Here is a 72,089-nt window from a genome sequence, read left to right on the forward strand (position 1 = left end):
CTTTTAAAATGAATTGCGTCTAATTTTTATTTATGGAAAATGCTTTACAATTTTACAAACTACCCTAAATTTAGCCTATTTTAACCAAAATAGTAATAAAGTCAAATAAACTACTTTGAGATTGAACTGACGAAGTATCATTGGACGAGATCATTACTATGTAACAACTATAGCCTGTATCGGAATCAAATATATATATATTTGTATTATAAATAAATGTAGTGCTTAAAATAGCAAAGCCATTATTTAGCTAATCACGTGGATTATGTCAATATAAGGTTTGTTTATCTTTAGTCCCTCTTCGATCGGAATAAAATAAAATATATACAATATAATATTGGACTAATGGATTATATTATCTGATACGTGAACTTAGTTTTTTTTTATTAGTCCTGAAAAAATAAAGTCTACACTACATTAAATTAACAAGTAAATATTAATATTATAACCTCGTTAGTACTGATTATCAAATAATATCTCACTAGAGAGTATAGTAAGCAGCGCTTACCTAAGTTGATTACCGTTTGCTTGACAGACCGGCAGCTAACTTGATACCTACAAATTCAATTAATGTACGTACATCTCGTCGATAGAACCAGACGATTTGTATTGGGGTATCAAAGAGTATATATTACTTTATTAGAAAAACAATCACTTAGTATGTGTCAGATGACGTTAAACAGATTTATTTTGACAAAATACCTTCCAATGAAGTCGAATACATTTCTAAAATAAAAATAATAAAGCGATCTTTTAGGTCGTGCCGGATTGCTGCCCAATCGGATTATGAGGTTAGACAATAGAGAGTGTACCTGTGTTTGCGTTACACACACTTGTGCACTATAATTTGTCCTGCGCAGTTGTATAATCTCCCTTGAGATTTACCGCCGTGACCAAAATCGGTCCGGAGGACATCATCATTGATTACTATTGAACGTAAGATAGTGATTACTAAATGTATTAAATAATAATTTAAATTGATATAAGAATGGAAAATGTTTTTAAAATAAAAACGTGTATAAAAGTTATTTCAGCAATAAAAAATATTATAATAAATATTTCACAGGTAAAACTAACAAATTATTGTACTATTGATAATTGTTAATTATAATTGTCTTAAGGCTGTTAGTATGACATCATTAATATAAATACAAACCTAGGTCTAAATGGTTTTTTGCGATGGTAATTACTTTTGTAACATTTTTTGTGAATTTACATTCACCGATGTCACGTTGTGTTTAAAAATTTCTTTGTGAACAATTTGGAAAGCCCACTAAGTGTCCTCTATTATTTTTAGGAGCTTTTTATTACCAATAACAAAACTATATCGAAAGAGTATTTAGCATGGGATTAAAAAAGGGCTGGAAGTAAAACTCCGCTGGATTTGGTAGGTGATCAATTTCTAACTAATAACTAAATAAAATACCGAAAATAATGGTATCTAGTAGATTATACATCAAAACCTACCTCATGAATCACTTTATCCGTTAGAAATGTTTTCTGTATTTTTTGAGTTTAGTCAGACAGACTGACAGAGTAAGTTTTTTAATACGTAGTGACATGTTTCAAATAAGTGCTTTAATCAATATAAATATATATAAAAACGAAATACACGTGATCTAAACTATCCGTCCGATTGATTTAAAATTTGTCACAGTTACTCCTTCCCCGACGTAGACACCCACTAAGAATGTAATGTTACGCAAATTTTATCCATAATACATTTTTCTTCTTATCTACCCGCCCCAAAGCCGGGACGAATAGCTAGTATGGTATAACGATTCATTCGTCTATTGGCTACATATAAGGTCGCAGACTCCGAGGTCCTAAGTTTAAATCCCAGGTCGGGCCAATAAAAAGTTATTGGGTTTTTCTGTCAGATATAATCAGATATAATTCTCAGTAGCAAACCAGTCTAAAAGTTGGAAGTGTGTACACTCTCGTGCCTCGGAAAGCACGTAAAGCCGTTGGTCCTGCGCCTGAACTCTTTCCGGTCGTGTCGGATTGCCGTCCTATCGGATTATGAGAGGAGAGAGTGCACCTGTGTTTGCGCACACACTTGTGCACTATAATATCTCCTGCGTAGTTGGCTAATCTCTCTTGAGATTGGCCGCCGTGGCCGATATCGGTCTGGAGGACATTATTATGGTATAATCCCAAACTCTACTAAAGTGTTGCTGTATTAGTATCAGCATTTTTTGTTCATAGTATTTTAGTCGAATTGTACATTGAATGATTTCGCCGAAGGAAATAAAATAAAAACACATTATTAATTTATACACTATTTTATTATTTTTTACTAATCAGCGAAAGTGGTCCGCAATTAACTAAATTGACATATAATTGAAATAAGATTATTAATACATTCAGAACAATCCTTATGTAGCTACAATGTAAAACATATTATTTATAATAATTTATAAATAAAATACATTCCTCCTTTTTTATAAACATATTTCCAATATTTCTTTGTTGTTTCAAGTGACTAGTACTTCGTTATGAAGATCTTTATTCTATAACATGTCATTGTTCAACTTGACGGCATACTATACCAAATACGGCATATAACTACCAAATATATAGTTTATTTATTAAAAACAAATACTTTTTTCAATTTTTACTATATATATTAAGCATATTATATTACAAATATTTATTCTGCTTTGGCTAACGATCCTTCGATAGACTTACTCTTGTGGGCACGAGCTGATTGATGCTGTGCCCTCTGACATGCACGGGTTTTCTTAATCAACGTCCATTTCACTTTTATTATTCAGATAGCATTATATTAGTAGTAAAAATAGAATAAACGTAAAATGAAAGTAGACAAACAAAACTCGTGAAATCGCGTCGGAGCGTCGTCGAACAATATAAAAAAACATTGCGGTTAATCACCGATTAAAATACACAAAATAAATAACTACTACTTCATTGAATAGATGAACATTTTTATTGTGGTTAAAAGGCAGGAATCCACGTGTCCTGGCAAAATAAGCGCATTAAGCCGCTGCATTAATTTACCGATACCAAACACGCGGGGTATAAATCCCTTTAGAGTAGCTATATTAAATAAACGAAGACATCATAATGTTATAGATACATCACCTAAGTACTTTCTTATAGTTATTTGAAATTAATAAGATAAGTACACAAGTTATCATATACAATTTAAACTAAGATGTACTTTTTTATAATAAATTATAACATAGTTAAAATGATTTTGTAATTGCTGTTAATAAATTTCGATTGTTCGTTAAGAACAAACAAAAGATATTCTGCCATTGTTTAAATGATTGAACGTCTACCAAATGATTTATATTAGACCTGAAGCACAAAAATATTAACTAGCCTCTTATTTTTACATGCTTATATATTGAACTCAGTCTATACTTATATATATATATACTATACAATACTATTTATGTATATTTTGTTACAGATTAATAATTTAAAATATTTTCATACCGTTTTTGAGTAACGATATTATTTTAATAGTCTAATTATTTTCAAGCTATTTAAGCGTTTTCTATATTACAGTAACAAAATAGTTTGTCATTAATATCACTAAGTTTTTTATACTATAAGATAAATATAATACTTTTCAAATACTGTATGATATAACGTAGTATTTATATTATACTATAAAAGGGTATCAATTAGTAAGAGTGAAAAAAAAAAATAAAAATTATTATAGACGTACACAAAACAAAGTTATTATACAATTAAAATTTTTAAAAATGACCAATTATAAACTTAAAATCGGTTAAGGACAATCTTAGAATATAGTTTTGTTTATACCATCGAAAATTTTAAAATAAAACAGTTATTCGTTTGTTAATAACCGATTATTACTTAAATTGATGTATTCGTTTGGACAACATTTAAAACACTTGCCTTATGTTTCAAAACGTCAGTTCGTTGCCCTCACCCAATTATATAGTAAATGTCAACATGATATGCGTAATATACTACATTAATTGATCGCAGTCGGGTAAAAAGAAAATATTATGTACAGAGAGTAATGTAAGTTCGGTAAAGTATTATAGTGTAATTAATATTTTGCATCTAGTTATAGTTGAAAATAAATATTAATAAAGAGGTTTTATTAATTATTTGAAATGTTTATTTCAAATCAAATAACTTGTATTTTTTATTACCTTTCTTAATTATTTCAGATACATATTGTGAGATTATTCTAATAATATAATAATCAATAACTTCTCTTACTCGCATACAACTCTCTAATTAAAGTTATTATAAAGAATAAATTAAGTCTTTTAAATAAGAGTTTTTTTAACATATAAGATTTTTATCAATAACCTAAGGATTAAACTCCAAATAATAACGTATGTATTATTTAAAGTATAACTACGTTAATTAAAGTAATAAATAAAAACATCGAAGTGTAACAAAAGGTATCCATCAATCCGCCTTTATTGTAGTCCTGTAACCTGAAATCTAAAATAATTTCTTAATTAGACCGTTTTGTATTGTTAAGCAAAATAAAATATTCGACGAACGCAAAACATTCTTCTAACTTGTACTTTTTCGCTTGTTTTTAAACAAAACAGGAAAACTTTTTGTGGATATCGTAAATCGTAAATAATTATATACAATTTTTTTTTCAAGTTTTTCTTTGTTTATGAGCATTTTTACAGGACTACCTAAATATTGTTTTCATATTTTACTAAATAACGGACTTGTAAATTTGAAACAGCAATTAGGTGATTCGATTTTTATGAAAGAATTTATAAAACTCAAACTAACTTTATCTACTTAAAAAATTAAAATAAGGTCAAAATATAACAAGAACTGATATGCGATATTGACATAAGTAATTATAAAATTTAAAAGACAGACTGATCATTATAGCGTATCACTGTGAGTCGGTTTTCAACATTTCGCAAGCGAAATACAAGGTTAATATTGTAAAATGGCACTTATTTAATAATTATATTGCTTTTACTATGTCGATGTTATGTAAGTCGAGATGGCCCAGTGGTAAGAACGCGTGAATCTTAACCGATGAACATGAGTTCAAACCCGGGCAAGCACCTCTGAATTTTCATGTGCTTAATTTCTGTTTATAATTCATCTCGTGCTTTTCGGTGAAGAAAAACATCGTGAGGAAACCTGAATGTGTCTAATTTCATCGAAATTCTGCCACCAACCCGCATTGGAGCAGTGTGGAGGAATAAGCTCCAAACCTTCTCCTCAAAAAGGGAGAGGAGGTCTTAGCCCAGCAGTGGGACATTTACAGGCTGTTACTGTTCTGTTAATGTTTTACTATGCTACACATTTCAAATTTGTTGTAGATTTTACAAAATAAAAACATTCATTAATAAAATAAACATATTTTGTTATTCAATATAAAATACATTAGCTTTTAAAAAATCACGTTATTTAAAAGTTCCTTCTTAACTCGATTTAACTTTGTCCTGATATCAAAACAAATTTATTAGTAATAAAATATGTTTATACCCTTTTAAATAAATATTAGCTACAAATATAAGTTGTCAGAATTTTCACTCACATGGGTCTTGTCAATTATTGTCTCTGCTTACTTATATATTAACGATAATTGCACGTAAAGAATGTAAGGCGTTAGAACTAGACACAGAACAATGATAACAATTATAAAAAAATTGATAAATATTACCGTATCAACATTTTTAAACATTTTGAAAGTTTTATTTGAATATCTGACCTAACTAAGAAAATGCTGAACGTTTTCAAGATTCCATTTTAGAGTATCTTACTAACGCTTAAACGCTCCCTTATTATAATAAGACACTCACCTTGTGCGCCAAATGGGGTACTTTCTGAAGTCTTCCCTGCTACGATATTTAGCTTTTGGATAACTGTTAACAAACGATAAAGTTTTATACGGGTTATTGAAAAAATCTAAGAGAAAAGAACAACTAGATTTTAACAGAAGATTGTTAATTTGTGACAACAATTAATCTCGTGCTCGGAGGCAAGGGAAAACATCCTAAGGAAATATGTATGTGTCGGATTATATACTAGCACATATGAGTGTGCAACTATATCAAGCAACCTGGCGGAATAAGCTCCAAGCCTTCTTCTTGATAGAAGAGTACACATTTGCTCTTCATTGGGATATTAGCAGGTTTTTACTGATTGAAAAATCATAAGCACATATAGCTATATTATAAACACATACAAATAGTAAATTATTCTCTCTTTTATGTTTTTATATAATATAATGACTTTTTATCCTCTGATTGCATTTATAATTAGCTTTCTATGCGTTTTATTTTATAAATACGAGGTTATCGTAGGGCTATTTTCGAATTTCGTCACGGTAGCATACGAAAGCGATCCCGTGGTGCTCCTCGTTACGACGGAACGAGGAGACGACGGACGGGTACCTCTGGTTTTTTTAGTGGGTATTCGCACTCGGCGCTTTGGACACCGATGAGCTCCACATACCCTCCCCCCACTGTTCTCGTGAGGTAAACGCCTAAAGCGTTTTTCCAGCGCTAAAAAAGGGCTATTTTCGAAGCTGTGTTGTTATAATTTTATTTCACAAGTAACTTCTCAGTTTTAGCAATGCTTAGTCTATATAAGTTAAGTAGTGACCACTACACATCAGGTGGCTCTCTTACTGGTCTGTCTACCTAATACAATAATATATATACTATGAATTCGAATTTAACTACAGTCGGATTATCAACTCGATTGATGGTGATATATTATTAAGTAAAAGTTAGTTGATAAAACTTACGTCTCCTGTTTGTCAATTGCAATGTCACTAATTAAATTATGATAACGCTCATAAATGAACTTGCACAAAGAAAGCAAATCAAAAACTTTGACAATAAAATTTGTTTAATACTAACCGTTTCGGTTTTCCATTGCCGGTGGTTGCATAGCTGTCAAGATAATAAAATATAATTCAATGTATAATATTAAATTCGGTAAATAAAGCCAAAAAATTATATAATATAATGAACCTTATTTGATCTAGACATAAGGATTAAAACTAATTCATTATATTTGTCAGATTTATTTATCATTAAAAAAAACAGTATTCTATGTTTCATGTAAAACTTATCGCCTTTTTCGAGTATATAATTAATTTATATATAAACTTATACTATGTAAATATTTGATGTAGCGTGTTGCACAAGTACGTATTTAGTCGGGAATCATAAATAGTTGAATTTAAATATGATGAATGGCCCAATAAAGAAAAATAATGTCTAAAGTATAATAGATCAATGAACGAAAGAAACTTTTCTGTTCCCACTAACTAAAACGATATTGACAATTTAAATCTCACGTATAATGTTGTGTGGTATACTTATTACGACCTTTTGCAAATTATAAACATAATGCCACGATTTTGACAAGCATGAAGCAAATATCAAATCTCGATCTGAAAGTCTCGAATCACGAGACTTAAATCTGACAAAAGTCCCAGGAAAAGGACATCGAGACACGACACATGCCGGAACCCGAACTTTAATTTTGTAGAAGTTTTTTAAAAAGCTTTGAGTTGAATTCATAGGAAGGAATTTAATGAAAGAAGATCGTTTCGGATTTTTTCAACTGAATTTTATATTGAATAAATAAAAATACCTTTATTTTTCTGCAAACAATATTATTAATAACACAACCGTTAATTTATTAAAACAAAGCTTATTTTAATAGAAATTTACGGTGACACTTACGATATAATTTGATTGTTTCTTCGGTGTCTCCAAGTGAATTCTTAGAGATGCATTTATATGTTCCGTAGTCTGAGGTCGTTACTCTTCGTATTGGCAGCCTTAATATGGACCGAAACGATCCAGCAAACTTCTGCGGTTCCAAACCACCTCCTCCACCACCAAAACATTTAATTATATCAGCATTACTTTCAAATAATTAATATTTTAAATTAATATTTTAAAGTATAGTAAAAAGGAATATGAATTAACTAGATTTCCTATTTTAGTGTATTTGCAGTTAATACGGCTCACACTCACATACTGAACACTCACATATTGGAACACAGTAATACCATTAATGGTAGGATAACTGAGTATCAATTTCCTAACCATATTGTAATTTGCAATGTTCATATCCCAAGTGAGGCCATAGTTAGAGCACTTGAATCTTAAACTACTAAACTTTCATGTGTTTCAAGTTTATAATTCATCTTGTTGTAATTTCCTATTATAATAATGAAATAATTTTTTTTTTCACGAAATAAAAACCACCTTTTGTTATTATCGATTTGATTAACTCATTTCTTTACAGAATCCTAATTCGGTATCACTTCATTTTAGTAGACAAAAATATTTGATTTAAATCGAACCACGACATGATTAACGCTCTGGTTAAATGTATGACATTTAATTATCACAAAATACTTAAATCACTTCGCTCATTGGCGTCATCGAAATTTTATTTCATATACTTAACGATGAAATCACCTTTATTGATTCGAATTGTCTCATTAAAACAATTAATTGCATTTCAATTTCGAATCGTAATCGTATTAAAATTTTGATTTAATTTCGTTTATTTTTATTAATTAACGCAAAGTTATTCTAAATTTGAACATAATTAATAATTTTGTAACGGTTTTGTAATATTTTAATTTTTATAATGAGGTAAATAGAGACTTTGTTCATAAAACTTAAGTTTTATAAGGCATCCTTTGATAAATTGTAAAGTTATAACAATTGAAGTTTGTTAAAACTATGTTGTTATAATACTGCAAAGGAAATATGTATTTTACGAATTATTAACTTTATAAGGAAAATATCTAGCAAAAGCATTTTAATAAATTTACGATGAAATGAAAATAAGGCTTAATTAGAATATTGTTATTATACCATTGAAGATCAGCATTGTTGGTCCGTGAGTTCGTATCTCATTTGTGAAATGTTGAATAAAAGTTTATTTAAAATGCTATGACTCAAACCATCGATCGTATTCTGTTATTAGTTTTTAGTTTGTTATTACAGGACTTTGTAGTCATTAGAGGCACACATGAACCATTTCTTTACTTAGTTGTTAGAATTTATATTCTACTACGAAAAGCGAATTAGCGAAACACAAGTAACTACTAAGTTTCTTTAAGATTTTATTTTGAAAATTCGTAATAGAACACCTATCATTTCTAACTGATCCAACATTTAAGAACTGAACACTTATCATTAACTGAACGCTACTCTCTACTGTAAATAACAATACAATCTTATATAAAGCCGAGATGGCCTAGTGGTTAGAACGCGTGAATCTTAACCGATGATCGTGGGTTCAAACCCGGGTAAGCACCACTGAATTTTCATGTGCTTAATTTGTGATTATAATTCATCTCGTGCTTGACGGTGAAGGAAAACATCGTGAGGAAACCTGCATGTGTCTAATTTCACTGAAATTATGTCACATGTGTATTCTACCAATCCGCATTGGAGCAGCGTGGTGGAATAAGCTCTAAAACCTTCTCCTCAAAAAGGGAGAGGAGGCCTTAGCCCAGCAGTGGGACATTAACAGGCTGTTACTACTGTTACTTATATAAAGCACAGAACACACTACCGTTACGTAACATATTTTGTTAAACGCGTGTTTGAACGTTCGCACAACCTTAAGGCTAACTTAGTAATATAATATCTTACCTATAGGAACAATTTCACCGTTATCTCTACTCCAGTAGCTAACGGGCTTCGGGTAGGCCTCTGTCTCGCATTCCAATACTAAGTCTGTACCGAGCGAAGCGCCTACCAGCTGATTTCTTATAACAATCACTGGCGGAACTGGTTAACAAATATATATAAGTTGAATAAATCAAAAATGTTTAAAGTTATACATATTGTAAATAAGATATTTATTTTTTATTTTGTCTTTTATACAATTAAGATTTGATAATTGCAAGATACAATATCAAATAAAGATTCATATTGTCTTATATATAAGTAGTAACAACTTTGATACTACAATGGATCACAAGCAGATCCTGATGCTGTAGATTCAAATCCCGGATCGGACAAGGAATTCTCAATAAAAGCCTGGTGCTTAGAAGTTTCTTGTGGTTACACTCTGGAAAAGCAAGCATTCTCTCCGGTCGTATCGGATTGATCGCACTATGAGTGCTGTCGCAATTATCAAATCTTCGTCGATAATAATCAACGTGGTTGGAATTAGTTAGAACGCCAATATTACAATATAATAAATGTATATCTAATATATTTTAAAATAATACGTTTCTTCGTATAAGGAATAGCTTATATTTCTATGAGTGGTGGTGATTACTTACCATCAGATGGTGGACAAGGCCGTTCGACTACCTATTTAATAAAAAAATGATATATTATTATACTTACATTCAACTGTGAGCATTATTCTTTTGCTAACTGTCGGCGGGACTCCATTTGAAGCAATGCACAAATATGCACCTGCGTGCTGTCGATTCACTCGACTTATATTTAAAACTGGGCCTTCAAGCGAAGACACTGAAATCATACCGATTTGTCAGGTTTATCTTTAACTTTAATTTAAGCAATCGAATAGAAGTACAGAGATGTGCAACGAAAATGTAATCGATACTACTCTTAGTCAATGACCAAATTTCTTATTATGTTAAAGATATTATATTAAACAAAAGAACATCATTAACTGTAGTATTTGCATTACACACAGTAAATAGGTAGATGTAAGACGGTGGTATGGGATTTTGAGCTTATAAATGATATTAGATAGCATATTATATTAGACATTATTTATCAATAATGTCGAGATGACATCTGTCACAAAGTTTACTTATTAACATAAAATATATGTATCACAAAATTCTTGATATGTATGTTTAAAAAACTTGACATAACAGATTTTGTTGTAAAAATAAATATGATTATTTTTATTCTCGTTTTGTTAATTTTTTTAAATATATACTTCCAAGCATGCTCTTGTTTGATCACTTCAAACTTTACGGAGTACGCTCTCGTGAAATGTAAAGAAAATTAGATGTTTTTTCTATAAAAATCGGTTGTGTCTATGATAATTTATAACAACATTAATACATATTTGCTGAACACTATTTAAGTAGTAAATAAGAAAAAACAATTTTAGTCATATGAGTAATAAAATAAATAAATCACTGAAAATTATTTTGAGGACAAACGTAATACGTCTAAACATCTACTAGTCTTTGATATATCGTAGATCGTTTCGAGCACTAAAAAGTAGTTAATTATTTACTAATAATTAATTCATCCAAGTATAAAGACTTTACCTTACAAAGAGATTATTGTCAGTCACTTTGTAAGGCTTCAACGATCTTACCTTGTACCCCGTCTGAAACAATAATAGGCTTAGAGTGTTCCCTCCGCCACGTGATCTGAGGATGTGGTGAACCTGTGGCCGCACACGTCAAACTGATTGAGGCCCCTTCCCGCACTGTTTGATCAGCGCTCGTACCTCGGTCCAGGATATCGGGAGGCACTATTTAATAAACATTCATAAATACATAAGTTATATCAATAAATTACGAATCTGATTTTTTTATTTTTTTGTACTTTATTGCAACATGTAAAGAACAGATGAAATATGAGTAACATAAAATCGTGCGCGAAGACAGTCGTATCGCTTATAGTAATCTCTCACAGTTAAGTTTTGGTAGCAGGTATGTGATTTTTTTTTGTGCAGAATTTTTAGGTGGTTGGTGTCTGCGGAAGTGTGCCGGTTCTGGGTGGAAGTCAGGGTGAGCGGCGACCGTCTAGGGTCCACGGAGATAGGCGGTTCAGGGCTATAGTACAAAGATTTCTGATTTGTGGATGGGAGAGGCCCTGGAGTCCTCATCAGCAAGCCTAACCACAGTGGAAGTGAGGCGAGCACTTCCACTGTGGCTTGTTGTTCACTTGAGTCGCTGTGTAGCGAGAAGAGGCAGTACACTCACGAAAAGATTGATATAGGTACTTACCGACATGGCTCTTTCGGTATATATCTACGCAACGTAGCTAGACGGGAGATATCACCCTCCTGCTACGAGTTTGATGCGCCACTAAGCATGGCACACCGCGCTCTGATGGAGTCTGGGCCCCGGAGATATTCTGTGGCGGTGGTAGATAGTGGAAAACCTCTCGCTACAGAGCGTAACGCACGCCATGTTCAATATCGAGAAATGCTGGACGAATATGGTCACTTTTTACGAGAGTATCATGTCACAGAAGAAGGCCGTGGAGAGGGAGCGTGAGAAGGACGTCTTCGCTGACACGCCACGCAGAAGAAGACTTCGGCGCTGTACACACTGTTATAAGCGTCTCCGGGTCTAGAGGGGCTCTGTGTACCTGAGAAACTCCTCTAAGTTCGTGGCCCGCATAGGCCAACCATCGGGGTGTCACAGTAGTATACGCAAACGATCCGGTGATGACCCCAAAGGAGTGGGTCCCGCTGATTTTTAGTGGATATTCCAGCGAGAGTGCCGGCGAGTTCCACTTACCAACATGCGGGGAAAACGCTAAGTTGTACTGAGTACTATTTATTACTAAAATTAAGTTTGTATTTTTTAATACATACGTGTTCTTTTATATATTATTTGTAAATGGTGTGCAATAGAGACAATAATAATAAATAAATAAAAATCAAAGCATGATGTCAGTAATTGTTCAAAAAAGGAACAGTACACTAATTGCTAGTAAGGAAACACTTTATTTAAACTAGCGAAAAACCTAAATTGAACTAGCGAAAGAAAATCAGCTTGGTTATTTTTATTGTTCTGTTTTAAAGCGTTGGCGTAAAAAATGTTTAATGTATTGAGTAATTTGAATTAAAGTAATTTAAATTTTCATGTATGGGGCGATCGATTTAAACGAGTATATTTTGCGCAATCTACGGAACCGACTCTAGATCGAATGCAGTGTTTGTAATATAATAAATATATATTTTTTTATTTAATCATACTTGAAAAACAAACAAAAAATTAAATAATATATAAAAGTTACAAAGTAATTAGTAACTACAAATACTCTGCAATAGGCTAGGCTAATGTGAATAAATTCTTATCAAAGCGAAAACATGTTAAATTTCTAAATATATCGATGTCAGTTAGTAATAGTAGTATTTTTAATATTATTTTACTGTTTATTCCTTCACTGTTTGTATTATTTTTCTTTATTTGCAATAAAATTTGAAGACAGTTTAATGTCTATTCCTTATATATAAAAAAAAAAAACAAAATATATTTATGTATTACTTATTTTTAAGCTGTTATTAATGCCGTATGTAGTACCTTTCGAATGTCATATCAATAATGAATAGACAAACCAGTGTTTAACTAAACAGACGCTAAGCAACGTTTATAAGTAAGGTCGCAGTCTTAATCATAATTTAAATGTCATGTATTTCGAGTTTACCGTTGTCTTCAAAATAAAAAAGAAACTTACCAACGATATCTAAGTAACCAATCTGACTTTTCATTGGATCTGTGTTTATTTGACACATATACCATCCCCTGTCCGTCTCTCGCAGCTCTCGAATGTGTAAGAACCAAGTTCTCTGGTCGCTGTGTGTGACACCGACTCGTCTGCTTCGGGATATCACATGAGTGTGAATGGTGAGTATTGTCTGTGTATCAACTCTTAGCCATGCAACCTGGAGAGACAAATAGTACATTAAACATTTAATTAAAAAATATATGGTAGTACTTTTTTTAATTAAATAAAACTGAAGTATGTCCATTACTAAAAATATTTAAATAGGATAACTTTAGACATATAGATAATAAGCCTAACGCGAAAATAATCATCAAAATCTATTCATAAAAATGAATACGGCTAAAATACAATTCGTTTACTAAACATTTTAGTTACTATTAGCGAAGCAAAATTTCTACAAATTCCTATTTCTATCTAATTCCGCATGAATTACATAATGATTAAGTAGTTTTTCTGTAAAATAAATAAACCAGTTAAATTCACTAGAATTTTTCTTTAAAACCTTATCATTCGATTTTACTAATATTATAAATATGAAAGTAACTCTGTCTGTTACGCTTTCATGGGTAAACCACTAAAACGATTTTCATGAAATTTGGTATGAAGCAAGCTTGGACCCTAAGAAAAGACATCGGCTACCTTTATTATCCTAAAACCAAGACCGTGAAGCCCAACATGTGAGAGGAGCGTTTATAAAAAAAACTTTTATATTTGGTTCAATGTATTTTAATTAAAGAATATATAAACTGTCGTTATATAACAATCGATATTTTTCATTTGAAAAATATTGCAAAGAATAACACTATAAAGCTTACAATATCTAAATATAATTTAAAAACATGAATTGATTGACTTAAATTGTTATATAATATTTTTGTTAAATTTCCTTTAAAATCAAACAAAAATATAAGCTTATTATTATGTGTCATTTAAAGTCGCAAAATATACATACTCGAGGTATGCGGATATCCGCAGTACGCCGTCCTTTCTTTGATAAATGGCTATATAAAATATTATCATAAATTGCATATGCACCATGAATGATATAAAATCTCTCATTTGCATGAAGCTAAAATATATCTTTCATTACTTTGCAGTGAGAAAAAAACTTCGTGAACATCTTGAAAGAAATTCTGTAAGTCTCCAATTAGCAGTAGAATTAAAATGTTCGAAATAATGAGCGCGCTTTCCTAAATATAAGAAAGGATTTTTTTCTTTGTATTTTACCAAGAGTACCTAGTACTATGGTTATTGTTTAGTAAATTTATAATAAAACGAACACAAATTCAATTTAGAATTCTCTTTACAAAGAACAGCAGTCTTTTTACTATTTTCGAAAGCACTAAAAATCGAAATTGGAACACGGTTCAAGTAAAAAGCCCGCCTACGAAGAATTAGTTACAGAACACACCCAGTAGGGTTTCCAAAATACAGCAGAGAAATATACCAAATTTTGATGATTAAAATAAATATTACAATAATATTAGTGTTCTAAATCTAATGTTTTTATTTCCAAGCGTTTGATGAATAAAATCACCTTCTTCTCACTTCGAGATTATTATGATCAAATATATATTGATATATTATGATAAAAAATGAGACAAGAAATCTTATTGAAGTCTTAAATTATATACCGATAGTGGATTGAATGTTTGCTTCCCAAAGTCAACTCCTTAAATCACGATAAATTGATGCTCTACTTCCACGATTAGGTAACTGAACCAAATAGGGTACCAAATTTCAAATGTTTTCTTTAACTATTAGGCTGTGACAGACACGCGAACCTATAAGAGCTTAGTTTTTCATCAGATGTACGATACTGTAAAAAACAGTAGTTTACAATTAAACTCTTAACTGATTGTTATGAAATGAGCACTCGGATTTAACAAGGTAAGAGACGTAGTGTTACTTTCATTGATAAAGATAGATATGATACAAAAAGCATACAAAAATGACAGAAAATTAAAGACGTATACGATCTTTTTAGGGAACATGAAGGCCGAGGTCTTATAGCTTATGCTTGAACCCGAGGAAGCAAGAAATTTTCATGCAATTTGTTTTTATAGTTCATCTGTCTCGTTAGTCTAGTAGCTAAATATAAAGCCGCAGATTCCTGGGTTCAAACGCCAGGTGTAGCCAAAGAAAGTTTTTGGGTTTTGCTGTTGAATATTCTCAGTAGCAACCCGTATTCTGGAAGTTGGAAGTGTATACACTCCTGTGCCACGGAAAGCACGTAAAGTCGTTGGTCCTGTACCTGAACTCGTGTCGGATTGCCGTCTCATCGATTATAAGAGCTAGGGAATGGAGATTGCACCTGTGTTTGCACACATACTTGTGCACTATAATATCTACTACGCAGTTGGCTAATCGCTCTTGAGATTGGCCGCCGTGGCCGAAATCGGTCTGGAGGACATTATTATTATTAGTAAGAATGATAAGGTATGTTTAATTTTATATACGTAAAAACAATATACTAGTTTTATTATATAACTAGCATAGATATTTCATTCAGTTATGATACACAGATTATCCCTTAGTAGTAAAAAAATAACTTATTCAATGCCATAGACAATCTAAACAAATAGCTAAAATATATGCTCTATCCAAACATAGTTATTTGTATCTGTATATCATTTCCGGAACGTTTTTTTTAATGATAGGTAAGCAGACTTGCAAATGGGTCATCACCGCCCATAGACATTACCACTAAATGAAAAATTAACCATCCCTAACATCACCAATGTGCCACCGATCTTTCGAACAAATATTTTTAATTTGCTGTAAAAAATATACCACACTAGTATATTTTACTATGTCTTTTTCTATAGCCCTGACAATATGCATGCAAAATTTCATGATCGTTTAAATATATGTGAAAGCGCAAAAAAATCACTTTCGCATTAATAAATTAGTTTGGATAGCTACAGTATGAACACGTGTGTTTTACTAACATACCAATGTCTTCTCAATAAAGTACTCAACAGCTGTTAACTTTTAACTTAGTTCAGTGACGTCGTTTAGTTTTAAGCCTTGTTTGAACATAATCTGTATTCACTCTACTGTTGAACGTAACGTTAATGCCTTGCTAGTGAATTTGAGATGCAAGTTGTGACGCGAAGAACACGTATGCACTTAGGAAACTTTTATTGAACTAAATCGTAACTCCGTTGCCTTAGTTCAAAGAAAAACACGATTTAATTGATGTTTTAAATTTATCATTGGTATTATTGGAATACCAACTGCATAACATATTTAAGTGTCAAATCATTTCCATTTTGAACAAATACATTAAAACGACATGTTTAATTAATAATTTTAGGAAACATAAATATTATAAAAATAATAATAAATTAATTATAGGGTTAATGCCATATCATCATATCATCATCACATCATCCGGAAGACGTCCACTGCTGGACACAGGCTTCCCTCAAGGATTTCCACGTTGGCCAATCTTGCGCTGCCCGCATCCAACGGCTTCCCGCGACTCATTCTATGTCGTCGGTCCACCTTGTAGGAGGCCTGCCCACTCCAGAACCTTTCTGCCCTAGTGGTCATCGGTTCTGCGAGCAACCCCCGCCTACTGCCACTTCAAATAAGCAATTCTTTGGGCTATGTCAGTTACTTTGGTTCGCTTGCGGATTTCATCATTTCTGATTCGATCTCGCAGAGAAACTCCGAGCATAGCCCTCTCCATTGCTCTTTGAGTGACCTTGATCCTTCTTATGAGGCCTTTTATAATTTATATATTAACCTTATAATTTATTATTACTATATGAGAGTCACAAAAACTAAAATAACCTTTTTTATATTACCGCTGCTATCAATTAATTAAAATATTTAATATTTATGATTTAGATAAGGCATTATGGCAGTTCAAAGGTTATCAAAGGATTCGATGCTAGTTTTGCTCGTACAAAATAAATCTATTCACAGCAAAATATAAACATCGTGTTTAAGCCCTAGAATTGTTTCATATCAGTGCAGCGGTAAATTTATTCCAATGGTTTCCGTGAATTTCGACAAAATACACACATAGTGCAGTATCGAGGGGCCTCAATATAGCGAATAATAAGCACCTTGTACGTGGAGAGATTATGTACGGTGCACGCTAGAATCGCCTCTCGGCCCAGAGGCGCCGTCACATTTTCTATGGGCCCACTGAACCCCGGTTCATCTGAAACAATACGAACAAAGTTAATCAATCACGTTTTATAAGAATATAGATGCGTACATAACAATAAAATTATGAATAATTGCAGAAACTAAAATTAAAATATTATTTATTTAAGTAGGCATACGACATATAAACAATTGTCATATCGCAAGATTCAATCTAATGCTCTTTATATATCACCGCCTGCCTCGTTGGTCTAGTGGCTACATCTAAGGCCGCAGAGTCGGAGGTCCTGGGTTAAAATCCCAGGTCAGGCCAATAAAAAGTTGTTGGGGTTTTCTGTCGGAAATTCTCAATAGCAGCCCGGAGTCAGTCAGTTGGTAGTGTGTACACTCTCGTGCCTAGAAAGGCACGTAAAACCGTTGGTCCTGCGCCTGAACTCTTTTCGGTCGTGTCGGATTGCCTGACCTACGCAATTGGCTGATCTCTCTTGAGATTAGCCCCCGTGTCCGAAATTGGAGGTCTGGAGGACCTTATTGTATATCACCGGGTCCGGGTTGTAAATCCTATCGAAAAGAACTGGCAAAAAAGTCAGTAGCTACTCTTTTGCACCAATAAAATTGCTTAGAAATAAAATAAATAATTATTTATCCTACAGAAAATAAACGAATATTAACTCAACGTTTTTTATGTAATAAATAAATAATATATAATTTTTCCTTGGCATTTTTCTAAGAACGAAATGACTATGTTATTTATTTGTCTTGGTGGGTTTTAAAACATAACTAGACAATAAGACGGGCTTAGATAAAGTTGACGACTATGAAATAACTTAAAGTACATTCTTACGAAACGAAGATCTTTAAGTTTCAAGTCTATTTTTTTAGGGAAGGGAAAAATATTAAAATAGTTTTAATATAAAAAATCCATTATTAAATTGCATACATCAGTTCAGTTTAAACAATTCATAACCATTTTGAGCATCGTGATTCTAAATTTAAATAATAGTTATTTATGTATTATTATGTAAGCAAAGTGAAAAAGCCGAGATGGCCCAGTATTAAGAACGCGTGAATCTTAACCGGTGATCGTGGGTTCAAACCCGGGCAAGCACCACTGAATTTTCAAGTGCTTAAATACGCCATAGTATTTTTACAAATAATATCACATAATTATTATATTACATCTTACGGCTTTTACTTAAGCTCGTCCTTATTATTATTATTTTTCATATTTAATAAGAAAATAATGCTTATGCATTTATTTCCATAATTACAATACTTTATGTCGAATAATTTATCCAAAGTCGTCATTACATATTTTTTGCCTGTCATTTTGCTTCACAAATTTTAAAATGTTATTATAACTTATTTACGATACGTAGACATGTGTCGCAGACTTACCTTCGATTCAGTATTACATTCATTTGTATTGTATATTTTATAATTCAGTCAACATAAGCAATGTTAACGCCTTCATCGCCAATCTTTCATAGATAGCAGGTTTTAGGTAAACTCTGTAAAAATCTGTAAAATCTCTGCGGTATCTCTGACAATGTGTATGCAAAGTTTCACGATAACCGGTTCAGTAGTTAAGACATAAAAACGTCACAAACCAACAAACTCACTTTCGCATGAATAATAGTAAGGATAATTAAAGATATGACTATTGGCGAATATTAACAAAATATAAATAAACATCGGTCTTATTCATAAGCTTCCACTAACAAGAGCTTACCTCAATAGCAGTTTTTCTTTGTTAAATTTACCCGAAACTAAAAGTACGAAAACTTGGATTATCTTCACTCAGTTCAACCAACTGTAAATAGAATAATATTTTTCTTTACCTAAATTCAATATTCTACATCAACATCTAAATATTTTATTTATATTTTAAAAAATTGGTAAATCATTTTTTTTTAAATAATATTAATTAATTATGTGACGGTTCCTAAGTTTCATGTTTAAGTATCGCATTTTAAGGGGCACTGTTGATGTTACAAAATTCCACAACAGCCAAATTCTCCAAATATTTAAAAAAAGACTTATAAAGAGGACTTAAGAGACGTACATTGAATTAATATTTCTCAATTGATTTAATTATAATAGATTTTATAAAAATATTTGACGTCACATATAAACAACAGTTATATGATAATATACAGTCATTAGGCTATTTTGAAAAAAAATAGTTCTGTCATATCACTAAGTAACAAGTTGTGTCTTCACAAAAAGGAAATTATAACAGGTTTTATTTTGTCAAAAAGCTTTACGGACTGAAGATTCTATTGACTTAGATTGTCAATAAACACTAATAATACAATTTGAAAATGATAATGGCTTTTTGATGAATTTTAAAAACCATATCATTTTACTTCGCTGGTGGGTATTTAAGTTTATATACTAAGCTTGTAGAACCCGTTAAGCTTTTTCCCGTGTGTGTATATAAACCAATTGTCATGGCCGACCGCCGTGTTAGGTATTAAATGTTATAGAAGTTTATCCTACAGCGAGTCACAATTAAGTGGATACTATAAAACATTCTTGAAAAAGTCTTTTTGTGTAAATTTTATGATGACATGTTAAATAATATCGAAATGTAATAATCTCATATAGATACACCCATATTTTTAAGTTTAAAAATGACATTTCTTTTTTATATGGTAAGTCTAGAACAGGTTCTAGTTGTATTGAAAATATTAGCTTTTTAATATATATATATATATATTAATGTTTTTAGTAGATACTTATTCAACATAAAAAATAGGCGTGTCAAATTTAATGTGTGTGTCTTATACTTTAATGGGCAATGTCACCCATTAAACTCCCTCAACATATCCTGTAATACTTTTAGAGGTCAAATTAATAAATAGAAAATAAAGTAAATTTTAAGTAGGACTAGTGAAACCTGCGGCTTCGACGGCGTGCAATTCGGTTTGTTATAAAATCCTTCAAAAGTTGCAATTATAACGTACATAATGCGTATTTGAATTATACATACCTTTGAAATAATATATAAAATATGAGATAGAAGTGGTCGTCTAAAATAAAAATATAAGCCATAGGTATTAACTTACAAAGATCCACTTATTTTAAAATCACAGACAAAAACTTCAATTTTATTTATTTCATTTTATATATATAGACGTACGCTTATAATAGAAGACAACAAAGGTACGTTATTATAATTTTACCAAAGTAGGTCTTACCAAAGTCAGGTTTCATCTCTTGATGTTAATTGAGCAACATACTCTAGGTGGTAGGCTTCGGCCGCAGCTAGCATTACCACCCTGCGAATAAAGCCGCACCGCCAAGCGATCTGTCGCGTGGCTAGATTTACCTTGTTATGCGGCACGTCGTGATCCGGTGCGATGTTCGCAGTAGCTTATCTTGGGGGATTGGGTCTGTGCTTTGCATTTGTAGACAGTTAGTTAATCTGGAGGGCAGCGGGATCCGAAGCACGGTGCACCGCTGGCCAACCGCAGTTAGTGGGGGGCCCAATTAGTAGGTTCGTCGTCTACGAAAAGCTGCCCCGCCAACTTGCGAAAAATCCTGGGACGGCTTTCATCGTACTGGTTGGCAACCAGAGAGAGGTCCCGGTGGTGATTTCCAGCGGGGGTTTGGGCGTCCCCGCGGTCTCCAGTTGAGTCTACCATTTCCGTCATTGCGGTGAAAGTCATGGTGTCTAAAATGTAGCGCCTCGTACAACTTCCATTTCCCCATACATATTCTCACCCACAATTTTATGATTTGTGAAAAAAGAAGAAAAAAAGTTTCACTGTGGCTGCACCACCTCTCATTTTCAGTGCATCTCTCAAATATACAAGGCTTGCACTCCAATCTCATTGTAGTCCACCACCACCTCGAGACCGCCCAGCCGCACATGCTCTTTCTCACGGAAACACAAATCACAAGTCCAGCAGTGCAGTGTAGTGTACTTACAAACTGATGCCGTCCAACGTCGGTACCCGACTGCTCAAATGGTGTTTCTGGGGGATTTCAACGCTCACCACCAAGATTGGCTATTCCCATACCAGAATACCGACCATGCCGGGAGAGAGACAACCATGCCATGAAGCAACTCGGGTGCCGGACATGGACGGTCATACACCTAATTGTCTGGACCTTCTGCTAACTAACGACCTTGACCGGTTTTCAGCGTCAGTTGCGGCTCCCTTGGGCACTTCTGATCATTGCGTGATCAGGTCGGTCTGCAACTTGGAACTCCCTCTGGAATCTGGTCCCACTGGAACCAGACGGGTGTGGCGATACAAGTCGGCAGACTGGGACGATATGCGACACTTTTTTTCATCCTACCCTTGGCGGCAGCTATGCTTTTCTCCCAATGATCCGTGCGGTGAAGCGTTAGCCGTTTCACTTGACGTGTCCAAGGCTTTTGACTGGGTCTGGCATAAGGGGCCTTCTGAGAAAGCTTCCTAGCTACGGGATACCTGTTGGCCTTTTCAACTGGATATCAGATTTCCTGAGAGGAGAATCATTTCGAGTTGTCCTAGATGGCTTCTCGTCTGATCTAATGGCGATTAATGCCGGTGTCCTCAGGGATCAATTCTCTCCGCTACACTCTTCAGGCTGCATATAAACGATCTGCTGAAACCCAGTATCTTTGGGTACGCAGACGATAGCACTGTAACGAAGAGATACATATCCGGTTCCCGAGCTAATGCAACAGAAACTCTTGAGCACAGGGAGGCCTTAGTAGAACGCATCAATTTGACATTGGAAGAGGTATCAGATTGGGGTGACGATATTCAAATTTAATCCTACCAAGACTCAAACGTGTTTGTTCACCGTCAAGAGGAGTCCATTCCCCCTGACTCTGACTTTCCGAAGTGTATCTGTACCCATCGCCAGACAGTATTGAGTTTCTAACTCAATATTGAGTTACCTTAACATTCAAACTCAACTTTAGGCAATGCATTGATTCCAAAGCTAAAACTGCTGGCAAAAAACTTGGTATCCTCAATAAGGTCAACAGTACTTCACACCGGAACAGCTTCTGACCTTATATCCAGCCCAAGTCAGATCGTGCAAGGAGTACTGCAGCCATTCATGGGACGGCTCTGCTAAGTACCAGCTTGATGCTTTGGATTCAGTGGATCGTCGTGCTAGAAAGCTCATTGGTGACCAGACACTGGTCGCAAAACTCCAGACCTTGGAACACCGTCGTAAGGTTGCCTGTCTGTAGAAATACAAGAAGTATTTCTAGGAACCTTACCTTTAATAGTAATTTCTTTGTATTTGTAATTTTAACCCGTTTTGAAGTTTACCCCGTTTTTACACATAAAGAAACAGACAGATAAAAAATTAAAAAATATATATTGTTTGGTTTGGTAACTCGCAAATAGCTATATTAACTTAAAAAGAGGCAGTTATTTTGAAATCACAGATAGACACTTAGATTTTATTGTATAGATGTATAAGAACATTTTAATAGATTTTGATAATATTGATTATTTCCTCGATTGTCTGAGACGCTTTTTTCACCACCAAACTATTTTATTTTTAATCTTTAAGTTAAAGCAAATAAAGTCACGGACAGTTCAAGCAAATAAATTAATGGTTCAATAACAGTAATTTATTACTGAAATCGAGAAATCGTAGGATGATAATTTGTACCTTGGACGTACTGTTCGAGTTAAAGATAATAAACAATGTAGCAAAAACAAATCAGAGCTAACGGTACAGGGTTAGACAAACTAAGAGTTAATGTACAAAATTAATTCGGTCGGCAATGAAGCCAACAATTTGGAAACAAGATACACATTTTAATGAGCTGAAGGTAGCCAAGCCAAATATATACTGTTGTATAGAATAACAATTATATTTATACCTTTGTTAGTTGATATATTTTTTAGTTGAAATAAGATAACATTAGCTTTATATTAGAATATCATGTTTAAGGTGAATCTTGAAAAGTGAAATTTGGGATGTCCGGGGAAAAAATTACACGTGTAAAAATGTATACTTTTTCTTATACTATTTTCTTTTTTTATGTTAACTGAATGACTAATCTACCTGAGGCATTGTAGTATACTACCTGATTTGAGCATATACAGCTGAAAAAAGCCATAGCTATAAAAACTGATACTTCTATTCTGAAAACTTCTGGGAGATGACCGACTTACGGAAAAAAATAAGTCAGTGAAGTGATCTAATTGCATAAGTTATGCATGGTTATAGAAATTTTATTTAAAATGAGAACCTAAAGTTTATAAGGACCTAATATTAATTTCATTGGCAGGTCTATTATCTACGTGTAGATCACTAATGGACTAAGTTTTTTTTTATAGAATAGGATGGCGGACGAGCATATGGGTCACTTGATGGTAAGTGGTCACCAACGCCCACAGACATTGGCATTGTAAGAAATGTTAACCATCGCTTACATCACCAATGCGCCACCAACCTTGTGAACTAAGATGTTATGACCTTCAAACCGGAACATAACAATACCAAGTACTGTTGTTTTGCGGTACAATATCTGATGAGTGGGTGGTACCTACCCAGACGAGCGTGCACAAAGCTCTACCATCAGTGTATCCATAAGATGAGTAAATTTGCTTAGTTACTCAAGAACTAGTCGCGCTTCAAGCACAGCGTGGAAAAAGTAACGAGATACAAAGATTTTGCATTTCGTTACTTTCGCAGAAAGTTACGAAGGTAAGCATATTTTGATAGTTAGTAGGACCACAATTATAATTTGTTCTTTGAGAACTTGTTTATAGTTATAAAATAGAACCACAGTGGAGATTATCATTTGGTCGTTTAATAATTATTTTCATAATAATATAATTTTGATTTAAATCGAATTTTTAATCATTTAGCCTTGATTTCCGTGGTCTTCGCGCTTGTGAAATCAAAGTATTCCTTCTTAAAAAGGAACAGGTTTTCTTTCGATTTGTATTGTTCTTTTTTAAGAACCGATTTATTTTCAATCCATTTAATTATTTATAAATCTTTTGAGTTAATTACTTTTTTCTGACGCTTTTAAAGGGGAACTGATGACGTTGTATGGAAAATATTTTTTATGTAATAAAATACATGAATATAATATATCTGCAATGTTGAAATTGTTGCATTCTTGATTTAGTATGATATTAATAATAAAATATCATCGCATTTTTAATTTTGATTGTCTTGTTATCTTTTATCGATTCCCCTAAATATAAAAATTGTAAATTGGTCTATCTTTGACAAATGTTGCTCAAAATGATAACTACTTGATAAAATTTCTTATGTTTAAGTCAAATTTCATCTTTTATTAGTGATTGTATTTTTTAAAATTAAAATAAAATATTACAAGGGAATCTCCTAATACGCCTATTCCCAAGATTCACACATCAACGTATGTTCTTTAGTATTTATCAATTAAAAAAATAAAAATTCGTTTAAAGTTTTAGAACAATGTTTAAATTCCTCCATATGTGTAACTAACTCCGACAAGTATAATCCATCTTTCTTGAATGTAACAAAGTACAAAGGAAATTCTATTATATCGAAGACATTTTTAAATTTTCCATTTAATCATTTAAGCAGACTATAAACGACTTTTTTATTATCACCAATCAAGGGATTTAAGATATTATTTCCGTGATACCAGTATACTGGCCATTCACAACTTAATTACAGCAATACAAATTGTTGCTTGCTCTATTTACCGCTCAACAGCAGAAATAATAATCAGTGCGTGGGTGTTACAAACTTTAACGAGACTACACAAAGCCTTACCTTTGTTATAGAAGAATATGTTTGGACCAAAGCGATAAAATTAAGTAGATAATTATAATTAGTTTTATATTTACACATTAAAATTGATATTTTACAATATTAAATTAAATTTAAAGCTACTTATAGTTCAGAATGTTCATTCTATGAGAGAAAACCACCAAGAAGCTATATCAATCAATAGTTACTATTTTCCATTCATTAAACTACATAGATGTTAATTAAATTGATATATTATTCATGAAAATCAATAAATACAAAATCAACGCTTTTTTTAAGGAAAATTTTACCGGGATTTTAGCTTGATTAAATTCGTTTTTCAATTATGGTTAGTCTGTATATTTTAAACTACGGAACCTAACCAGTTTGTCCACATAAGAATTGCTTTTTCATTATTCAATGCATCCGTTCGTTGCCTGAGGTAATTCAATTATTTAGTCCACTTAAGAAAGAAACAGAAAGAGTCGAGACGAAGCGTTATTGCCGAATACGCTTTAATAAACCATGTTTCGATTAAATTAGTTAGGTGGCACGCGACACGAGACTGTACAAACAAATTCAGGTCATAACCAGCATAAGGTGACCTCAAGATAATCACCTCAGTGCGATACCAAAATTGACTTTTAAATAATAATCAATCTTTGACCACTTTGAGAAACAATTCCTTATAAATTATTACAGTTTTTCTAGCCTAGTGCACGAAATTCTGAGGGTTACCGCCTTAGGCCTAATTAAAGAATATTTTTTTCTTTGCATAGCCTTCATAAATGTTTTTTATAAAATAAATTGGCGTAAAAATATGAACAAAAATGGAAGGCTGCGATGGCCCAGTGGTACTAACACGTGTTACTAACACATGAATATTGCGGAATATCATGGAGTTAAATGCTAGCAAGGACAACTAAATTTTCATATGCTTTAATTGTAATTTTTCTTACGCTCGCGGGTAGTAGAAACTTGATGTATCACGAGTTAAAAATCTACTATATATTTATCTACATACGCATTAGATTAACTTGGTGGAACAAACTCCAAATCTTCTCAAGAAAAGTAGGCCAGCAGTGGAACACTTACAGGCTGTTACTTCAATTTATTTTTATATTTATGGCAATTTTAAAAGATTAGATATTCAATCTTTATTTAAGTATAATGGAGCCAAGCGATTTATTCGCATGAACTATTTCAATACATATTGTTCTAAATCATTCCTCAAAAGGTCCAAATTTCATAATGTGTAATGCAATTTCATAAAAAGAACTTTTATAGTGAATATATTACTTTTTGATTAACATGATTATTATGTTATAAATAAATTGATCTAAATTTATTTATTTTTCCACTTCGAAAACATAAAAATGGTTACAGTTATTTGGTCCGAAAAAGGGGTTACTTGGAAAATTAAAAAAGTAAAAAATTACCTTCTATTCGAAACCTTCCGAAAAGTATCAATATCAAAATATAAAATATTTATGGTAAATGTCACATTAAAATCCAATATGTATATCAGATAAATTTACAAACAGCCAGATGCAGAGATAAATATTTTCATAATATTTAAAAACTAGTCCCAAGGATATAACGACATTTGAGTTCAACGCGGTATAGATTTCGGCATCAAGAAATTGTTCACCGTATTTGAGTTCAACAGAAATACAATGTTATGTTGTATTGCATCCAATCATAACATTGTATTTAGGTTACAAAGCAACGTAACGACATATCCTTCCTTCCTACTCAATATTCTTGATGATGTCTAGTAGTTATCTATATCTATACTAACATTATAAAGAGATAAGAATAGAATATAATATACTTTATTGTACACTAAAAGAGTTACAGAAAAATACAGTTATAAACATAAACAAAAAACTATTAATGTTCAAAAGGCGGTCTTATCACCAAAAGAGCGAACTCTTCCAGACAACCTTTGGATAAGGACATAAGAAAAAAGCGGTAAGGATGTATACAGATCAATTATTTTTATTTTTTTAAATAAATATAAATAATATATATATATAATAAGATTTGATTTTTTATATTATTTTTTTTTTATATTTTAATTTATATTTGTAAACAAATATGGCTAGCTCGAATCATGCGTCCTTTGCGAAAAAGTGAACATTGCTTACGACTTTTCAAGGTAAGGTACCTTGAAATTGTAATTAATTTGTAATTACTCATCTTTATATAGTACTAATGTATTAGCTTGGTTCTATCTTCAAAATGCACGTTTTCTTGCTGAAATATTGCTAGTTTTATTGAGAATTTGTTTCTATATTTGATTTTAGGTTAGGTTTAATTCAACAATGTACGTATTTTACAAGCTTTTATTGAATTTTTCCTGTCTTTTTTGTTTTTTTGTCTGTAATGAAATCTTGCTAGTTACATTCAACCCACTTGCCGGTTTCCGATCGGTTAGAAATTTAGCACGCATATTATTTTTAATAAAAAGGAAATAATCTTGTTAATTACTAGTTTTCATTCTTATAGATAGCTTACAAATATAAGAGAAAAATGAAAAGATTAAGCCAACAGGAGTGAAGACTATATGATGACTGGGATAGTGGACAGTAATACTGGTATTTCTGTAAAAACAGCTGAAAAAAGGCATACCTTATTCTACTCTGTATAGGCATTGGAAAAAAGGTAGTTCAACGGCTCAGCTCGGACGTTTTCGTAAAATTTTCAATGACCAACAGGAAGGTGATCTTCAAACATATTTGCAAGATTTGGACGACGTTTTCTATGGATTAACCCCAGAAGATTTTAAAGCATTTATGCAATAATAAACGATCTCACATATCCACTAAGTTTGGATAAAAATAGAAAAGCTGGTGATTTTACACTCAAAGCTAGATTTAACACTCCTATAAAGGAAAAACAAAAAGCTAAATTTGTTAAAAGTACTAAATTATTGAAAAAAATATTGACAAAGATTTAAGAAATGTTGACAGTACCAAAGCGACTAATACGACCGAGAGAACCAAAACAACCAAAGTTGCTAAAACGAACAAAAATGTTAAAATTATTAAAGTTAAAGGACTAAGAAAATGATGAAAAGTTTACGTGCTATTATTGTGGAGAAGATTATATGGAAATTAGCAAACATCCGGTTGATGATTATATCCAATGCAATTCCTGCAAGCAATAGAGTCACGAGAAATGCACGGCTTATGAGGGAAATAGCATATTTCTGTGCGACAATGGCACTGATGACTTATTAGTTATATTTTTTATTATTCTCTCCTTTATTTACTTATGTTTTTTATATGCTTCAGTAATTGTTCCTTAATTAAACGTCTGTTCACTTTGCCCTATTAGTTCAATAATCACTTTACCCAGTGGTTTGGACAAAGCGGTATCAAATTTAATGTGAATAATGAGCCGGTTGGCGTGGTTGGTAGATACTTGCCTTTTACGCCGAAGGTTGTGGGTTCGATTACCACCCAAGACAGATATTTGTGTGCATGAACATGTCTTTTTGTCCTGAGTCTGGGTGTAATTATCTACATAAGTATGTATTTACAAAAAAAAGTAGTGTATGTAGTATATCAGTTGTCTGGTTTCCATAGTACAAGCTCTGCTTAGTTTGGGATCAGATGGCCGTGTGTGTATAATGTCCCAGGATATTAAATAATAATTTTAAGTAAAGTACTGACGTTACGTGTTTTTGTTTGCTATATTAAAAAGTTTAATAAATGCTGTTTCAAACTCAGTCGTAATGTTATATTTGTCTGTATTGGCTCCCTTGCCATAGCCCGTCAAAGGTTAAGGTATCCATTTTGCCCGGCCTTTCCCTACATATAAATATTTACATCAATCAATCAATCACATTGCATCAAAAAATAACATAGAACAGATTTATTTATTAAGTAATTTATACCATCTACCATTTATAAATTATTCCCTATTTTTTATTATATTTTTTTAATTAAATACGTGTTTAGGCACACGTAACTCACTGTTTTACACGTATTACTCACATTTTCGAAAACTTTGTATCAACTGTCAGTAAAAGCCTGTGAATGTTCCACTGCTGGGCTAAGGCCTCCTCTCCCTTTTTGAGGAGAAGGTTTTGGAGCTTATTCCACCACGATGCTCCAATGCGGGCTGGTGGAATACAGATGTGGCTGAATTTCAGTGAAATTAGACACATGCAGGTTTCCTCACGATGTTTTCCTTCACCGTCAAGCAGAAGATGAGATTATAAGCACAAATTAAGTATATGAAAATTCAGTGGTGCTTGCCCGGGCTTGAACCCACGCTCATCGGTTAAGATTTACGTGCTCTTACCACTGCACCATCTTGGCTTCAACAAACATATTTATAAACATATTAATTACTTCAAGAATGACAAATTTTCGATCCCTATTAAATGCCCTTAGGGGATCAATTTTCAAAAATTATTAATTAATGCTCGTCTAGGTTACCTAAGGAATTCCTGTGCAAAATTTCATCCTTCTAACAGTTGGTTTAGGCTGTTTGTAAGCAGAATTTTTGATCAAGTAGATTATACAAAATTGTCGGTTTGTTTTTGTATCGAAATGTTTCAAAATTTTCATTATTTTTTCGAAATTTTGTCGCTTTTGAAACTCCGTTCATAAAAATTGTGAAACCTAACACAATATGGTTTTCAAATGGACACGACGAAGAAGCCTTTAAAATACTGGTTGAGGAAACACGAATTATTTGCGTAGTTATAATGTTTCTATATATAAAATTTAAAACACTTCTAAAAATTTTACGTATTTAAATTTCATACTTCTTGCGTATTATAACACTTGATAACTTAATATCTTCATATTATTATCGAATCATCTTCAAATATAATTAAAAAACATTGTATTACATTAGATTTATTAATATAATTATAATTTTGTTAAATACTCGTATATAGAAATAAGTACAATAATAATCTCTTTTTAAGTAATAATGTGATATATAACATATCATTTTATTAGGATAAACAATATCGTCTCTTTTATTCTTGAAACTTTGTTACTGGGCGTGAAAGAGATCAAAGAGCATAAACGTTCCCGCTGCGCTAAACTCAATAAATTATCGATTTTATCAATACATTAATTCATTTAAGAAAACAATATCTTGGTTACTAATTAATTTATACTCATTGCCATTTTTTATTATTTTGACTGAAATACACGTGTACGTACCTTAAATGGAATACATAGACAACCTTCGAATATCCTAATTTTAGTTAATTACTAATTCTTAGCTCCATTCTTAAGGGCTCAGTAACCGATAATTGACTGTTACATAAACTATCGTAATGTTTTTTCTAACACATTAGCCTGGACTAATAGCCATACTGACAGCAACGATTAGAAACGTTGTATTAAAATCACTCCCCTCTATTTGGATTATCGTGGCTAAATTTGACGCGCAGTCAATTAGCGCCTAGTCCGGGGAGCGCTCGCAATTTGTCAGTGACAGCTCCGGAAGTTTCATGAAACCCGCTTTTACAATATAAACCGTGATTGCCAACAAACTTGGAAACTATTCGTAGTACCACCTGTGTATGAAACTCATTCTGTCTATGCGAGTGCTTATGGATCTAACGTTTAGGATTATTATTGATGTTTTAATTTAGTTTGGTCCGAGATTTACTCAATGATAGTCTTTTTAGTCTTTTGATGCAAAGCCGAGATGGCCCAGTGGTAAGAACGCGTGAATCTTAACCGATGATCGTGGGTTCAACCCGGGAAAGCACCACTGAATTTTCATGTGCATAATTCATCTCGTGCTTGACGGTGAAGGAAGACATCGTGTGTCGAATTTCACTGAAATTCTACCACATGTATATTCCACCAACCTGCATTGGAGCAGCGTGGTGGAATAAGTTTCTCATCAAAAAGGGAGAGGAGGCCTTAGCCCAGCTGTGGGACATTCATAGGCTGTTATATACATACACATATTCGTTTTTTGATATTGACAAATTTCAATAATTATAATATTTTATTAATAGATGTGATGGATCATTCTCCACAAATAATCCTACTAATATAACCTCGAAAGTTTGTAAGAATGGATAGATGGATCTTTGTTACTCTTTCACGCAAAAACTTCTGTTCGAATATGACTTAAATCCGGATTAAATCCTGACTTAACACATAAGCTACCTAACGTCTGCCCCTCCATTCAAACTCAGACATAGCCTTGGGCAGAAGCTTGTATATTATACTCTATTTTTGAAGGTACTTGTAAATACTACAAATATACTATTCTTGGTATTAAGGCTCTGTGCAAGTCCATCTAAGAAGTACCATCTACTCATGGGATTCTACCACCAAAAAGCAATACTTAGTAATGTTGTGTTTCTGTTTGAGGGGTCAGTGAACTAGTGTGCTGTATATGCAGGCACAAGAAACATAACACCTTAGTTCCCAACGTTGGTGACGCATTAGCGATGTGAGAAATGGTTAATACTTTTTTTTTTACTTATATGAGTAACTTTAAAGTGCAGCTATGGTTATTATGCAAGATTGTAAAATCATGTCTATACAGACATAAGTAACTCATTTGAAATTATACTAAGCGACATTTAAAACCAATTAATTATGTCGCCCAGTAAGTGCAATTTCCGTGAGTGATTGCAGTTGGTACACGCTTTTAGAAACAAAAAATTTTTAGCAATCTATATATTCCATATTATACCATGTACTCTAAAACATATATTATGTGTTATTCAAGATTATCATTTTACCTCATTTACTAAAAGATGGAAATATGATTTATTTTATGACAATACTTTGTTTATTTACTTAATTACAGTTTTCTTTGTAAAAAATAATAAAATATATTAATTATTCCTGGAGGAGTGGGGGACAGACGTTCGATAGCCTTTGTTCATTTCTATATCACTGATAACGTGTATTTTATGATAATGGCTTGTAATAATATTTTAGCCTATCAACTTGCATGTACTGTTTGTATATATAACCATTTCCTATTGTTATAAAGCAAATTTGCTAATCATTCTAATTGCTAAACTTCATTTTGCGGGAGTAAATCTAGTAAAGTTAAAAATAAAACATTATATGTATACCAAACTACATTATATTTCCAAGATTTGTATGTGTTCAAAAAAATAAAAGAATAAAATTTACTATAAATTACGAAAATAAATGTGTAAATTAATAAAATTAAATTATATTTATCTAGGTACTCGTAATCCTTTAGGTTATTGAGACAAAAACTTACTAATCAATTATAGGTATTCACAATAAACTAGGGTTGATGTTAGAGATTTTTGGTAAATCCCTTTGATTGTATCTTTATAACGATAAAAATGTTTTAGCACTTCCTACATTCTTTTTTCGCGAAAAAACCACATCTCCTGTCCCATTCTTTCGACATAATTATGTTTATCGTTATAATAATTATAATTGCTCTGTTGAGACGAGAGAACTACAGAAAAAAAAATTATATTAATTAATGTAATAACAATTACTGCTTATATTTAAGTGTATTGTACTTTTAGGACCAAATTGAATAATCACAAAATCATGAATTTAACGACATTTTATGAAAAAAAAAGTTATTATTCAACTTAGCTAATTATGCAAATAAAAATAATTTAAAGATCATATCGATATCTTACACTTTCAAATAACGATTACCCGCCTAAGAGAGTAATAAAAAACAAAAGAAGCCCGTGACAGTTGCGATGTATACGCTGCCAGTGCTTTTGTCCACTTGCTAACAGTACATATATAAAATTATCGTGACAATAAAGACATTTGAAAAAAATTACGCAAAATATCATGTTACTTTTGTTTAGATCGAAAATTTGTTTTCAAATATCATTATTAAAATTTTTGATTAGCATCTTACATTATATAAGACAAAACTTGCTTACCTTAAAGAGTACAAATGCAAATTGCTATTAAGCAGTTTAAACAGGTGAAATACTAATGCGGATATTTTATTAACGTTTTCATTACAGGAAATGCGTCAAGTTCATATATTCGTGACTAAAGTTCATAAGTTCGTGTACGTAAAGCTATGGTTAAATCGATCTGATTTCAATCAAATATTTTCCAAAAAATAATTAAGCCTTAAATAACAATAATAAGGTGAAACAACCTCTTTCTCAGTAAAGTAATATTTTAATTGATTATGTATAAATAAATCTCTTTATGAAAGCAAATAGTATTGTAGTAATAATATTCGGGCTGCATTTCCCTCTTTCATGGTTGAATAGCCTTTAATGGCTGTTCATATTATATGAGCTTAACGTTAATAATACTTTGTTCCAATAGGCTCTCAGTATAAAATACTTCGTTAGGTACTGTAACTCAAATAAGTATTCTCTTCTCTTCCATTATTGTTAATAATAATAGCCTGTAAATATTCCATTGCTGAATTGCCTCCGCTGCGGAGAAGAACGAGGATGCGCAGCTTTAGAGCTTATTGCATCACATTGTTCCAGTGAAAGTGTAAAGGTCTAATAATGGTTGTCAGGTAAAAAACCCGTGGCCTTCGATTAAAATTCACTTGTTTTTTTTTTTGCGGGAGCTAATTGACTTTTTCTATTTAGTTTTGCATACCTCTCTCGTACCTGACTTTAAAGTTGCGATCCGTTCACAAATGGAAAATAAAACGTTACACTATGCTTTTTTTCCAACTTCCATATTTTCGCTAAAAAATTTTGTATTTTGTTTTACAAATATGGCCACTGATAGAATTTGCCTGTTATAAATTTCGTTAAAAATATAATATTAACGTGTAGAAATATTCGATACAAGCAACGCGGTGAGACTACGAATTTATGTATACGATTTTTTAGGATTTTTTATGTCGAACTAGTCGTTACTCGCTCGTTTTACTAGGTTTAAATTAAAATTTAGTAATGATTGATTTTTTGCAATCTACCCTTATTCAAGTTTTATTTGAATTCATTCATCTTTAGATTATGTATATTCATTATTTTTTTCTTCCTAATGGATTCCGACAACGAGGGTTAATGAGATTTTTTTTTATATTTTCGGGAGGGCAAATGACTCTACTCTACCTGATGGTAAGTGGTAGTGGAGTCCAAACGCGACGACGGCCAGTACAGTCGGGAAGAATGTTCTGCACTAGCCACCCCCGCCTTGCCGGCCCACAAGATGCCTCTTCACGCCTCGTTTGAAGGAACCCGTATTGTAAGAGGAGAAACACGTGAGCTGGTAAGGAATTCCATTTTTTGGAAATGCGACAAAGAAATGAATTGTCAAATTTCTTTGTGCGCGATGGAATTGATATCATAGATAGGCGGTGACATCGAGTATGTACATAATCACAGTTCCACTCTCTATTTCCTCGCTCACGTAATATATGTGATGGAAATCCGACACGAAAGGGGCAAGTTCAGGCACAAGACTTACGTGTCTTACGAGGTACGCGAGTAAATACGCCAACTTCCAATCTGCGGGAATTTCTCAACATAGTCGAAAAACCGAAAATCTTATTACTGGCCCGACCTGGAATTTTAATCTCTAGATCTGCAGCTTTAGCCACTAACACAGTTAACACGTAATAGCGTAACAAATAATAAGAGAACATATTTTTAAATGCGTAAATATAAGTTTCATAGTTAATGTTCACGATTTGTCACATCCGATTTGATTTAATTCAATTTGAACAAAACCGAGCGAAGTGACACTAGCTTCATTCTTATCATGTGCAGCGCAACCGAATGCAATGTTTGTTTAATGAAGATGAATTACCTATCTTAGACTTAGCTCATTGTTCTTCATCCAAACTAATAATAATTTAAACTTTGACAGCATTCTCTCTTAAGTTTCATTGGTCTATATTTGTATTAATCCATAATGTTATGTATGTGTAATCTCTTTGTAAATCACAGTTAGTTTGTTTGTTACCTTTGTGGTAAATACTATGTAAGCATCAGTTATACTTTATCCAGCAGGTTTGATTACAGGCAAAATTTACATATGTCTTTAATCTAATTAATGATTGGTGATATAGTAGTTTTATAAAAAAAAAAACCAAGAGCAGCCCTCGATTGTTTTTAAATATAATTAATTATCCAGTTTATGTCTCAATAACCTATATTATTGTTGAGTATAAATCACAGAAATGATTCACTAAAATTAACTAATCTTTAGATTAGAGGACATTTCATGATTTTTTTTCTATCAACAAAGTATTATTCTTTTATGTTGTCGATCTGATAACCCTTGAAAATATAATTTAGTTATACATACAATATTTATTTTTAACTTTAAACGAGATTTACATAGAAAATCAAATAAAAGTTTATCAGTTTTGTTTTCTACTTTGTTTTATTATTATTTACATATTTGTCCCAAGAGGCATTGGGCTACTACTGAGAATATCTTGGTTGAATAACCAGCGGTTTGAACCAAGGATTTTCGGATTTGCAGACTTAAAACACAGCCGTGTAAGTATATATAATAAAGTATACACAATAAAGTCCATAATAAAAAATATTTCAATTTTCTTAATGTGTCTCGTTTGTATTTTTTTATCGTGAAGGCTTTCTGGGAGTAATCGCTTCTTAATAATAAAATCTCTTGGTGTTTTAGTTGGTTCTCTGTAAACTGTATATATATATTAATAATATATATAATATTATTAGTATAATATATATATTAATAATATATATAATATTATAAATATATATATGCAAGCAAATGTAATAGACAGAAGGGTCATAACATCTTCCCAAACATATACATTATTAAAGGATAATAAAATATTAGTTGTTTTCCAAACACATACATGATTTGTATTTGTTTTTGTTTATTATAATAAATATTCAGCGAAACTAAATTTACATCAAGTATGTTTTCCGGTAATATGAATGTTACGCTTAACTAGCTGTTTCCTTGCTTTTAGACGCTTTGGAATTGTCTAGTCTAAACATCCATATTTCAACATTTAATATAACCAAGAGCAACGGCTTGCATGTAATATATTGTTTTCAAATAATAAATCTTAAAGATCTATTATGATTATATACTACTAATTTATCTGACAGTTTTGGTCTAGTTGATAAAACATAACAATGTCCTCAAAACTGATTTCGGCCACGGCAGCCAATCTCAAGAGAGATTAGCCAACTGCGCAGGAGATATTATAGTGCACAAGTGTGTGCGCACAGGTAAACTCTCTATTCCCTGACGGCATTCCGACACGACTGGAAAGAGTTCAGGCGGAGGATCAACGGCTTTACGTGCTTTCCGAGACACGGGAGTGACACACTTCCAACTTCCAGACTCCGGGCTGCAACAGATTTTTCTGACAGAAAAACTCAATATCTTTTTACTCGCCCGACCTGGGAATTGAATCCAAGACCTCCGGGTCTGCGGCCTTACATCAAGCCACTAGTGGCTGGTCCCACTCTCCCCCCTGGTCCCACTGTTCTAGACCAACGAGGTAGTAATAGAGGCAACGAGCAGATAAAACATATCAGGCTAATTGATACGTTATTTTTTCTCAATTCTCAATAGTATCAAGCGCTATATACACGGGGGTAACACGAATAGTAGCAATGCAAAGCTCCTAATCTTTATTCAATTGTGTACAATATTTATATATTGGTTTGTGAGAAAGGAAATAGAGAGTACATTTTTGATTACGCACACACATTTCCATTGTAATATGTCCTGCAACACTATGCTATTTTTAAATGGTTTCTATCGCTGCATTTTAGTCGAAACGATTATATTTAATATACTATGCTATGAATATTATAAATATTTTTGTTTTTTTAAAGATGATCCATATCACCCGGATATTGATCGAAAATTGCGAGTTCAATTCAGGTAAGCTTCGTTGTTATTTTTGGTTTTTATGCATCTCGTGCAAGACGGTAAGGAAAAGTATGCCACACATACATATAAATATCTTTTTACTCGCCCAATTATATAACAATATATAATATAAGAATATATATAATATAACAATATATATTTATAATAATAAAACGTTTTTATGCGGCTTAATCTTATACTTTAATTATTTAAAAAACCTCTGTTCGTACCATATTTTATTTTATACAATTTTAATACATTTTTATAATAGTATGTGTATCTTGGTTCATAGGATTGCAATATGCAGACTCCCACATGTTGACAAGTATCCAAAAGATGCCGCAAACACGTGCGAGTACGTAGTCATACATTTTACTTGTGATAATAGCAAAACCATTTTATACGTCTAACGGCAAACATTATCGACGAGACGACAGCACCACTGCACCCCCAACAAGCAGCCTAAGCGCGTTATTGTAATGGATAATTGTAGAAAAATGTATAACAAAATAAATCAGTTATTTACGGATAATTTAAACCTATCACTATATTTAAAAAAAAATTGTCTATTTATTATTTAGATTGCAAATTACTACCTCGTTCCGACTTCGTACAGGTAAAATGAGGATTTTATCCCAGGCATTTTTTATCAGAGATGTAACATTCGCTAATCGATTTATTCGCCCACACAGTACAGTGTAATAAATAATACCGTACCGTAACAGCCTGTGAATGTTCCACTGCTGGGCTAAAGGGAGGCCTTTAGCCCAGCTGTGGAACACCGTCTCCTTTTTTTTGTGGAGACGGTTTAGAGCTTATTCCAACACGCTGCTCCAGTGCGGGTTAGTGGAATACACATGTGGCAGAATTTCAGTGAAATTAGACACATACAGGTTTCCTCAAGATGTTTTCCTTCACCGTAAAGCACGAGATGAATTATAATCACAAATTAAGCACATAAAAATTCAGTGGTGCTTGCCCGGGTTTGAACCCACGATCATCGGTTAAGATTCACGCGTTCTTACCGCTGGACCATCTCAGCTTAAATAGTAATAATTCATTTGTTTTTGTATTATATGTACCTTCCTCGTTTAATACTCTTTCTATTACTGAAAACCGTTTTAAAATCTGTTGCATGATTTAGAAGAAGTTAGCGGCGATACAGACAGCGGAATTGTGTGAATTTGATGTATAGTATTTATATATTTATAAATTATAAATGATTACATATCTACTTAAACATTCAAATTTCAATCAATCAATTACAATGTGTTTAAATATATTTTAGAGAAAGCTTAAATAAACGTCGGGGAAGCATGCACTGCGAAGACTGAATATCTCGACCTTGTCGGTATTTTTTATATTTATTATTGTCTTAATACTAATTAATTGAATATTTGAAATAAAATCTCTATGCACATTTTTATTTCATCTCTATAGAGTAGCGGGCCAATAAAATATTCAAAAACAAATTTTCTGCCCGTTGGCTTATGCAAGCGGAAATTGAATAATATGTTGATTAATTAGTTCATTAGGCTTATTTTCACAGTCTATGTTTACTCAGGATAATTATAACTCAGGGAATGAAAGGGTTTGCATCAGGTAGGCAGAGACCTGCCAAGTCGCGTATATATGCTAGTTTCTAATATAAACACATTACTGAACCATTGCGCTACATTTTTACAAGCAAAGTAGAACATCGAGGTGCTTAAAGTCATTAAAAATTGCTCCTCTTCATACAAATATGGTTAATTACGAACTAAAAAAAATCAAGTATGATAGTTGATTACGGGTTCTTAAACCCTAAAATGTAATTAAATATGTTGTAATAAATTTTTAATATTTTTTATTTATGAAAATATATTTTGCTCAGTGGTAGGGACTTTGTGTAAGGCCATCTGCGTAGGTACCAACCACTCATCACTTAATCTACCGCTTAAAAGCACAACTTAGTATTATTGTGTTCCGTTATGTTCTAAGAGTGAGTGAGCCAGTTTAATTACAGGTACAAGTGTCATAACTTTATTTGTTCCCAAGGTTGTGTATTGGTAATATGAAGAATCTTACAGCAGTTTGTCTATGGGCGATGGTGACCTCTTACCATTCGGTGGCAAATTTGTCAATTCCCTTTGATTTATTGTTTTTTTTTTTAAATATATAACACACTTGTTGCCATAACATACACAATCTTAGCCGTTGTATGTTTTTAATGTAAATAAACAAATTCTGTAATCCGTATTATTATCATTACTGCAATTTAATTATACCAAAATAAATAAATAATAAAAAAAAAAAAAATTTAGTAGCATTGTTACACAAACGAAATAAAAAAACATACGTAATAACGAAAGTAGAAAGAAAGAAAGATATTTTTCCTCAATCAAGTAAATGATAGAGCTCAAAACAAATCCATCTTAATTGGTACACAATCGCTGTTACGTCAAAAAGCAACATTGTATTCTCATATGCAAAGTGAGCCAGTCTAATAAAAGGAACAAAAGGTATTAAAGCTTAGATTTGCCAATCGTTAATGTCTCACAAAATCCTGCACACGGCCAGAGTTAATTACTTACCACGAGGAGCATTTCCCGTCTGCCTATTTACTATATATTGAAGAATTTTGAAATATTTTGGGTACGATATTTGAATGACTTAATTTTTACAAATTATATATAGAGTTTGTTCACTTGGTGGTAGGGTTTAGTGCAACGTCGTGTCGGTAGGTACCACTAACTCATCAGGTAATCTACCACCTAATAGCAATATTCAGTATTGTTGTGTTCTAGCTTGAAGTGTAAGTAAGCCAGTGTAACTACATGCACAAGGAACGTAACATCTTAGTTCCCAAGGTTGGTGGCACATTGGCGATGTAAATCAACCATTCCGGTTGATATTTCTTACATCGCCAATGTCTAAGGACCACTTACTATCAGGTAGCCCATTTGCCAGTGGACCTACCTATTTCATTAAAAAAAATGTGTATCCATGTGTGAGTAAATATAAGCTATTGTGTTGTACACAACTTCTAATATTTAAAATAAGAATCCTACCTCGAATTTTTATAACGTAACTTTATACAAACGCTATTAGCTAGCCAAAAATTTTCCTTGATCTTTATTTTAGTAAAGTAACGAAATATATTTAATTTAGTGATATTACAAGACGCATATAAGACAGCATAAGAAATTAACGTAAGGGATGCGATTAGATTTATTAGCGACGATTTATAGCAGAGATATTGTTGATGCAATACTGAATATATGATTGATTAACTGACTTTTTGATTCTGTGTCCAAACCCCGCGTCGGACCAATAACAAGGTATTGTATTATTCTGTCAAAAAGTTTTCATAGCATCCCGAACATTAAGATACCAGTGTTTATACTTCTGTGCCGCAGAACGGTTATTGTGTCGTTGTTACTGCGCCTTAACTTGCGCCTAATGTGTTTCGCGTTGCATATAAATAAAATATATATTTTATCGATAAAATTTAAGCATTGATGAAATAAGAGCAATTAGTCAATATATTAATTGAAAATTTTATCAAAGTTCTAAGGTAATATACATATTTTATCGATTTGTTTAAATTAAGTAGATTCGATCTTATCATGCGAAAACCAGTGACTACAAATGATGCTGATTTCAAAATATATATGGATTATGTCAATTTTAAAGTATACAAAACAACTTTGGTCTGCATTGTTTATTGTTTTTATTTATTTATCCTCAATTTCACCTTGTACACAAAACGTAGACATTACACGAAAATTACTTTTTAAGTGATTTAATAATCTGGGAGTTATTTTACCAACAAGGCTTAGTATACGAAATCTATGTACTTACTTAACAATGACATTTTTATAAGATTTGACCTTTGACCATAAAGTAAAACCTAGCATAAAGTATTATAGGTCTAAACTAACGCAAGGAAATCACGGAAACAATACGTTTACATTGTGCCTTGATTTTAATATAAAATTAATGTTTCAACACTTACGTATCGTTGCGTGTATGCTTCTTGCAAGTAGCCAATCCAATATTATAAATGAAAGAATCATCTTTGTAATTCTCGAAAAACCAAAATTATATATGACTGTCATTTTTATATTACAGTCAATTCAAAAGTGATTCTTTTAAAAGTCTTAGCACTAATGACTTGATATCCTTAAGTTAAAATTAAAATACGACTAAAATCATAAATAAAGATGCCCACGTTGGGCGCCAAATTATTGAACTGAAAAAGTTAGCATGATTAAAATAATGACAACATCATTCTAACATAAAAAAAACATAAAAAATCCCACTTCTATAAAAACATTTTAAGAACGAAACACATCGTTAACCATCATTGGATAGCATTCAACACACGCGAAACAGTGATTAAGAGGGCGGTAAACTTTATAATCTGTTTCTTCGAAGTCCGTCAAAAGTTTAACGATGATTTGGTCAAATCGGTACACGACCGCTCTACACGGTATCTCGCGGGCTACTGAATGTTGATGAACGGTGCAAAGGGGTTGCACCGGCGCGGAGCCTCCCCTTTCGTTAGCCCTTTTCTACAGAGATACGAAACACTAAGAAAAATACATAACAATAAAATCGTTAGTTAATATTGCTTATTTGATGTATTTTAATTATGTAATATTAAATACGGTCAGTAGGTTTACCGCATAAGACGTAGGTCTACCTATTGTATACACGTCACAATCACAACCTACAAAACTAGCAGCCCACACTATGATAAAATGTTCACTTAATACATAAAAGGCAAACACGTGTAGACCAAGCAAACATTTTTATACCTTATGTAAATTTCTTTACGATAAAGAATTGACGCAACCTACAACTGTTACGAATTGCAGTAATCACCGTTTCAATGTCGTCGATCAATATATTAATATTCAATTCAAAATATAAATTTTAATAAGGGAAATATTTGTTTTGTTCTAAAACATTAAATGCAAATTAATTTAAAAAAGAAAAAACATTTTGAAAATAAATACAAAGAATAGCCTTATTACCATCAATTAAAATACCTGCGGTTGTAAATGATACGTCACTTCCTCGTGAACCGAATATATTCGAACGATAGAAGCAACATTGAAACCTTCTAAGATCCTTTTAGAAAATTTATTCAATACAGCTACGCTATTGAAAACTAGGGTGAAAGAATGTTACTTTCTTTATATTGGAGTAGAATTTTGTCTACCTATTTACATATTAATTTGTCTTTGCGTGAATAAATTTAGAATAAATCCTTTATATATTTTTTAAATAATCAGCATTGAGACAAGCGATCTATTCGCTCGTACTTTTTCAATTGCTGCACCTCCCGCGTCTTCACGCTTTTATTCAAAAAACTTGTAAAATGTCTAATCCAAATTGCAAATTATAATTATTGTAACACTTTTTGTTTACTGAAAGTGCTTAGAATTAATATATTATTTCATTTGTTAATGATTTATTTATCTTTTTTTCTTCTTTTTAAAAAATAGATGTTGAGGACATTATTTTGTGTATAAATTTTTAAGATCTTGCTCTGTACTATGTCTAAAACTAATGTGAAAGTATCATATCCGTCAATAGTTTTTCCGTGAATTCAAAAAATAACACACCAATAAAGAAATGAAATTTATTTCAATATAAAACAAATATAACGGATATAAATAAAGGTAATGGGAAAGATTGCTTACTTCCAATTCTTAGCTAAATAAGCTTTGAACAATCAAATTTCATTACATTTTGACATACAATGATTCGCCTATCCACCAATGCTAGTGGTTGCTCATTAAAATATTTTGAAATCCTATAACGAAACTCATGATGTTTTAGGTGTCTCTTGTTACTTATGTATGTAATATATGGCTTTTAATTGCATGCAGCATGGACCACAGGTCAAAAAGCTACGCCACAACGACATCAAAGAAGATGCGCTCATTCTTCTAAAACGTATCCGAGCAAACGAATTTAGAGATGGACGTGAAAGGAAATACAGCTCCAAGATTTTTTTAATATATATGTGTGTATTAATGAAATTTTTTTTGGTCCATTTCATTTTTTTCGTTTTTATAATTTACCTGTCTTATTTTTTATGTAAAAACATAAAATAATATTATTTTGTGATGAAGTTTTATATACGTTAATTACTATACAATATGCTTTCTCCCTCTCCTTTTCTCCGAAACTTAAAATTAGTAAAAAATAATTTGTATCAAATTCACTACTCAAAACATAAAATGTTTAAAATCAATTAACCATTTTGTTTAAAACATGTTCGTAATTACTGCATGGAAATATTTATTAACAACTATAAAGCTTTAAGTAATAATAAAATAACGTCACGAACAATCATCACATTCACCTCAATTCTATATATTTCATATTTTTATACATATACAGAAGTAAAAAAAACTCATATCTTAGTATCGTTTACCAATAGTAACATGTACATATGTAAATGTGCAGCAATTTACATATTAACAAGTCATAATATGACAAAAAAATCAATCGAAAACTTTAAGAACTTTATTATTTATTGTTTTCCCAGGAAAAACCGACTGGCCGACTGAACGTCGCCGCTGCACTATTTCCGCGAACTTAGGCCTATTTCTCCAAACAAATAAGCGGCCTTAGAAATGTCATGATATATTAATAAGTACACGTAATCGTGTTGAAAATTCTGTGAACTCCTTGAAAACGAAACTATTTAAATTGTATAAATAACATTTTTTTTTATTTTGTCTGTATAGTGTTTTATTCATTTAAATGTGTCGCTAACAAATAATTAACTGCTACTTACACCTACTTTACTTCCCTAAACGAACGTCACAAATTAGCATGAAGCCAACGAAATGTCATAAGTCATAACTAAAGATTCTTAACGGTATTATGCAACCCTACACTTCGCAATTCAACACAGTATTCTTTCTTAACACTGACAAAACAAATATATAATAAAATTCGAAACTGCTTAATATTAAATTTAAAACTTAAACAAGACATATTCCAAGGAAACAAAACTATCGAAATATAATCTTGTTACACTTGATTAGTAACAGCCTGTTAATGTCCCACTGCTGGGCTAAGGCCTCCTCTCCCTTTTGAGGAGAAGGTTTGGAGCTTATTCCACCACGCTGCTACACCTGATTGTTATATGGCTATTATTTACCATTCAGAGTTAATAGTCAAACAAAAGTGACTTAACAGATAAAGCGACACTCTGTACCAGTCTGTAACAGTTACGAGGTCGAACACGCGTAAACTTCACAAATGATTAAAATATACGACATTTCCGAACTGAAAAAGTGTTTTAAACTTCTTGATAAAAACAGGCAGTCTTAAAATTAATGACCCGTGCTAAATTTGTTTGGCGAACTTTAAACAGATCCTGTGATAACAGTACGCAGAAGTTTCGGTGAAGAAATAAAGTCTATCGGAGCCGTGAACCCTTACAATAATTGTACGAAATGACGTACGCTGATTGTGTTTATTTTTATATCGTTTATTTTTTTTATTTATATTTTTCAAACGCATTCAAATATGCTACATATTCTACATACAAATATGTTGTCACCTTTAATTTTTTTTTGTAACTAAAAAAATCTGAACCGATTTTATCCTCTAATTGTCGTACAGATTAAAAACTTATCAAAAAAATTTCGAACTACAATGCAATAGTTAGATTAGACACGAAACTTACCGCAGGACATGATCGTGAAATGTCGGAAAATATTTTGATAAAAAAATAATTTGTATCAAATTCACCACTCAAAACATAAAATGTTTAAAATCAATTAACCATTTTGTTATATGCCATTGACTAACAATTACAACATTTGTATATTCTATATACAACTAGTAACGGTGATGCGTGTATCACATCAACGTAACGCATTACCTTCAATCGGTTTTCAACATTCCACGAGTGAGATACGAAATGAGATCTTACAAACTCTCTCTCTCTCTGCTGATCAGATCAAAAACCAACAACTTATTGTATTGCTAAAACCAATTTAGTTGTTTAAGTTTGAAGAGTATTATGAATTTAATTACACTGGCTTATGGGCCAAATGTATACTAACGTCGTTTATACTGTACTTGGCGTTGTAGTATATTACATAATAATAATATTGGCTTACGTTTTATAAAAATGTCTTTATCCACGATAGTAGATGGCAATTTCTTATCACGTGCTTTCATCTGCCATTAAGGGAGGATGGCAGATGAACATCTCACACCTTCGATTTGCCGACGATATCGTCATCATAGCAGAGTCGCTGGAACAACTCACCGAAATGCTGCGTAGCCTAGGCGAGTCTTCCCGGTGTGTCGGTCTCGGTATGAACTTGGACAAGACCAAGGTCATGTTCAATAGGCATGTCGTGCCGGGACCGATATACGTCGAGGGGAAACCTCTCGAAGTTGTTAGTGAATATACCTACCTAGGACAGATAATACAAGTCGGTAGGAACAACTTCGAGAAGGAAGCTGATCGAAGAATTCGCTTGAGATGGGCAGCATTTGGCAACCTTCGTCAAGTCCTCAAGTCGTCTATACCGCAATGTTTGAAGACGAAAGTCTTCAACCAATGCGTCTTACCTGCCATGACATACGGTGCCGAAACGTGGACACTAACTGCGGGACTAGTCCACGAATTCAAAGTCAGCGTGCTATGGAGCGAGCTATGCTCGGAGTATCTTTGAAGGATAAGATCAGAAATGAGATTATCCGGAAAAGAACCGGAGTCACCGACATAGCTTGCAAAATTAGCAGGCTGAAGTGGCAGTGGGCTGGTCACGTATGTCGTAGGACCGATGGCCGTTGGAGCAGACGAGTCCTAGAGTGGAGACCGCGAATCGGCAAGCGCAGCGTAGGGCGCCCTCCAGCCAGGTGGACCGACGACCTTAAGAAGGTGGCGGGCACCAACTGGATGCGGAAGGCGGAGGACAGGGAGCTTTGGCGCACCTTGGGAGAGGCCTATGTTCAGCAGTGGACAACGATTGGCTGTTGATTGTGCTTTCATCAACCCCTCTACCGCTGATAAATAAAAAACTTGATGTTTCATTTTTGATTCTTAAAGTAACAAATTATAAATGTCTCTCTGCTGAACAATAGGTTGCTCATTAATATATTTTTATTTTTAATAAATTAAATTTTTAATCACTGTTATTAATTGGTTGATTTTGTATATAATTGTTTATGTTCATTTTAATCATTCTTGTCTTCCTATTTACTTTCTGCATCTTTTTTTCTTTGTGTTATTTGATTGTTATTTTTTATTTCTGTTCTGTTTGTTTTTAAAAAATTAAATAAATAAGGAGAAAGTCAGGAGTTTATTTCACCAAGTTTCTCATTGTGTACACGAGAATCAATGCAGACTTGCACCTAAATACGATCATACAAACCGTGCATACTAGATACGCGTTTACGCGTAAGACTTTATATTGTCAATTCCTACACAATCGAGATGTATTCTTTTTCTTTCGAAATGGCTGCAGTCCACCTACGATCCTACGAATCCTAGAAAAAAAAATTATTTAGTGGGAGGCGTAAATAAAATATTACTTTATATGCTATATATGAAGTAATATTTTATTTACATAAATGTGATTAGTCCGTTCCCGAATTTGTGTTGATGAATTTGCAGATCAGAAAATCACAACAGAAGACCGATTTTCATAAAAATATTTCCGAAATTGTAACAGTGCATTCGGATTGCAAGTTATTGCCTGTTCTGGACGTCAGAAGTTTGAAGGAAGAACGGCTGCCGATAGTCATTACTTATAACGACAATACAACTTCTCGCTCTACCAAAACTAGACAGTAGTTCATCATAAGCAGAGCAAAATTTAGCTGTTTCAAAATGTTTTAAAATTAAAATACAATTAAATGGTAAAAATATTAAGAAATATCTAAATCATTGTATGAAATTTTTTTTGGAAACTTTGTATCGAAAAAGAGAACGAATATATTTCCACACTGAAAATTAAAGACAGGTTTTTGCAAGAAAATGTTTCTTTGTAAAAGTAAAAAACAGCCTATTTGGTTTCATCATTAAAGGCTGTTAACGACATAGAAGAAAGCAAAAATCCCGAGGAAATCCAAAAAAAAAGCCGAGGAAGAGCAGTAACAAAAGCTCTGTCCTGATTGCAAATATATGACTTTAAAAAGAAAGTATCCGGGATAGGTTTGTGTTTTCAGTAATTTAAATTTAAAAATATTTTAATTAAATGCTATATTATGTTTCTTTTATTTATTTTCATTTTCTAAATTTTATTTAAAAAAAAAATGTTTAAAAAAAAACATTATCTTCTAAGTTATACATTTTTTTCATTTTATTGGATATCCAAGTGTACCAACCTGCCAGTCAAAATTTAATGCGGTATTAAAAACCAAGTCTTCATAAAGCCGTTTTCCATCACAGGTTACTTATTTATTAAATCACTTAACATAAATAATTTGTATTACTGTGTATGGGATTTGCTATCCCATCAGATTGCGAGAGTGCACTTGTGTTTGCATATACTATAATATATCGTGCAAAATTAGCAAGTTTCTTGAGAATGACTGCCGGGACCTAAATCGTCAGGAGCACATCAACACAACGTGGTCTATGTCTATGTTGCATGACATAACATGACTCAACATCAAGAGCTCCATTTGCTACTATAAAACATGAAGTTAAAAAACATAGCAAAAAAATATTTCAACAGTTTTATTAGACATATTAAACGAAAGGTATTTGTAAAAAAAACCGTATATCCCTCTTTCAATAGCCTATTCTGTAGCGATTTCCAGTAAGGAATTCACAAAGCGTTTGTAGTCGTATATTTAGCATTAACTAAAAGTATTCAATAGCAGTACAATCGAGGTTTGACAAGGACGTATCGGGTTTCACTTCCTTTTTTTATGTTTTAGGGCAAGTTTGTCTTTGCTTTATTCGGTATCTATTAAATGTTTTACATATTCAAGTCTTTCTACCAGAAGTACATATGGGGAAAAATAGGTCGCCTCGTATCGAAATAATAAAAATAGTTACCTTTTTCTACAATTATTGCCCAACTTGACGATTAATATATTATTAATTTTTTTTTATACTGTACGCATCGTATGTCATAATAATGTTTTATAAATAATTAAAAAATATATGAGAATGTATATAATGCATAAAGAATGATATTTTTCGTTTATTCTCCGACTTGCAATGTTATTCTATGTGAATTACATTCTAGATTGCTATATGAACTTAGTCTGTATCTCAGTCTTTAAATATTGAAAACCTACTTACAGTTACACGCTAATTTGACGCGTTTATTTAAATATTTTTAAAATTATTATTATAGACAATGTCGCATATTGATTTCTAACATTTCACGATCATATTCAACTTATGTATCTCCTACTAATTGACAAAATAATATATTATTTTTTCACCACAGTCACAGTATGAAAACCACAAAATTAACTTATTATATGGATATGGATATCGCTGTTATCGCAAATAATACAGCATCAACAACATCTGACTTGACTACTGACTTAGATGTAATAATTTCGTTATCATCTAGACTAGCTGTCAGAAATAGAAATGTAAGGATTGTCAGACACGGTGCGCGATTCCTGCAACGCTTGCAAATTGGTCAGACGTTATTAAACTGTCGGATTAATGATATATGCATTTCGACTATTTCGACTATTTTCAACTATTCTAGTATTGTCGAAATGTGATGCTATTTTGTTTATTAATTTACCAATACAATACCATTACATTAACAATTATCCCTAAATCTTTATAAATATTGTAGATGCTTTCATTGGTTTTATTAATAATCTTCGATATTTCACGGTAAGATTTTATGCAAGTCTGTCTGGGTACTTACCACCAATTCATCGTCATCGGGCTTATCTATGCCAAGCAGCAATAGTATTGTTTCTGTAACTATTCCCTGCCTACCTTAATTGTAATAGAATTAAATAGTCATATTTTTATTATTTAAATTCTGTTTTGGCTCGTGATTTGGTCTAGTTAGCTAGGATCCTAATAATGTTGTTTTTGTAATAACCGAGTTCTTTTAGAGCGTCAGAGATCATATGTTTAATAAACTATAGAGGAGACAAATAAAACCATGTGTAGCTTTTAAATACGTTTTATTATAAATATTTTTGTTTTATGTAATTGGTTAATAAATACATCATTTTTTTAATTAAGTGAAATTATAAACAATTTCCGTAATGAGATCCCGGTCCCATATCCTTTAACACCTCTTACGAGTAGTTGAAGGATGTCGCTCCTTCCTATTTTTATAGATTTAACTGATTTAGAAAAATATAAAAGAGGGAGGAGGCTGAATTGGCCCCACACCCGCCATCAGCTATAGGCTCCGACCGCGCATCGGTGAACCTTCCTCGATCATGGGACATACAATTATTTAGTGCGCCCACAATAAGTTAATAATATATAAAGTGGAACTAAAGTCCATTAGGTATTAAAGCCGTAACTGAGGTGTATAAAAGACTAAAAGTCTTATTAATAAATCAATAAACTAGAACGTAGTCCAGTACAGTCGTAACTGCGGTGTTTATAAAGTAGCCGTAGCACAAAAATAATAATAATAAAAATAAGGAGCAAAGTCCAAAGATACATCAGTCAAAGCTGAAGAAAAGCCGAAGCCAAAGAGACAAGGCCTAGGTTGCAATAATACAGATAAATCACTGGTTCCCATACCAACTCAAGTGCACAACCGCCAGGCGGCCTAATGCAAGCAAAACGCTTTACGTTCATATCCACTGACGTGTAATGCCTTTATTATAATAACATGCATTATTTCCAACAATAGTCGAATAATATTCAATAATATAAACATTGCATCAAATGCATAAAACACGTAGGTGCCACTCAAGTGAACTTAAATATAATTTGCTATATGATCTACGTCAGTAAGCTCATGTGTTCATTTTCTTGATGTTTATAAAATATAAATATATCTTATAATTTTGTAACCAATAAACGCAGTACCCTACTTATAACTAAGACTTATAACTAAACCGAACGTTTTCCTATCCTATTTATATGCCTTTTATTTTGTGTATTACGCTTTATTTAAATCTTTAACTCTATAGTGGATATAAAACTTAACGTAAGCCTACAACAAGCAACGCACCTGTTGGTCGAATACTTAAACCACCACAAAACCCAGATCATTATTTGCACATTGTAAACTACACAAAAGTGCACGCAGGCTGTACTTTCTATATGCTAGTATGTTCACTCATGTAGAGAAACGTACCTAGGTGGCCCTACTACTACGACATGCTATAATGTCACTTGTGATATTAGCTTCCCTAATAAGGACGAGTCATTTTGCTACAAACGTCACTTCTCGTTTGAATCAATCAGTGCGCTATGCCAGCCTGGATGAAATTCATTGATTGAAATTGTCCTTCACTGTGAATATTTCAGTAGCGTATTCAAAATGTTATATATATTATGGAACCGCTGTGGACTTACAGCTTACAGAAATAAACATTAAAATTCTGGTCTTAAAATTTCTGGAATTAAAAATTTAATGACAAGTCACAACTTGTCATTAAATTTTTTGTTTTGTAAAATAAATATGAATTAATTCTATTAGCCTTCTGATACAAAAAATTTAAAATACTAAATCAAAATATAAATAATCTTTATGATAATTTAATATGTTATAATATTTTTTTAAACATTTATAAAATAACTCGTATTTTATTATACATAAGCAGATATATTTAAGAATTTAGATATTAAAGAAAATTTATAAAAGTGTCATGTCTTATTTTTTGTTCTATAGTTACTATATACCAATACTCGCGTTCATGTACTTTTTAGTTTGTCACCGGTAGCCTTCTATATTCAGCTAACCTACAATGACCTATAATGACCTCTCAGAGTGCAACATAAGAATGCGTTCATGGTGATGTCGGGGTCTCTATGATATTATTCTACAATTGTATTTCATCTATATGCGTCTTTTATATTAGAGACAATCAGCAAGAAGCACTTACTCTCATTAGCATTATTCTTATTTAAAAAAAATAGTAAATGGTCAATTTTATAGTTTCTTATGTAGAAATTATACAATTATATATAGCATGCATAATTAAAAGTAATATATAGGCGTATACCTTAACTAATAACTTACAAGTATTTTTTTAAAAAATATTTACTGGTGGTAGGGCTTTGTGCAAGCTCGTCTGGGTAGGTACCACCCACTCATCAGATATTCTACCGCAAAACAGCAATACTTGATATTGTTGTGTTCCGGTTTGAAGGGTGAGTGAGCCAGTGTAATTACAGGCACAAGGGACATAAAATCTTAGTTCCCAAGGTTGGTGGCGCATTGGATATGTAAGCGATGGTTGACATTTCTTACAATGCCAATGTCTAAGAGCGTTGGTGACCACTTACCATCAGGTGGCCCATATGCTCGTCCGCCTTCCTATTCTATAAAAAAAAAAAAAAAAATAATATAATAATACCAAAAATGTTTTTTGTAATCTTGGTTTGGGATATTTAAAGGGATGCTGACCGTTTCCTACAATCCTATGTATATAATAACAGTAACAATATATATAATAAAAAATAAATAAATAAAGATCGCTTTAGAACCCTAAAAACATGAGTGGAAGCCAACAGAAAGCAGACCTTTCATCAGTCTATTGTCCACAGTCCGTGTTTGTGCGCACTCCAGATACGTTCGCTTTCAATTATGAGTGTCGTTTGATTATCTCCGTCTCTAAGTAATGACAATGCAAATCGTATCAGTAAGATCGTTTATATATTACATCTTTTGAATAATAGAATTCTCAATGTAGAATTGAGATTTTAAAAAATCGCTTCGTACTTTCGAATAATGGTCCAAACGTTTTTTTAAAAAAAAGCAGTAAAGGTACTTCATAATTTGTCTAAATTCATGAAATCATATATAGTTTTTGATGAGAATTTTGTTAAAAAATACTGGATGTATCTTTATTTAGTTTTGTCACAATTATTGTTTATTATATTTTTCGTTATAATATTTTGTTTGATATTAAGCTTTATTTGTGATTAGAGTTAATATTCTTCGTATAAAATCCCAAAAAATCCGAGCTAAAACCAACACCGGCGTTAAGATGCCGGAAGAAGCGCCGAAGTTAATTGATCGACTCCATTAAGATTGAGTGTAGGAAAGTTATCCCCAAATAATTAGAGGTCTATATTAGGATCATAAAAAATTATCATTCAAATGTATTAATCTAGATATAAAGACGATTTTTTATGTTATTCAAAGAAAAACATTGTTCTTCCGACATAATCGCAAGTGTTCTCAGGTTGTGCGGGCGCCATAAAAATGGTAAATACAAGCAACAAAGTAAAAATAATAAGAGTTTCAAAACTTATTACCTTATTTTACTTTATTATTTATTTTATTATTACATTGACATTTGGAAAAGATCATCGCTTAGTTAGGTAAAGGCGTACTGAGATATGATATTTCGAAATTTTAATTTTACAGAGCGCGCTAAACTATCTCAATCCTTAACCGTGAACTGTCGTTCTTTCCAGCACACTACTAATAAATTTAATCTCAATCGTTTTTGATATTTGACAACAGCGTTACGATAAAAAGGACTAAAATATTTTTACTAAAATTCCGTAGAACGAAGCCGCGAAGTGTAAAAGTTATTTCTATTAAAATAAAACACATATTACATTTTTTTTCAGAATATATTTTTTTCAACGTAAAGCATATATCATGAATACTTTACATATTCCTAAATCCTCCCTTAAGCTGCCCAGCAGTAGATGTTAACGTGACCGGGCCATTACATTGTTCTAAATAAATAAGATGTAAATAACATTACGGAACAGAACAAAGAGTATGGTAATTTGCATAATGCTGTCCACCTTCAACCTCCGGACTCGGAACTGGGCTGGAGCCAAGCCGATTCAGCTTAGGGACATACTTTATATACTTACATTTTTCGTATTAACGAAAAGTCTCTTGCTTAATAGATGCATAAGATGTTGATAATTTGGAAGTTCTCGTATGTGGCAAGATATAAATTCTAATTTACTGCAAACTGTTCTTTGTCCCTGTTAGCTTGACTAACAAAACCAAAATATACTTTATTCAAGTTGACACTTATGAAATGTTATTTTAAAAGATTAAATTTAATGCAAAGGTACCACCACTTCGGAATGTACAAACTCCATAAAAAACCAAGCAAGGAAGTCTGCAGTCGTTACTCCTTTTCATCAATCATATTCTGTATATGTACTTATAATCATATTACATGTACCTAAGCTATCTAATATATTGTAAGGCATATTATACTTTACAAGGTCATCTAGATAACCTTGTAAGTATAATATGCCTCATTTATTAATAATTCAGTTACATGAGCTTTTAATTTATTTATCGGTAAATGTAAATTGTTCTGCACAATTTTATTAAAGTATTAAATTTGAATGAAGGAATAATGTATTGACTTTGCGAAGTATATCATTATTACGAAACGATCGAATGAGCGAATTATGAACAATTACAATAATCAAAAATTGTTTTATCGTAGAACTACCATTTGGTCGTGAAGTTTGTCGTGCTGTGTACTATATGTAAAATATGTGCTACGTAGTGAGCTCATTAAGAGATCACGTACGAAAATTACACATCAAACAGTTGGGGTAAGTTGCATTGCATGCTTTTCGTTCGTTATATTTACAGTTTAATTTGGTAGTTTTATGTTAAAGTAATTAACGAGCATCATTAATATATTTATAATTATAATTATCTATACAATATATAATGAAGTAGTAGAAACTGTGTATACATGGACATGGACATAAAAATTGTATAAAATTGAATACAATTATAAAAAATGAGCGTGGGCGATAAAAAAGAGTAATAGAACATTAATAAAACCGACTCAGGCGGACCAGTTTAAATTAATTCTATATTAAAATAAAATATTTTTCACTTAGCCAGTTAATACATTCAAATCTTTTAAAAATACATATTTTAAAAATTCATCATATATATACTTAGAAGTTTTACCCGTCGTGCCTGTAGTCATACTGGCTCATTCATCCATTCACACCGGAACACAACAATACTGAGTATTACTGTCTGGTGCTGGAATGAGTGAGTGGTGACGGGCTTGCACAAAGCCTTCATCATCATATCAGCTGAAAGACGTCCACTGCTGGACAAAGGCCACCCCAAGGATTTCCACGTTGGCCGGTCTTCGCTGCCCGCATCCAACGGCTTCCCGCGACTCGTTCTAAGTCGTCAGTCCACCTGGCCTGCCCACGCAGCGTCTTCCGGTTGCACAAAGCCTTCTTACCACCAAGTAAATATACGAATAGATGATAAAAAGACGTAGAGTATTTGTTCAAATTTAATTGTATTCAATTAACATACCTTTGTAATTTAATTGGTTGGAAATAGTAACTACTGAGCTTATTGCCGGTTCTTCTCTGTATAATTTACATTCCGGCATTTTATAATATAATAATGTAAAACGACGATAAAAAAAGTATTTGTAAAAGCCAAATTGTTTTTCTCATAAATACGTAAATAAATTTCTATAACTTCAATTAAAGACGGCGAGAACGTTTCATCTGTCAAATTTTAAATGGTAGGTAAGTGCTCCATAATAAGATTTTCTACGTTGTTGTCATTCGGAACAGTCGTTGAATCTCTTACTTTTGTTTGCAGATATCTGCCCCTTTTCAACTTGAGTTAAACAAATTTCCCCAAACAGACTTTGTCGCGACTCAGGCCGAGGATTTGCGGAGATCTACGAGGTTTTCGTTTTACCGCTTGTTTGTTTTACTTTTCACAGTTATTAAATTCTCTCAATAGATAAAATACTTTTGCTAATACTTTCCTATGAAAAACTACTTTTACATGAAAAAAGTAAGTTTAAGAGAATCGTGCCCTTAAATTTAATCGATGTCGATGACCTTCAATTAGCAATATTCAACAAAAAATATTTCGTATATTTAACAGTTTATTTTGTCATGAGTCTGGGTGTAATTATCTATATAAGTATGTATTTACAAAAGAAAAGTAGTATATGTAGTATATCAGTTGTCTGGTTTCCATAGCACAAGCTTTGTACAAGCTTAATTTGGGACCAGATGGCCGTGTGTGAAAAATGACCCAGGATATTATTATTATTATATTATTATTAAAGCATCTTTTAATTTTGATTATAAAACTTGAGGAAGAAAGTAATTACTAAACTGGAAAATGATTTTCTTTCTTTTATTATTTTAATTAAATACTTATATATGTTATTATTTATTCTTACCGTTATTTTCGATGCAAATTCTTTCTTCCTTCTTGTGTGTGCTGGAAGAAATCTTTTTAAAGGATAAGCATGGCTTTTATACTTAGTTCTCTTCGGAAAATTTAATGTATTTACTTTATTTCTAGTACCTACCATAAAGTGTTAAATAAGTACATATGCCTAAACATAACTTTAGGCCAAATTTAACCCACTTTTTTATCTGATATAGGCCAGCGTTTGGCCGTTGACTTGCCTGATCTACAGCATCGACACAGTCTAGAAGAAACCCACTCAATTCAAATTAATAAGAAATAAATAATCGAAATAAGTAATAACTACTTGTTAGTGTATTGCTAATTAACTGGTTGACGTCTGAACTTGCTATTAAGAAAAAGCCTTTTAAGTCTACAAACAATTATTTTGACAGATTCAAATTGCGTGAAAACTCGTTCTTACTTTAGTTATGATTTGGAGAGAAAATAGCCGATAATAATAAATAAAATAAGGAATAAGTACTAATGATTTTCATGATTCATCTCATTTTAGACGGCCAAGGAAACCTTGATAAAAATTTGGCGCACATTTATACGCCCACTATTGAGTGAGGTATAATAGCTCGAAGCCTTCGCCTCAAAGAAAAGGCGCTGTTACCTCAGCTATGGAACTTTTTACTAATTGATAAAGATAAAGATGTTGACATACTAAAACTTAATATTCACTTTAAATAAATTTCAAAATTCATATATTAAGGCTGTGTGTGGCTAATGTAGAAAACGTTATGCGTTCAACGAGGCGGTCCATCGTGTTATCGCATGATGTACTGCGCCGCCGATAATGATAAGCCGGAGTCATCGCGTTACTTCGCATTAAAATCGCGTTAGTCGCAAACTGACCGTTACAAACGTTTCAGATTTACGCCTTAATTTCTGACTACGAAACCTGACCCGAAACTCCGAGTAATTTAAATTTGTATTAATATTTTAAAATCACACCTTCTTAAATATAATAGAATAGGTGTATAAATATGAAACTCGAGATAATATATTTTAGAAGACGACTAAAATGAAATAAATAAACAGCCAGTAAATGTCCCGCTGCCAAGTAGAGGACTCCTCTCGAGAAAAGAGCAGCTGTACTAACCGGTAGGCTTATTCTACGATTAATGACGCGGTACACACATCTTATTCAACTCCTGCAGGTTTCTTTTTACTATTATTTCCTTTAAGCACGTATAATTCATCTAACTATAAACAAAAATTAAGCACATGAAAACTCAGGTTTGCTTACCCAGATTTGATCTTTATTACTCAGCTTTATATTGTTAAATATATGATAAAATATTTTAGAAAGTATAAACGATACCAATTTTTGCTCCAAACTGTACAGACATATTTATTATACAATTAATTTAATAAATAAATGGATTAATTTACATATAACTTTTTACATTTCACAGCAGTAGCTGGCATAAATAAATACAAAATAATTTCAATCGACTACTTCGGTTTAATTTCACAAAAGTTGAATGCTGTTCAAAAGTAAATAATAAATAAAATACAAAAAGTGCTGATTCCGACGCGCGTGTTTTTTTATTGAACAAAAATAAAATATTATATTTATAAAATACACAGCAGCGTATACGATAATAATATAAAATAGCTTTAAAATATTGAATTAAAAGAATTATTTGACTCGGCATTTATTATCGTTCCTAGTGTCCTGTTTTTATCATTTCTTTTCTTTTTTTATTAAATGATGAATAATATGATTCATTGACCAAATTTATAAAATAATGCAAAAATGTTTTATTTTGTGTTTATATACGAATCATTTAGGTAAGAGGTAAAAAAATAACGTCGTTTAAACAAACTGCTAGACTAGATGTTTTAAAGCTAAAACCTGACGATTTATAATCATTTGAGGCGAATATATATATATATATTAATGATTTATATAACGTATTTGCTACCATAAGTTTAAAAGTGGATGACAAAATCAATTTATTTTTTTAATTCGAGTCCCCGGCTGCATCGCTATATGCGACTGTCTTATACGTATATTCTAATAAGTCACATAGATATTATCTTTGTACAATACGGTCCATACAATTTTATACCATCTGCTTTTTAATATTAATCGTTCTCTATCAAACTTAAAATTTAAGCTGCATTTTTGCAATGCTTCCCATTAGGTACGTAAATATTATTATATGTACATCATTATGTATTTGTACATATGGTCATTTATTAGTATATCAAGAGAATAAAAATAAATTCCGAGTCACAATAAACCGTTATTACTTATGAAAATATTTTTATGTTCCTTTTTCATTTTCGACAGCTGTGAAATATATCGTTCGACACGAATCAAATCCATGCGATCATAATATAACCTTTAATATTCATCGGCGTCATAAAAAATACTTAAGACTGTTCCGTATGTATCAAAACTTTTTTATTTATGTAGAAAATATTAAGCTACACGTGATATCGGTCGCGTGACTAATGAGTTTCACTTGTATTGCTTATTGTTTTTCCGAGGTTGACCCCAGGTTCTATCGTCATAGCTGAGCGCAAAATGGTTACCCAATTATTGCCTGAAACGAGCTACTTTAACTGATTATTATTAATTAACGACTCTGTTTCTTTGGAAATTGTTTACGGACGCACGTCAACAGCGCATGATAAAGAAATTACACTCTACTATTTACTTTTTGCTTTCTTAACTTAGCGAACGCAAATTTAATTCTTAAAGAAGTTAAGAATTGATATGAAATTAATTTCCACGTTTTATTCTAACGTAAGAAGGGCACTTTCAGCAGTTTTCCCGTTTTCTTCAAAAAGTGTAAATTTTATAACCTGACTGCTCCGATTTTCTATAACTCTTCTAACAGAGCGGTATTGAAATTGACAGAGAAGTAAATAAAATTGAATGAACATTTTCTACGATTTATAAAACTCTATAATTCGATCTAAAGGAAAGGGAAATAGAATGATTATATAAGCTATACTTAATAGCAATATTTTATATTTTTTAATTTAAACAGTATTATAATAGTTCAAATTTTTGGATATATTTAATACGGATTTGCTTTTGTGTACCCATTTTTGCGGGGCTATATGAATAAACCCATTCATTGGCAGATAAAAATTGATATAGATAGACTAATAGAAAGAAAATAGACTAAACCAATTTCCGCCAAACAACATTAAAAAGCTACTTCACAATTACAAATAAAACCCATGAGAAAGCATAATAAGTTTATTAAATTCGATCAAAGTTTTATTCAATTTGAATAAAGTTTCTTTTGTAAAAGAGAAAAATAAAATATTATAAATAAATATTCTCTCAATAGTGGTTAAAAGTAATCACAACCTGAGCATTACTTTTTTTAACTGTCGTGACGTTTGGTCAAAGCGCATTGTTTGCGGCATTAGGCAGTTCTTTACAATGCAAATGCCAACGATCTACGATAGCACTTTCCTCGTGTCTTTAATTGTACCGACTAAATTATCCTGGGTTACAAAACAAAGCGTTACTTAAGGATAACTTGTATTACCAAGTCGAGAACTTTTATGGTACATTACAATTATTACAAGACTGCAATTATATATCATATTCATTTGTATGATATAATCTTTGCAAATGACGAAGAAAGAATATTATCACTGATCTATAGCGTTAAATTTAAATATGACGTAATTTTTTATTTCTACCGGTTAAAAACTGGAAACTGGAAACTGGAAACCTATTAAAACAAATTTGAACTTTTTTTGATAATTCAAACAATCGAAGCAACAGTGAACTACCCATAATATTGAAGCCAATTGTAATATAATGTAAATGTGTTTTCATATATCTCATACAATAAACATACTCATATGGCACAAATTAATCTGGCATTTGCATTGTGAGTAATTTCCTCCCAATGTCGAGCACAAAATGAGTTATAAACACAAACAAAGCGCATCAAATTCAGTATTGCGTCCCCAGTTTTGTACCCGTTATCTTCGGTTAAGTCTACGTCCACATCGTCTAACCACTAGGTTATCTTGAAAACTGAACAATAAAATTAATAATAAACTAAGAGTTACTTTATAAAACAAAAACTGTAAAATACTCCTTTTCGAATACACAAAAAGAAAATGAAAGGTTAATTTCTCGTAAAAATCAATATACGATCGTATCATCACAACAAATAGACAAATACATGAATAGTTACTCACAGTAAGTGCTTGTCACAATGTAATGTAGTAAAGGATTCGTCGCAATAAGAATTTATCTCCCGGGAATCAACCGAGTTAGAATAACGTTGAGTGAAACGGCATTTCTACCTTTTGTGTGTTGGATTGTTTAAAGTTTTTCCGTGGTTCGGTCAGTAAGACCGTGTTCAACTCTTCATGATATAGCAAAAGTTATAGTCGGTTCCGTACAATGTTGCTTACGGCACAGACCTTGTTTTCATTTCGCTGCTTCTTTGAACAAGCTTGTTGAAACTGAGCGTAATGCTGACGTAACGACTGCAGCGTGAAAACACGGCAGTTCTTTTAGACTATACTGTGCATGTAATGCATTGAAAACGTAAGGAAATTTATATGACTTTTCAAATATTAGGTACTAATTAAACTGTGAAAAAACTTTCTAGAAGCAATACAAATTGTAATAAAAACCTCACGTCCTATGTGGATCTCAGTCGTATCAGTAAACATTAGTAGCACATATTAATATATCATGCATCGCCTACAAATTTGCCCAACAGTTTGATAATTTTTGATATGTATGGTTTTCCATTTCATTTTTTTTTTGAAAGCAATTATTCTCTACACGTCACCTGTTGATTGAAGTTGAGTTTCAAATCAATTGATGCGTGAATGTATCGGATACGAATTATACAAGCATTAACTTTTTATATGTCAAATATTTTATTATAACTGTAACATTTCACTGAGATATTGTCATCTGGGTTGGTTATACCTTATACGATTTAGTTATTCCAACACCAAAATTAAATAATTTAGTCATTGTAGTTGGCGGCGCATTCACATTCAAAGAGAGGGTTTATACTTGTTACAATAGCAATGTATGTGACATTATATCAGGTCGCATATATGCCAATCTGCTTTCCTGATATAAAAACATTATTATTGTTATCAACCACCACCCTTATTCCGCCACCTTGCAACTAAAAACCATTTAGTTTAAAGTCAGATTTGAGTCTTCTTGAGTCTACAACAATTATCTAAAAGCTCTTAGCTCGCAGCCCGTACTCACATTTAATTCGTTTAAAGTCATACGAAGGTTTGAAATGTTAAGATTTTTAGTTTGTGCACCGTGTACAAGGAGTGTTTGATTTGACATAGTTCAGGTTTATATGAAGAAGGAATGCGAAAAGCTTGAATTTATCTTTAATAAGCATATTATATTAAATAAAACAAAACATCCATAGTTTACGTTCATACAGCAAATATCGGTTTACATGTCGAAATTAGAAATCAATAACTCTTTTATTATTACATTGTATTTTTGTTTGTAATAATGAAATATTTTGTTGTTGTCAAGTTCAGTACTCTATCAAAAATGAAATGAGATCCATTTGAATTGATTTCATTTTTATTAGCAATAAATTGCAATCGAATTTCGACCAATGTTCGAACAGTTTATGTTAATTACAAAAATTACGATAAACAACAAACAAAGTACATGCAAATATAATTCGATCCTTTGTCTACAGTTGAAGTTTGTGATCTCGCCATACACAACATTTCAATCGTAAGCATTGTTTGAGCATATTCACTGATGTATGCTTAGTCTATTCCAATACAATCGTTTAAATGTAAATAATATGAAAACTATGAAAAAACAGATGTGTATGTATGATAAAATAATATTTACATATCATCTATAAATAAGTTGTCGTAACTTCACATTAATAAAAAAAGAAAGTATCGATCATATTTTTTATTTAACATGATTTTTGAATAATACATTCGTTTCTAAAAGGTCTTTAAATTGAAGCAATGTTATGATTTATTTTGATTAACCCACCCTACGGTACCTAATGAATCACTTCGTAAATTATATATAGTAATATTAGGGATATACTTACGCCTTTACGTCGTGGATTTCGTTATTAGAAATTGCACTGAAAAAATACATGTACGGTTCATTCTTACCACCGCCCGAATCGCGAACCGCACCGCCGATCCCCGACCCAAACCAAGTCATTAGTGCCTTGGGCTTCAAGCGTAATACGTACTTACAGTAAGTGACGCGATTTCTATTCTATGAATGGAATATGATCGCAATAAAAAATAGAAGATAAATGGGTGAAAAAAGTGATTGTATATCTATGCAATAAATTGTTATGAATTATATTACCTTTGTACTTACTTACCATCTGTTCAAGATAATTGCTTGCATGTTCCAAGTGAGAGCTACTATTGTGCGGCGGTTTTGGCGGGCGGGGTTGTCAAATGTCAATTCGTGCTATTCAGTATAGAAAAGTTAGCTTTATATGCTTGTATTTATAATTAGGAGCTAAATAAAGTAAAAAAATATAGTCAATGCAATTGTAGTTAAAATTTAAATTATCTAAAATAACTGATTTATTCATTCGTTAATGCGTCAATGGCGCAATGGCTTACGGGCCGACTAGGTCTGTAAAATTCGCACTTTCGATTCCTATATCTTTGGCTATTGTTGTCCCCACTCCTAGCACAAGCTTTACGCTTATTAAATGGAATTTGGAAAATAGAAATATTAGAAATTTTAAGTTGAAATTGCTAATACTTTTAAAAATTAATTATCATTTTTAATATAAACATTAATTAAGTTAATAACACATGTTTGTTAATACTGTACTGTGATATATCCTGCATGAAAATTAACATATACTAACTTCAGGCTATTTTATCGTTATACTTCGCTAAATTCCATCCAACAGTTGCAAGTTCACGATATTTTCCTCAAACACTAAATGAGTTATTAACAAATAATTAACTTATCAAACCACCGCATAAGCTAAGTGAAAACAAAAGTTCTATATACTAAGGTGCTTAGCTAGCAACTAAAAAATAAATAATAAAGATCAGAGAAGCCTAAGGGTACTCGTGCTTAAGATTTGACGTCGCCAGTTTTATATAAACAAACAATAATCTGGCTTCTTACATAAACTGAATTTAATTATGTAATGTTTATATAAAGTACAGATTGATAATATATAATTTTTTTATTTGTTATTATTATTTTGAAATTGATGGTTGTTTTTTTTTTTTGTTTTGGTAAAGATGAAAATATGTATTTTGGTGTATGAGAGATGCATATTAATTATGGGTACGCTGTTCGTAATTTAAAACAAGACGTGTTATGATTTGGGAAATTTATATTCAAATACGCTTGTTTTTGGTATCAATTAAAGATATAAAAAAAAACAATGAAAACGAGAAGTAGAAATTTTTTTTTCGAAACATGCTAATTTACATATTTTGGCATTTTTCTAATATTAAATACAAATTTTGACCACTGGCCGAACACTAGTACAATATTAGTAATTCAACAAAAACAGGCATTTCTTAATGGAAACGTTAATAATTTATCAACTTGGTGACCTTGGAAGTCCATCTGAATAGGTACCACCTACTGATCACACATTTTACCAACAATCAATAGTATTTAGGTAATTAGAAATATTGAGCCAGTGTAGCTACAGGGCGCTAGGCAAGCGCAGCGTAGGGCGCCCTCCAGCCAGGTGGACGGACGACCTTAAGAAGGTGGCGGGCACCGACTGGATGCGGAAGGCGGAGGACAGGGAGCTTTGGCGCACCTTGGGAGAGGCCTATGTTCAGCAGTGGACAACGATTGGCTGTTGATTGATTTGATTGATTGTAGCTACAGGCACAAAATATTATGTATATCTTTGTTCCCAAGTTTGGTGGCGCATCGTAGATATATTTCTTACAGTACCAATGTCTTTGGGCAATGGTGGTCAATTCCATCATTATTCTGAAAATCAGTGTTGTTTTATTTTGTAACTTTATTATTAAATAAATTAAATGGAATGCAAACCCCCATCCCATCCTTGTACAACATCCTCACAATAATTTATCCACTTTAATATCAGAAGATTCGGAAGGAGTAAGTAATGGTCGTAACAACTTTGTATTGCCCAATAAAACCTCACTTTAACATTATTTATTAGAAGCAAAACGATCAACATTTTATATAACCCCTACATATTTACCGGGCGATATATTTTTATGTTTAAATTATTTCGAGTTATTATAAAATTGGATATAGAATTGTAAGTTATTAATTATTGAATGAGAAATTATATTCAAAGCGGTTATTCGATGACGTAAATCCACTTCGGATTTACGTCACCGAATACGTAACCTGACCAAAATCAAAAAATACTTTTTCAAGTAGGTTTGTTTTGTTTAATTTTATTAGTAAAGCAATCCGAGAAATCCAATTAATGATGAGATGCAGTTTTGTCTATAGACACAGGCAACATTAAAAATATATACCACCTAACGTCATCAAGTATACGCCGCTAATTTGATCTAAAATGTAATGGCACTTATACCTGTACTTGTAATTTCGTAATTACACTGGCTCACTCAGCCTTCAAACCTGAACACAATAATAGTTGCTATATTTTAAGGGCAGAGCTACATTTTACATAACCGGTTCAATATCAGCGAACCAATAGTACACAGAGAGGAATTAAAAAATAATGCTGAATTAATATAATCCTTCTTTTTGGAGTCAGCTCAATAAATCTGATATGACTTATGAGCAACATATACGTTGTCAGAAGCCTACAAGCAACCGTTGTTACAGAAGATTAAATAAATATAAACATTCTAATTTATGTTATATAGTTATACAGAATTAATACGTGCCGATAGCCACTTGGGTTAGTTATTAAACCTCTGCAATAATTACTCCTATGGATATTCACGGCATAAGCCCGGCGGTACATCGAAATGTACAGTACAGTATCGAATTTACGTAAAAAAACATATGGACCACTTGTATAAAACTTAAGTCATCCAAATCAATCCAACCGATTTCGAGTAATAAATAAAACATTTACGTTGAATATACAACCTGCTCCTTTTAAAGTAGGTTTTTTGAAATTATTGAGGATTATAAAATTCCGGACAATCAAAAATATAAATTGTTATTGAAATAATAATGGCTGCGCTGTAATATTTGATTTTCTAGTAGGTTTTTAACTTATATTTGCATTAATGAACTTTAATTATGTTTAAATAAAATTTCAATTACCTTAAAAAAGTCTGGGTCACTCATGTTATTTGTCTTAATTTTATTTTATAGTCATAATATGACTAAACCATGAAAAGTTAAATAGAACGAACTACACTATTTTTACGGTGGTAATAAAATTTATGTTAAAGGTTCTTACTTGTTTTTAGTTTATGATACGTGTTTTTTTCATAGTTTTTAATATGATTTAAATCTGTTTCTTCAAAATTCAGCACCAGACCCTAAGACTAATGTGAATATTGTTCTCTTTAATCATTTTGGAAACCTACACAATTCTCATACAAAGATTTATTTGTATCTGCTATAATTTGAACAGCTACTTAGCTATCGACTTTTTTGTTTCCAACTACTTCAGAAACCATGAACTCAAGATACAATTTACCTAAATAGGTTATTTTTGGGGTCTCACCTTATACGTCGCTGGGACTTCGAGGATGTCCGATCGAGGTCCTCTAGATCAAGAAGGTAGCACAGACTGCTACCTAATCTTGGGTTACCAACAGAGGAAGTTCTCTGCTTTTATGCTGGTGTCATGCAATGGATGGCCATCTACGAGTCACCTGTTCGGTCTCATAGACTGTCAGGCGACCACCACTGCAGAACTAAGCTCCTGAGTTTGCTATGAACAGTGATCATTCTCATAGTGCACGGATTTAGTGCTATATCCTATGATGTGGTAACAGTCCTCGTACATTTTCCGCCTTTGGACATTCGGATATGGACACAAGAGTTTATGAACAAACCCGCGTTCGAAATGATGAAAGGCTAAGACGCAAGGCTATAGCGACGTGGCACGTGGTTGCGTCAAGTCACGAGGGACGGTACACGCACGAACACGTAATCAGGCGCACGCGTTATCCACTCTAACTGTGGCCATGTGCCGTACATGCATGTTATTGTCGAGTACACTCGATCTATACTATCTCTTTCTGGTGAATATCGATGGGCTAGTATCTTTCTCTAATTATATTGCAGCCACAATTAGATATATCAAATAGCGGTGCTCGAGTGAGTTACATAGCTGGTCGTCAAAAACCGAAGTTTTTCTTTCTTGCTACCCGAGGTTTTGTACGAAATGTTGTTAGAAGTATAAGTTTTATGTATCTACTATACCTATTATAATCTCGCCATCTCTGTCAATCGCAACCACTCCCGCTTGAATCTATCAACATACTGCTGAGTTATTCTTAAGCAAACACAGCAATAAATGGTAACATAGCACCATTTACGCCAGCGATATATGCACTACCGAATAATGGCTTCCATCCTATAAATAATGATAATAAGATAATTCCCATTGGTGCTATACTTCCAAAGCAATAAGCGATTTCGTGGTAATATATTCCTTTACATTTGGTTTTTGAAAATTACCCTCAAATACTAAAGGAAATGATATTTGACGTCAAAAAAACTTTGAATATTTTGCGCAAAACTCTCATATATCACAGTCAAGTGAGTAGTCTCTAAACCTAAATCTTTACTAGTGGTAGGGCTTTGTGCAAGCTCATCTGGGTAGGTACCACCCACTCATCAGATACTCTATCGCAAAACAGCAATACTTGGTATTGTTGTGTTCAGGTTTGAAGAGTGAGTGAGCCAGTGTAATTACAGGTACAAGGGACAACGTCTAACGTCTTAGTTCCCAAGGTTGGTGGCGCATTTGCGATGTAATCGATGGTTAACATTTCTTACAATGTGAATGTCTATGGGCATTGGTGACCGCTTACCATCAGGTGGTCCATATACTCGTTCGCCTACCTATACTATAAAAAAAAACTCTATTCAATGAAAATTTGCCTTCATTTCTTTTAAATAAAATAACCACAAGGCGTATTCAATCAATTTACTTTGTTACAATGTATTGTGAGAAAAGGATTCGCCGAAGTATTTATCTCAAGGGATTCGTATGGCATAAGCAATAAGTGAAAAAAACAATATGAAAATGGACTTTCTTTCGACTTTCTTGTGCTTGTATAAATTTTAACGTCATTCCTGAGTTTGTATATGAAGTGTTAGTTCAATAATTTAGTATTGACGTTTCGTTTCGTTAATTAAGATCTGTAAGACAGATTTTAATAATTTTAGTATAAAAAATATTTTGTAAAACAAGCTTTTATTTATATTCTCCAAAAAAAGAGAAAATTAACTTAATTAATTAAATCGAACGCATCATTTGTCACAGTACACAATATTAAACAGTATTAAGTAAATCCTTAAAAACGGATAATGCTCTTATTATATATTTTTTTCTTTTAAAAATAAAATAATATACATATGCAGGTTTTCTTTTGAACTTGAAAAATAAACAGAACATGTAATATTAGTATGAGTACTTATTTATAACATGATAGGGATCTTCATAGAAGTAGAAGTGTCTCTCTGTGATTTTTGAATAACTTCCATTTTAAATAACTTGAAAGTGTTGTTTTGTTCCATTAATACTGCTTATTCCATAATTATATAATGCAATATTTACCATGAAGTATATCTAGTATAATGTATAAGCTAAAATAGTCATATCGTTACACACCTCAATACAATTAGTAGTATTCAACTCGTTACTATCTAAATTAGAATGAGGTCTAAAAACCAATCTAGCAGCCAGCGGCAATGCAGTTGTTTGGCTTTGAAACGTTCCAGCATTGAAACAGAACTAGAGCAGCTATGTGAGTTTGTTTGTGCACTTGTTACATGCGTGCCCTTTCAATAGCAAGCGTTTGATCAGCTCGGCCTGCGCTTAACAACAGATGGGACAGATCTATTCATATATTCTCGACGATGTAGAGATTATTGTGATGATCATTCTGTTTCCTTTTTTTTGTTGAAATAAATAGGCTTTAATAGAGGGTTATAAAGCAAAATTGCAAATTGCTAATCTTTTATTTTCTTTTACATGTTTAAATCAAGTTCAAAGTTCAAAATAAATGATTGTATCTATAACTACTTTTTTCCTCATCTGTGTTATAAAGTCCAAAAGCGCCATGAAACTTAGATCATCAGAAAAGTTAACACAGGTTACCTGTCTGTAAAGGCGTTCAATTTATAGAATGCTAATGTACCTTTTTTTATATATAGAATAGGAAGGTGGACGAGCATATGGGCCACCTGATGGTAAGTGGTCACCAAACGCCCTTAGACATTGGCATTGTAAGAAATGTCAACCATCGCTTATAGCCAATGCGCCACCAACCTTGGGAACTAAGATTTTATGACCCTTGTGCCTGTAATTACACTGGCTCACTCACCCTTCAAACCGGAACACAACAATATCAAGTATTGCTGTTTTGCGGTAGAATATCTGATGAGTGGGTGGTACCTACCCAGACGAGCTTGCACAAAGCCCTACCACCAGTAAGTAGTAACCTATACTATATATTGATTTATGTAATATATATTTATCAGTATATTTTACCGTATTTATTTTCTGTATTGTTATAATATGTATGTGTAAGTATTATGAAATACACCACCCAGCCACCATAAATATAAGACCACCTTATGTGCTGGACATATTTTTGTGTCTCATTTTTGGCATATTTTTATACTATGTAATGTGGTGTACGATTACGTGTAAAATAAATAAGTAATATATTTAAAAAAAAAAACAATATCGTTTCAGCTTATATTGCATGCTAAACATACACATTAACATAAATTGAATGTGGAATAGTTAAACATTCTCAAAGAAACTCGATCCATTCATTTTTCGCCAACGGTTATAAAAATAACGAGAACACCGTACCTTCCGCAACGTATTATGCTAGACGCGCGTGCAAAAATTTAAGGCCTTGTGTTGTGTACTGTAAAAGTTGGCACAAAAGGTTCTATAAGTTCCTTCATAAAACTAACAATATTGCTAGCGGTAACAAGACAAGAACGTTTCTCTCGAGCCCACATTCGCCGCGCCATTGTCTCGCTCGGTAGACTTCAGAGCTTGAGCCCGCTGCGTTAGACCTCGCAACCTATTGTTTAGCTTTCTTCACCTGCCAAGACGGATTCCGCACAAAGCCGTCGCTCGTTTCATCATTCGTTTGTTTTCGTTTGTTATATGCAATTGCAGGTTTCAAGTGAGCCACGTGAGAGCGTAAAGCTACTCGTTTGTGAACTGAAGTGTACACTCTGCTTTCATTTGTTTATTTTTAGTTCCATATTTGCTACCTACAATGTTACCATAAGATACAAATTTATTACTTAGGTGATAAATGTATTATTTACTAAACAGAACAAACAATTCGATAATGTTTCTCCTCCATCTTAAGTTTCAGGGAAAAAAATTAATGTATCAGCATTAAAATTTTACCCTTCCTGTGTTTTTGAATTAAACTCTGTTGGGTTAACATGCCCGTATTTATTATACTGATATCAGTTGTTATGTCCCTGAAATAAATTTAAACGTTGTTTTCAATTTCAATTTATAAAAATTACAAGTAATTAACATAATAACCTATAAAAATATGGAAATCATAAATAGCACACATTAATAAATTTAAGCTAAGTTTGTACTGAAATTATGTTACATTGCGTCCCTCATCAACATATTATCTAAAAATATCAAATCGATATCATTCACGAATAGAATCGCCGACTCGAAATCGAGCTTAATTAAATTTTATATGGTTATTTAATTTCCATACTAATTTATTGATATGTAATCTAACTTAAAAAGATATGATCAAAATGAAATTTACAAAACACGTTAATAACAATTTTATTAGTAATCAAGCATAATATCTTCAAAATTAAAACGAAAAAAAAGTGATTGTTACGACAAAAATTTCACTTAAAAAATTGCGAATTTCAAATAACTAAGTTCTTTTAAACTTGTAAAACATTTTATGTTAACGATATGTCTATGTGGATAGTCCTTTATTACGCTAGTGTGTAAAACCCCGAACGCTTAACAGTCCGTTAAATAAACGGTTCTTCTCTCTAGTACATCCCTTTGAGGAACTAAAACAAATTAAGACGTAGTATAAGGCGTGGCCTAAAATATAGCCGGTAATTCCGCTTTATCTACTATGAGTACGGAATTAAAGTTGTAGAAAATTTGGGTAGGTGTATAAGTTGTTAAAAATATCATGTAATAATAAAAAAATTATCAACTTTTAAAAAACTAATGTGACAGATTCTCATCCGACATACAGGCTTCCTCCATTGTTTCCTGCCTGTCAGAGTAACGTGGTGGAATAAGCACCAAACCGTTTCCTCAAAAGGACAGGTCGATTTAGCCCAGCAGTGGTTACATATACAGGTACTTTTTAACTTTATTTAATTCTAATTACTGGATTGAACAATCTCTCATAAATCCGGAAACTGAAACACTCAGATGAGCGACAAAACAATACGCGATATACATTGCTTAGGAAAATTATTTATAGATTTTCTATCAAGTTATTAAAATATTCATAAATAAATATACATAAATGAATACACATAAAAAGGTAAAACATTTATATTGTTGCATACAACAATCATAAACAGTTGGTTTTTCTTTTTCGTTTTTCTCTTTGAAATTATGACATTTTGGCGCAGCCTGATTTTATTTAATAAAATAAAATGAAATTCTATAATATTTAAAAATGCACGAATTAAAGAAGTTTGAAAGACTCGTTTTATTTTCATGTATTGGTACTTACTAGTATATTGAATTATACAATAAAATGTTTACGAACGAACTAGCACAAGTTTTGCATTCGTCGTACAAATAAATCGTGTTTCTACTTATGAAGTGTAGAACCCTAAGGCTTGAGTGGACAAGCTGATTATGCTTTTTCGGGAACTCCATAAATGCTATGAATTTAGGGTGTGTATATAACTCCCATCGCGGCCGTAACTTCACGCGCGGCCGGCGTCGGTAACGAGCAGTCACATAAAACAAAATGCCACTTGAAATGGGAATCTGTGAATTGCTTCGATATTTATAAAATACTCGTTTTGGTAAGCCATAACCGTTTAATAATAATGTTCCATCTAAAGAACATATTATAATTGAGCTTTGAAATGTTACATTTTATTACAAAATATGTACTTATGTATGAATATATATATTTTATTTATTTCATAAAGAAAATAAAGTCGCTTAATTAAAATATTCATTTATATTGTTTTTGTTTCGTAAACGCCAATGGCACAGTTTACAGGCAAATTTTTACGTCCTAAAATCGCAGGTTCCTGATCCTTTTGGGTTATGGTCGTAGGCACTTTTAGCCCGTTATATTTTTATTTGGAGGGGTAATATAAGTAATGCCTTATAGTATTAATAAAAACAAACGGTCCGTTTCGGTTATTTTTTTTATTTATTTTTTACTATTAATAGGCCAGCGTTTGCCCGTTGACTTGCCTGATGTTAAGCATATTAATATTAATGTTAATTTGATATTTAATAAAATATCCAAATAACTAACACCCGTTGTTAGATAAATAGAAATTGAGATGTTATTTGCAAATAAAAGCTAAATAAATCTATTGCCCTTTTTTATTTCCCAAGATTCCACGTTACTCATAGAGCTCGGTCCCTTGTCAAATAGAAACTTTTCTTATGTCTTATCGAACCAATTACTTTAATAGCGACGTAGACTTTTTATGACTGAGTTTTCAGTGTTGCCCATTCTATTGGGAATTATTTTGTCCATAACATAAGTTTATGTTATAGAATTAAAGTAGCCGTGCCCGTGGTTTCACCCGCGTGAAACTTAAATTAATCACTAAGAGCTGACTTATAATATTTTTTATATAGTATATGTAACATTTTTTTTCGTGTTTTATTTTCGTGGGGTTCGTGTTTTAGTTTCGTTATTAATATTTATTAGTTTTCGTCGCACCCGGATCAAGAAAAGGTAACATACAATTGGCCATGAGAAAAACAGCATTTCCTAAAATCTATTCTAACAAACTTTAATGTCTTTCCCTACGCTTTTTTTATTGTAACTACAAACGATACCTTTACGCGAAATTGTGTCGTTTTAAAACTGAAAGGTAAATCTGTTTATTTTAAAACAAAAGTACTTATTATCAACTAACCGATTAAATATAAAATTAACAAAACAATGAGAATAAAATATATGCGGCAGCATAATACCTCTTTTTTTAACTCCGAAAAAACGCGTTACGCATTTCCCCATGGGAACAGTGGGAGGGTATCTGGGGCTCGCCGGTGTCCAAGGCGCCGAGTGCGCCCGAACATCGAAATACCCACTAAAACCCCAGCGGTACCCTTTCTGTATTAACGAAGAGCACCACGGGATCGCTTGCGCATGCTACCGTGACGCTCTGACTACGAAACGCAATACCTACCTAACCTATAAACTTTAACTTACAAAGTTATTTACAAACCGAAAACAAATACTTAAGTATGAGTATTTTCAAGCAACCTACTCAA

The 72,089-nt window shown here is 32.2% G+C and overlaps 1 protein-coding gene across 3 annotated transcripts; it reads right to left on the reverse strand.

Annotated features, from left to right (window-relative positions):
• Nucleotides 1–4,279: 4,279 nt before the first annotated feature.
• On the reverse strand, nt 4,280–41,588 carry LOC126768975 (lachesin-like). Of its 3 annotated transcripts, none has more exons than XM_050487489.1 (11): nt 41,455–41,588; nt 41,109–41,179; nt 17,528–17,625; nt 13,398–13,605; nt 11,299–11,457; nt 10,341–10,469; nt 9,636–9,773; nt 7,698–7,847; nt 6,864–6,896; nt 5,799–5,861; nt 4,280–4,458 (listed from the first exon to the last, which is right to left on the reverse strand). In XM_050487489.1, exons 2-11 carry the CDS (start codon nt 41,167–41,169, stop codon nt 4,358–4,360), a joined length of 1,140 nt encoding a protein of 379 aa, XP_050343446.1. In that variant the 5' UTR covers nt 41,170–41,179; nt 41,455–41,588; the 3' UTR covers nt 4,280–4,357. The 3 variants fall into 3 exon arrangements, with proteins under 3 accessions (XP_050343446.1, XP_050343445.1, XP_050343444.1); XM_050487488.1 differs by having other exon boundaries at nt 41,109–41,345; nt 41,416–41,581; XM_050487487.1 differs by having other exon boundaries at nt 41,109–41,581.
• Between the last annotated feature and the right edge of the window lie 30,501 nt (nt 41,589–72,089).

This window comes from Nymphalis io, chromosome 6 (assembly GCF_905147045.1).
Source record: "Nymphalis io chromosome 6, ilAglIoxx1.1, whole genome shotgun sequence".
Taxonomy (NCBI): domain Eukaryota; kingdom Metazoa; phylum Arthropoda; class Insecta; order Lepidoptera; family Nymphalidae; genus Nymphalis; species Nymphalis io.

Coding starts and splice junctions, on each gene's coding strand:
- LOC126768975 (XM_050487488.1), bottom strand. CDS start 41,211: ATGACAGTCATATATAATTTTGGTTTTTCGAGAATTACAAAGATGATT. Junction 10,470..11,298: donor TGTTTCAGACGGGGTACAAG/GTAAGATCGTTG, acceptor GTATGATTTCAG/TGTCTTCGCTTGAAGGCCCA. Junction 6,897..7,697: donor AGAAACAATCAAATTATATC/GTAAGTGTCACC, acceptor TTATCTTGACAG/CTATGCAACCACCGGCAATG.